General features: G+C 39.4%; 1 protein-coding gene across 1 annotated transcript; it reads right to left on the reverse strand.

Moving 5' to 3' along the window:
* Positions 1 to 795: 795 nt before the first annotated feature.
* iqsec2b (IQ motif and Sec7 domain ArfGEF 2b) lies at positions 796 to 50207 on the reverse strand. Its single transcript, XM_032545844.1, has 14 exons — positions 48546 to 50207; positions 13834 to 14131; positions 12008 to 12325; positions 9793 to 10847; positions 9545 to 9706; positions 7301 to 7423; positions 6757 to 6923; positions 5264 to 5403; positions 5042 to 5167; positions 4855 to 4954; positions 4605 to 4766; positions 4215 to 4409; positions 2507 to 2556; positions 796 to 2245 (listed from the first exon to the last, which is right to left on the reverse strand). The coding sequence occupies exons 1-14, from the start codon at positions 48995 to 48997 to the stop codon at positions 905 to 907; spliced, it is 4689 nt and encodes a 1562-aa protein (XP_032401735.1). The 5' UTR covers positions 48998 to 50207; the 3' UTR covers positions 796 to 904.
* Positions 50208 to 56395: the final 6188 nt, after the last annotated feature.

Below are 56395 nucleotides of genomic sequence, written 5' to 3' on the forward strand. Positions count from 1 at the left end.
AGCCAAGAAAATTATTGCAAAGTCAAGGGAGATTTCTTCTTTTTGTAACTTTCTTCTCTTTTCAATGCAAAACTGCAACTGGAATGCATTCGGTAGTTCAGTCTCTATTTACAAACCCACTTTGAGCCAGTGGATACAGGAACACTCTGGTTTTCCAGTGTCACATTATAACATCTTGGTACTGTACATGGAAATATTCTCATACATACTCATGACTTCAAACAAGTAAAACTTAAGCATTATAATCAGATATAGATTTAGTTTCATTTAAAATTATATGGCTATAGACTTTTTTTTTGATTGTGTGTGGCAAAAGTAGCAACGTGTGCTCACGTTATATTCTGTGTGCAGTTTCTTCAGGTATGTGAGCACAAACCGTTTACCGCTAGCAGTGTTCGCTAGCTCCATATGGAGCTAAATTGGAGCCATCAAGTTTGTTCAAAAGAGAGAGAAAAAAAAACTGAAACTAAAAAAAATAAAATTGAACTGAAAAATTACTTTGAAACTAAAAATAGTCTGAAACAGAAAAAAGTTTGAAACCGAAAAATTATTTTGAAATAAAAAAAAAAGATTTGAAACAGAAAAATTATTTTGAAATAAAAAAATGAAACTGAAAAAAAATTAAGATTGGAAAAAAATTAAAACTGAAAAAAAGATTTGAATCTGAAAAAAAGATTTTTGAAATAAAAAAAGATTTAATATTGAAAAAAATTGAAAGATAAAAAAAATTAAAGACTGAAAAAAAGATTTAAAACAGAAAAAAAGATTTGAAACAAGAAAAACAGTTTTGAAGCTGAAAATAAAGATCTGAAATTTAAAGGAAAGTTAAAATCTACTTTTCAGATTAAAATCTTTATTTTTCAGTTTCAGATTTTTTTTTACTTTGAACAAACTTTAGCTCCGCCTACATATGTGGGAAGCGAAGGTGAAAGTAGCAGAGACGCAGCAGCCTGCGTTTCCTCTTGTCTCCAGCGCTGCTGCTGTTGCTCTCGGTCCGGGCGGACTTGCTCCGGGTCCGGGACCTGCCCGCCTCCTCGTATCTGTCCTCGAAGCGGTGGCCCCTGGAGCTCCACGTCCGGCTCACACCACGGTGCTTATCCGGTTGATAGGTTTGGATTTGGAGCTGCCCACCGTACCTGTCGATCCAGCCCCTGTCACCTGCGGCCCCTGCGGAGGCTGCCCTGGGTGCTGGGGGGGGTGAGGGGAGAGAGGTGTAAGAGGGGTAAGGGGGGACAAAGGGGGGGGTAAAGGGGAGTGTGGTGGGGGAGGGGGGATAGAGGAGAGAGGAGGGTACTGGGGCAGATACGGGCCGGCGGATGCTGCGTGATGCGCACTGACGGAGGCGGATGGCAGGTTGTGGGGCAGCGTGCCGAATATAAAGTGTGTTTGATGGGTGGAATGGCTGGTTGGGTGGGGCGTTTGTGCGTGCCTGGGGTGGGTTTGGGAGTGTGCGTGGGGGTGGGAAAGAGACAACGTTAGCGGGGGTTTGGAACCAGGGCCGACGGCCCCTCTGGCAGATTGTGTGGGCTGCATGTGGTAGAGGGCGAACTGCTGGTTCTGGGAATGTTGGGAGAGAGGAGAAAGAGGGGGGGGACATCCGACCACCATGTTGGTGTAGCGACCCTGAAGCCCATGCTGGGAGAGCTGGGAGAGATGGGCCAGCTGCGGGTGCTGGACGTGCGGTGGCCCAACAGGAGGACGACAGGGTAGTGGGCCTCTCTGTAAAGTATGAGGGGGCACACCTTGCAAAGGAGGGGGCGCGGGCTGGACGTGAAAGCGATGGTGATGGTAGTAAGGTGGCGGAGGCTGTATTGTGCCCACGTGACAGAACTGTGCGTGCAGTGCCTGAATCTTGGAAGCCCCTCCCTCCAGCTGGCATAGGGATGAAGGGGAGTGAGGAGGGGCTCCTCCAGTAGTCAGTGGGGGTACAGGTGCGGGGTATGGTGGCCCCGGTGGAATAAGGGGCCCTGGTGGTTTGGCGCGTTTGCTGCCGAAGAGTGAACCCAGGAAGGAGCTGCTGTTGTTGCTGCTGTTGCTCCCCCCAGGGCCGCCCCCCGCTCCTGCTCTCTCTGCACTGCTGGAGACTCCCCCAACTCCTGTCCCAGCAGTGGTAATTTGCTGCCCCGGCCCACCCCCCACCCCCGATCCGGGGCTCAGGATGGGGCGGTGAGGCCGGAAATCTTCTGTGCCGTAGCAGCCAGGGATCACACCCGGCATTGGATAGCGCTGGTGAGGCTGCGGGCTGCTAATGATGGAGCCCTGGGAACATAAAAACTCATCAGGTTTTAAAAGACACACTGGAGAATTACAATCCCTGCTCCTCCTGACGTCAGCACACAGAACATGCTGAGGGTGGATTTAACTGCAAAAAGCCATGCAAAGGGTGTCAGTGTAGAATCACACATGCACGTTTAGTCAATATGCACATGCACTCAGACAGCAGAGCAGTGGTTAGGGGAAAATGTAAGTCCTTTAGCTAATCTCAGCTAATCTTTTATAGACTTACTTCCATTGTACTGTCCAGAGAACCAACACTGTTCCTGCGACCACGTTTCCCTGCACCCCACCAGGAAGAATCAGGTTAGCAAAGCGTGAAAGATTGATTTTTTTCTTTATTACAAGAATCCAGTGCCTTGCAAAAATAATTTTATTCTGCTCATTTTTCACATTTTGTCACTTTAAAACCATAAACCTCAAGGCATTTTACTGAGATTTCACATTATAGACCAACATAAAGCATTACAACTACTAGTCTTTTGCCGTATGTCGGCTAAAGAATAATTGTCAATTCTTTGCAAAATAGCTCAAGGTTATTCAGATGAATGAAACATGTATGAGAAGAGCAATTCCTACTTCTTGATTTAGGTTTCTTCTCTGACTGGGCGATCCTAACACAATTATATGGTTTAGTAATAATAAAAAAAACATCCAAATGCAGTAGGAGTGCATCGATTGCAGTTTTTTTAGCAGATCTTCAATTACCGATCTTTAAAAAGCTTGACCAGTCGATTCCAATGTTGGCCGAAACTAATTTTATTTTGTTTGAAATGTTGCTAAATGTAGCAAGAACATCCCTGAATTGGCAACAGTGGAGGACTAGTTAACTGGAAACATGCAGACATGCCCTGATGGGCTGGTCTGTCAGTCAAAACTCTCAGCAGAGAGAGCAGAAGAGGATAGTGGTTGATTTTTAGACCTTTGTTGAGGTAAATAAGATTGTTGGAAGGTATCGGCTTCTGATGTAAGTATTGGCCGATTGCCAATCTCCCAAAATTAAGGAAATCGACAGATGAATCGGCTGGCCGATAAATCGGTGCAGGACTGGCTGTTTGCGTTTTATAGACCAAATGGTTATGTTTTGGTATCACATCACTTTCATCACTCATGCAGTTGTAGCTGCTTTTCCATTGCAAATCTGCGCAAAGTTTTGTCAATATTCCAAAAAAAATAACATTTTGCAATTGCTGTGTTTCCACTAAATAATATGTGATTATAATCTCACATGAATAAGTTAGTTCATGCAATAAGTCATTAAATTCATGCCGTTTCATGATCCTCCGGCTACTTCCTGTCGTCTTCTTTGTGGTTTCCACCAGTAGTAACATCCGTTTGTTGATCACATGACTCGTGTGACGCGAAAAAAGCGTAAAAAAATAAACCAAAGTTTGATAAAAATTGGTTTATTTTCGATTAGCCTGTTTCCATTAAGCAAACTTGTTTTCTAAATGTCAAATTGAGCAATTATATGGTCAATGCAAATGCAACTTGTGACTTGTTATGTCTTTGTTTCAACAATTACTTTCTTTTTTGTCATTCTGCCATCAAAACCAGGTTTGTGGAATAATAGTTGTCAACAGATTCTCTGATCTGAACTGTGAATCTAAGCAGTTCATTCAGAGTTACTACATCCATGGTCCTGTTGTGATGCTTATTTAACTAATATCCTCCTTGAGTTCATGACCATGTCAAGTTGGGTTTGTAGTTTTACCATACTCTTTGCAGTAGGTTGAACCATTCTCTCTGAGGTTTTCAAACTTTGTTTGTGTTTTGTAGTGAGACAAAATTTGAAAAGCACAAGAGTTAAAAGGACTTTTGCAAGACAGAGGAACATAATTTAGCACTAGAAAGAGAGAGCAAGATCAGCCAACCCCAATCAGGAGAGATGATGTTAGAGAAATGGTTTTGACATCGTCCGAGCGGTGATGTTGTCTCACCTGTGTCCGAGAGGTCCCTGAGAGATGAGCTGAGCGCTGTGCGCTTCAGACCCTCACCCACTGAGCAGTTGTCATCAAAACTCGTCCTTCCCAAGGTGCCATTCACAACATCGCTCTTCACACCTACGCCTCCTCCAACCACAGTGCCCGTCAGCAAGCTGGGCCGTATCACACCTTTCTGTTTCTCCAGTTCCGCTGCAGATTTACATAGAAACACAGGGGAATATTAAACGAGAGAGAAAAAACACAGAGAAATGAGCTGCATAGCAACAATAACAACAACAACTTGGGTAAGTTTCCATTCTCATGCTTAGAAACATAGAACAATGGCTCTGATAATCAACAAGGACAGTTTAACTAATAGAAATGACCAGCAGATGGGGCACTTACACTCCACTCTGTATTTCTCCATCTCTTGGACTTCAGCAATACTCTCCCTGAGGTCACTAACAAACCGGGTGCGGTCTTGCTGACTGGGTGCCATAAAGACGATAAGAACCTTTCTCTCTCCGCCGAGGCTGGATGAGGTCAGGCGGATGCCATGAGGGTAATCTAGTTAGAAATGGAGACATTTATGTTACGATGAAACTGAAAAATTAGGTTTATAATTGAAAGGTACAAAATGAAAAAAGTTTCTTACATGAGTTCTGAAACATGTGGACTTGCATGTCAACCAAAGGGAAAGATTGTCTGAAGCTATAAGTTACTGAGGTTTTCTTCTTTTGGAAGATTTTGGTTACCTGGTATGCAATGAAAAATGTATATATTCACAGTGCATGATCAATTATTTAAACTTTAATATCATAGGAGTCTGAAAGTCAGCCTACCACCAGCAGGTCGTTAAAGAGAAAGACTTCTCGCTGGTGAACCCCTGTCCTCTGAGGTCTGTTGGGGTCAGGCACCTCGTAGAGCTGGCAACAACACACCAGCCGGCGATGGGGAAGGGACAGCACCTATATACCCAAAGAAACAGAGACAAAATCAATTTTACAGAAAAAAAATCCATTAAATCCCATCTTGCGATGCCTTAAATAGTTATAGAAACTCACAGGTTTTTTGCCAACAATGACCCTTTCCACTGCTTGCACCTGTGAGACGTGATCATCATTGGTCCGTAACTCCCATTTCTGTATTCGCTGGTAAATCCCAACCAGCAGGTCCCGGGGAATATCCTGACCATTGTCCACACCTTGGTTTGGATAAGGACATTAATGGTTTTAGGAAATAATGGCCAATGTTTCCTAATCCTCGTCCTCAAGGCACTTTGATCTGCATGATTTAGATGTTCACCCCATTCAGCAAAACTCTGTTAATCAACCTTCATGGAAATCATGTGTGCTGAACAAGGGAATGCCTAAACATGCAGGGCATTGTGTCTTGTGGACAATGGTAGAAAAACACTGCTTTAAAAAGATCCACAATTAGTTTTAACAATCAACTTTATATGAGGAACATTTATACAGTAGATGTAAAAACAATACAGTAATAATACGTAGGCTGTTTAGTTTTTATACATTTTAATAAAATATTGTCACACGAACGTCTCCATGTTGTTCACGCTGAAATGCATTCCGGATAAGTGATGTTTAATGGTCCAACTACGCTAGCTGCGTCCATAACAGTGATGAGTAACATCATTAAGGCTTTTCAAATTGAACTGGAGCATTGAAATTGATCGGAATGTAGAAATCACAAGAGGTCATGAAGATGAGAAGGGCCAATCGGAGGAAGAACTTGGCCGAAGGAGTTGGTGTTTTGCTGCCGCTGATATCTTCAGCTTCATAAATTAAACGATGAATGACACATACATCTGGTTGGACTGTGTGATCCGGTAAGTACTTCTATAGCTCTGTGTCAGGTCCAGTCTTCCTCCGGGGTGGCAGTAGTGCCGCCAGTACTACTGCTGTAGAGCGCCGTTCACATGTAAAACAGCTTCCAGTGCTGTCTGTCTGATGTTTCTCTCTGTGCTCCAGTTTCAGCAGGGATTAGGCCTTTATGGATAAAAACTGTGGCACAGCATTTATTTTTAGCTTGTTACGGTAACGATCACCAGTTTTGCTCATACAAATCACCCAACATCTTCTGGAGAGAAATGTTGAGAATAAAAATCTAAGTCCTTTGGAAGTTGTATTCGGCTCCGGCTCTCTACCATTGCGCTCTTCTTTTTTTTTCACATGGGAAGCATCCAGATACACCTCACTGCTTTTTAATTTTTTACAGCCAATAGTGACACAGTGTGGTATTATCAAAAATTACACCAGCCTTCCTGTGTTTACTCTGTAGATTCCAGTACAGAATGGACATAATGACGTCATCAACCCAGCAGGTTTAAAAATATAACAAAAGACATACATTTTTTTTAAGTAACTATAAGTTTTGGTATATCACAAATGGCAATTTTTTAGTTAATAGGAAAATTACAACATATTTAGGCCAACATGTTCAACTAATCTTAGATCCCTTTAAGCCTTAGCAGTAAGGAGTATGTGCATGCTGAAACTCTTATGTTTAATAGTGTCGCTGTTAGCAAATGGGTCAGCACCTCTCAAATTCTTGATGAAATCTTCTAGTTTCATCTTCCTCTCTGCTTTGATGTTGGGGCTGTACATGTCCGTGTTGAGGAGGATTATGGCAAACGCCAAAATGAAGATGGTGTCAGGGTTCTGGAACTGCCGAACCAGGGTTGGATTGCACACGCAGTACCTCTGACTGAAAACAAAAGGAAGTAGTTGAAACCTTATAGCTTTGTTTTGGTCAACATCCAGCCAAAATGTACATATGGGACCTCATAAGAGTACAAAATTGGCTCAAAAGTGGGCCCCAGAAGGGGTTGTCCATAGATACATAATGTCCTTATAGGTCAAATTAAACCTTTGTCAATAAGACCTGGCAAACTGCAACTGTTTGGATGCCCAGTTGGACAGGACGTCCATCTTTCCTTGTCAATAAAGGTTTTATTGAGTCTACTGAAGTGTGTCTCATTTAAAAAGTATCCATTGAGCCTGAATAAAATCTTCATCTACAGCTGTTTTCTTGGACAAACCAATTGAATTACATTTTTCTTTAGGTATTTTTCATATACAAACCTGAATGCCTCTATAAGTCTCTCCACCTTTTGGGCTTCCCCTTGAACTTTAATTTGCGCCTGGAATTTCCTCAAAGCGTCATCGATGTCCATACCTGAGAAATCCATCTCATCCACCACACAGCTGCAAAAACACATACACAACTCAGAGGTTATAGCTGAATTTCTTTCAAACCAGGCATGCTTGAACTTGAGTAGCAGTATTATGTAATTCTGATCACATTTTCTGATCAGAATTACATAATATTCTATAAAATCAAATTGGTTCAACAGCTTCTCTGTGGTTTCTGGGCATGTATGCAGATTTACTCAGCTTTTATCCATCTATCCATTCATCCATTATCTTCCCTCTAATCTGGGAATGGGTGGCCCAAGGAGAGAAGCCCAGACTTCCCTTTCCCAAGCCAGCTTCTCCAGGGGAATCCCAAAGAATTCCCAGGCCAATCAAGAAACATGGTCCCTCCAGGGTGTACTGGTCATTTTCTGGGTCAATGGTATGTGCCTGGATCACCTCACCAGGGAGGCGTCTAAACCAAATGCCAGAGCCTCCTCAACTGGCTCCTCTCAAAGTGTAGGAGCATTGGTTCTACTCTGAGCCTTCTTGGATGATCAATTTTCCCAACTTATGTCTAAGGGAGAGTCCAGACATCCTGTGGAGGAAACTCATTTCGGCAGTTTGTAGCCTATGCGTGATCTCATTCCCAGAGCTTAGATAAGGATAGGAACGTAGATCGAACGATAAATCTGCACCATGACAGACCGGTACAATCCTAACATTACTCTAGATGCCGCTTCAATATGTCTACCAATCATTTTCATTTTGAATTTTTACCTCATTTATAAATTTCTCCAATAGCAGAAGAAAAAGAGGCTACTCTTCCCTTTTCCGGAACAAGACTTACTTTTTGTCAAACTAAAAAGTTCATGTAATCAAAACACTTAGAACATTACTGTCCTTTGGGACTTCAGTGAACCACTGTGAGAGATCATAGCCACAAACGGTAAAAATATGGAAAAGCATGAAACAGCAGTGAACCCCATTAAGAGAGGCCAGCAAACCAACTCTTACTCCAAAAGTGCACAGACCAGCAAAACTACAGGCTTCTTTAGTCTCAGTTAAAGCCAGTGTATGGGGGAATTTTTCTGTCATAATTCGAAAGCACACATTTTCAGTGTGTGCTCTCGACAGGAAAGACAGGATTTTGTGACTTTCTTCTCAATACTTGTAAAGCTAATACTCCAAACTTCTGCTCTCTTTCAAATATCGCTGCTTTCGCTTGGGACAAAAAAGTACCATCGCCTGGCAACCTCTCAGCCAATAAAATGAAAGTGTCATGCTGGGTGCGTTTGTTTCCTTCTAGTGGGTGTGTCTGTGTGGCTACTATTGATTGTAGCAAAAATGCGCCGCCCAGTGGATGTAGGCTGAAGCAACGAGGAAGAAGTTTTTAGTAAAGCTCAATTTACTAAAAAACAACTTGATCCCCAAAACATTTTGGAAAATATTCTATGGACTGACAAGAACTCCCTTTAGAAAGGTTGCATCCCAAAACATCTGGAGTTTCAAAAACCAAACACCAAAGAGTCCCAAAAGTCCAAAAATAATAATTTAAAAAGGAATTATTAATTATCTCAAAATCCAATTACAATGCTGAAGAATGAACCAGTCATGCTTGAAAAGTCTATAAGATCCTCTGAAGTAAACAATTCTGCCGAGGAAATTCTGCTAAATTCCCCCACAGGGATGTAAAACACGCAGTTAAGCCAACATGACGGGGCCATGTTGGCTTCTGACTTCAGCATTTAATCGAAAACATGGAGAATCGATATTTAGCTTTATATTGTACAAATCTAGAACTCAACCCAGAACAACTGTAACCAACATTTCGTTTTACACCTCACTAATCTTACCAGACATGGAGAACCAACATTTACTTTTATCAGAACAAGAATCCAGAGAAACCCCTACTAGTTTATAAATTATTAATTACTTATTCTCATCCTTATTAAACATGGGGAACCAATATGTATTTTCATACTTTTAACTTTTTGTCTTTTTTTTTTGTTGTGTTTGTATTTCCTTTTTATTTATGTGAAGCACTTTGAAATACCTAGCTAGCTGCTGGAAATGTGCTTTAAAAATAAAATGACTGACCTTACCTTACCTTATCCTATTGATTTTATATTAAAAAATATTTGAGATAAATCCAATTTTACACAGCACTTAATGTTTATTTTGACTACTTACTCCAAAACGTCTTTGTTGAACTGTTTTTGTCGGTTTCCAAGAAACTCGCCAATCATCTGCCGGCTGAGGCCTTTTCTTTCCAAAAGAAAGCGAGCGATCCCAACCGGAGTGTCCGACACAAAGCCTCTCTCTATCAGGTACTGGATGCCCTTTTCAGGTTTCCTAAAGTTGACGCAAACAAAGCATGAACCTAATCACTGTACATGCCTGGACATAGAAGTATTGCACTTTGTGGAACTTCAGCTTACTTGTTGAAGAGATTGAGACCAATGCGGTACTGGCGTCTCTGCACCACGTCGCTGTTGAAGGGTGGAGAGTCCCAGCTGTGGCGGCTCTCCCTCTGATATGTCTGCTTGCCCAGAGGAGGAAGAGGCTCCTGCAGGCTGTCCTGAGATGAGGAGCCTGAGCTGCAGTTGACTGTCTCGTTGGAGTTGGTGGTGGAGTTGAGGGAGTCGTTGTCTCCGTCGGAGCAGCATGGCTGCTCCAGAGCGCCGGGCGGTAGAGCTGTCGAGGAGGAAGATGACAGCGGAGTGGTGGGGGGCTGCTGGGGTGAGGAAGAGGATGAGGGCGTGTCAGAGTACTGATGGTGATGGATGGGATGGTGGTGATGGTGGTGGTGGGCTGCCACCTGGTGAGGGATATGAGTGGGTATGGATCTGCCAGGTGGCCTGGTCTGACCCTGGGCAGCTGCAGCCGAGGACGGGTGGGTGCCTGAGTTGGGGGTGTGTTTGAGGGTTCCCTGTGGGGAGCCCGACCCCACTCCGGGTTCTTGCTCATACACCAACTGTCTGCTCAGGGAGCCTCGGTCTGAACGATCGCTCATGTCTACTGAGCTGTCACTGGGTGGCTCGATGGTGAGAAGTGGCAGGTGGGCCCCCCTTAGTCGGTAATCTCTGCACTCGGTGCATGGGGTGCTGCGCCGGCTGTTGCTGCTTCCCCCTCCTTCAGTGTCCCTGCTGTCCTCACGGCCTCCGACACCACCGCTGGGGCCCCAGTACTCTGTATCTGTGCTGCTGGGTGCCCGGTCGAGGGACAGAGGAGAAGATGGCATCCCATCGTCCATGTAAAGAGTGACGTCACTGTAAGACGTGGCAGTACTGTCACCATGCATGCTGTGTCCCCCCCCAGCTCCTCTGCCTCTTTCTCCCAAGCCTCTCTGGGAAGACGGGTTGCTGCTGCTACTCCACATGCACTCTCCAAAGTCTTCACTGATTGGTCCACCCTCCCTGCTGCCCTCCTGGGAGTCATCGCGACCCGCACGGCAGGTGAGGGCGTCATCTATGGAGTCGGCCAAGGACTTGACCTGGAGGAAATATGAGAAATTAAATGATCGAGGCCAAATTCTTCAGTTATGTGTGTCTGAGATTTTAAAAGTGACTATATGGGCTATATATAACATATTCGTTACATTTTGTTGCACAAAATCATTCTTAGGTAATTAGATTTTTGTCTGATCAGTTCTAAGTGTTTTTAGAATCATAATGACCTGTTTTAAGTCCTTTTGTCACTTTAAATCCACATAAGCTGCTGTTGGCCACGCCCCCCAACACTTACACTCACACGTGAAAATGGCTGCAAACTGATGAGCAAGTATACGATGGTACATTTTTGAAAAGCAGAAGTGGAGCCTGCTGCACAACCAACAAGAATGCAGGAAGTGGTTTCTAAACAGTAAGTCCACAACAAAACACTTGTCTTTTCCACAAGCCATTATACAACGCATACAATAGTAAAACCAGCTGAACGTACAGCTCTGGAAAATATTAAGAGGCCTCTCCACTGAAACCTCCTGGTTATTCCACCAAATATTGATTTCTGAACTCTTCCTGAGTTAAAACATTAGTATTATTTTTTCTAAATGAATATGAACTTATTTTCTTTGCTTAATTTGAGGTCTGAAAGCACTGCATCTTTTTTTGTTATTTTGACCATTTCTCATTTTCTGAAAATAAATACAAAATTTTTGCTTGGAATTTCAGAGACATGTTGTCAGTAGAACAAAGTTCATTTTACTCTATCATAGACCTATAAAAAGCAAAATCAGAGAAACCGATCTTTTTTTTTTCTAGAGCTGTGTGTGGTGGAGTTCCAATTGGGTTGCTAGGTAACAGGTCTTGGCTCTACTGGGGTTGCTAGGTAACGCCAGTTGAACGTGATCTAGCACAGCTCATTTTCCAGACACCAAAAAACATGAATTTATTGACAAAAAAATGTCTGCACAAAAATGTACAAAATTCAGATTAATTTATCTTTATTTATATTGCACCAAATTACAACACATATTAAAACATTGGAAACCAAACAAGTCCATTACATAATCAGCTATACTATAGGTTCAATTTCAATGCTAATCATTTAATTCTTTTCAGTACCATCCAATAGCGTAGTCAAGTTAACTGATAACTCGGTAAGTGGAAGCTGCTGTTTGAACCTCATGGCTTTATAAAATCTCATCAGTTTTACCTGTTTGGAGAAGGAATCCTCCAGATGGGTGTAGTCGGGGGCGCGGTCCGGATCCGGGGAGTGAGGAGGCCCGATGGCCACGCTGTGGGTGAAGTTGGTCTGCGTCTGCGCCTGCTGCTGCGGCTGGCGCTCGTCAAAGGAGTACTGCAGCCTCATGTTGGACAGGATGATGCGCCGAGTCATGCGGCTCTCTGAGGCCGAGCTTCGGAGTCGCTCAAAGTTCTTATTCATGCGATATTGTCTGAAGGCCGTCTGAATGGTCTTGGCTGCTCTGCGACTTACAAAAGAGCCTCCGTACTTTCTCTCCAACATCTCCACCTGCAGAAGGTGAGAAAAATAATGTGTGCACTCAGTAACAACTTTCAGCTACAAGGGCCAAAGTTGTTTAGCTGTAAACACTTCTAAAACAAATGTTTTGTTACGCAATTAATCACATGACAAATTAAAATAAGCTCAATTATTTCCTTTTTTTTAGTAGTATTTTTTAAGGGAACTTTATTTACAAACATCAAAATCCATATTTATTACTTTTGTTAGTTGTATTTTATTTTGGATATTTAAAATATCTCCCATTTCCAGTGTGGAAAGTTTGTCTTTCAGAGAGAAAACTTGCATTATTATAACTTTTTATTGTTTCTATTCCTGCCTTTTTCCATATTTTGAATGTTAGATTTTTTACTGTATTGCAGCTAAAGTGCTTTATAAATAAAGTAGTAGTAGCAGTGGTGGTAGTATGCCATTATTAATATATTACTTGAAAATGGTCTCAAAACAACAATATTATTAAGTATTGCAATAATAACTGGGACAATTTATCCACCATCAAAATCTGTTTTTGTGTCAGGCCTAATTATTGGTGCCTTTTTATTTGTTTGACCTATAATAGACTACTTCAATTCTATTAAAATCAACAAAAAGATTGTACATACAAAACATAAAAAAGGTCCACAGTTAAATTTTTATTTGACTTGATTGTTTTCCTTTTTGAGAAGTAAGATTTGCTTTAAAAAAAAAATAGGTCAATGTTTGTGGTTCTGGTTGCAATGCAAAAACGTAAAAAAATTCGAATGTATTTATTTGTACCTAATATTTTCTCTGTAAAAAAAAAACAAAAAACATGTAAAAATGTCTTAAGCGATGAAAAAGTTTCCGCCTGCATCAATGTTGTCAAGTTTTATTTGCTCCATTCTAGATTTGATCTCTTGGAAAGTAGTAATTGACTTGAGTAACATTTTATGAAAAAAAATCAAAAAACTGTTTTGGAATATGTTTACTACACTGTACTTTTTACTTTTACTTGTGTAATTTTATTATGAAGTATCTCTACTCTTACTTGAGTAAAATTTCTGGATTCTCCACCTAATGAATGAAGAACAAACATTATTTAACCAAAACTTTACCAGATAAAGACATACAGTTTTTGTTGACGTTTCATACATTTTTTATTTAAAGAAACTGATTTGGTTATTTTTTGTTACTTAAATGATTTTTTTTGTCATTTTCATCCTTAAAATACCAAAATTTCCACTTAACTTTATATTTTGGTCCATCTAATGGTGTAATTTCTAAAGACTAAATGATTCATAATTTGATCAGTTACTCAGTACTTGAGTAGACCTTTAACCAAATACTTTTTTACTCTTGAGTAATTTCTTGGATGGCTACTTTTTACTTTACTTTAGCATAAATAAGTTGAAATAGTGCTGCTCTTACTTGAGTAAAAGTTTGGATACTCTGCCACCCTCCTCTAAAATCCTTGGAGGACCTGACTTTATAATTTTTATTCTGCTCTTCTGAATCTCTCGCTGTCTGTTCAGCATCTTTACCTTCTTATCCTGCAGATCTGTGGAGAGCTCATAGCTGTCAGACAGGGCCTTGCACCTCTTGTTCTCCTCCTCTTCCTGTTTGCGGAGAGCCAGGCTTGCCGGCTGGTGACGGCTCCGCAGAGCCCAGGCCAGGCTGGCCGGGCTGGAGGTGGCCACGCTGGCCGGGCCCCTGGGAGCCGAGGGGGCGCCGCTGCCGCCGCTGTCAGTGTATCGCTCTGAGCCGTGGAGATAAGGCGACTGGCTGAAGGAGCTGTCTTTGTGAGCGACCGTCTCCGGACACTGGGACTCCCCCTCCACACTGAGGAGGAGGAAATACAGAAGCAGAAGTTTATGAGTCATTAACAGTTTGAGAGATTATAGCAGCAAACATTTTGACCTCCAGATCACAGTGACTGAATATCAGCATCTATATGCAAAGCTGCTAAACATGGACTTACTTGTAAATTTTGGAGCGCCGTGAACCCAGCCACCGTCTACTAGAACTCATTATCAACTTTTATCAGGTTTTATTTTATGCAATTTGAGCTCCTGACAAAATTCCCAAAATGATTTTGTAACCGGACCAACATAAAGATTTCTGCCTGTTGAAGAGTTCAGGGTTTAGTTAACATTTTGCCAAGTCGACATAAATTTCCTCACTGTTGTTCTGCCCTTGTCAGATACGCATCGCAGCAGTAAAACTTTCTGAAAAGTCAGCTGCTACATAAACAAATTTCTGCAGCGCCACATACCAGTAACTCTATCCTAACAGGAAAAACCAGCGTGTTATGTCAGCAGCTGTGGAGCCACCGGCTTACAGGGGAACCAGACAAAATGCAATCATTAAAACTTCAGATTATCCAGAAAGAATCACAAGTTACTCAAGATTAAACTTGTTAAAACTTATCAGTAAACCGAGTTAGTCCAGAAATCCTTCAATCCTGCTGGTTTCAGACCAGAAAAGTCCACCCGCGTCTTTGTGTGTGTGGGTGTGGGTGTGTGTGTGTGTGTGTGTCACATGTTCCTGCCTGCATTTCCTCCCCGTTTTGGCCACGCCCCCTCCTGTCAGCCGAGCCCGGTCCGACAGAGGTTGCAGCCGGGGTCAGAGGTGTGTGTGAACATGACAATCAACTCCAGAAAAATGCTAATCAATCATAACAGCAAATCATTTCTAATTGATTAATCAATACAAAAAAAAACCCAAATCCAGCATTTATTTTCCTCCTCCTGATTGGTCACTTTTCCTGCTGGACATCAGAAACTTCCTGTGTGAGAGTTAATGAGAAGGAGAGGAAACGTAATCATTTCCGTTAGTTTATTAAAATCAACATGTTACAGTTGATTCAAACATCCCGGCTGCTGCTTCACATCCAGAGCCGGAATGTGTGGAGTGGGCAGACGGGGAAACGTTGTACAATGCCGCGTCCTTCAGCCGGACATCCTGTGCCTTTAAGCAACACATGACTTAGCTAAATGATTGTTGAGAGTTGCATAACACAAGCTTTAACAAAAAGACTCTATAAAGGAGGCAACAATTGCCATAATCTACATTTTTACAGCAGACCTAGCTACACCTCTACCTTCTGCATTGCTAAAAATGTGTTTTATTCTCTCCAGTTTTTTGAGCTGAGTTTTATTCCGCGCAGCATAATTTTTCCAGTCCTCCTCCTCCTCCTCTTCCTCTTCCTCCTCGGCTCCTTAAATAGAGGAGCGGAGAGCAGGGAGGGGGTTGCTTGGTGACGGTTGCTGTTGGACTTTTGTGGGCGGCGAGGCAGTTGTTAGGATGAAAGGCGTTGTTGCCATGGCGACGTATTGACTGTTATCATCGTTAAGGTGGGTGTTGAGGATGCTGAGCAGGTTGTGAATGAAGGTCTGCAACCTTTTGTACCCTCAGTCAAGATGAAAAGTAATTTAGAGACACAAATTATGCATGAAAAGAAAATCGCTATTTATAATTTATGATAAATATCTACTACTGTAGGAAGAGAGTTTATTATTTTTATGTCTGTTTTCGTTTTGATTATTTTATAATAAAGAAAATATAATCCTTTTGCAAATAGATAAAAATATTATTTTATGGGATGTTGACATTTGCAGAAAAGATGTCAATAGATACATATTTATCTAAATATTATTTAACAGACATTTTTTGCCAACCTAATGACACCTCAGCCTGACTTCACTCTGTAAAACATTAAAACTCATCCAGAATCTGGGCAGTGTTTGATGCTTGCTCCAAGTCTTCTTCTTTATTTTTATTTTTTTAGTAAAGGGACGTTATTCATTCCAGATCCAAAACCTAAAAGGATCTTGAAGGTTTGCTGTGTAAAAGCATCAACCATCATAAGACCGGGATTTGGGTCAATTTCTTTCAAAATGCTCAATAAATTTAGCTAAGCTAAATAAAATATAGAAAAGCTGATTTGGGTGCAGGTAAGTCGGCTTTTCAGTAAAAATCTCTGGATAAACGCGGCTCTTTGTGTTGTACTGAACATTTTCCACTGCAAGAAAATTATGTGAGCATTAATTTTACACTAATTAAAAATAACAAAAAAAGTTTGATAAAAAAAAAAAAAAACAATTAGGAGATTATTTTTTGTGATTAATCTAAACATTTCTGAAACTTTTGAAAGTTTCCTTGTGTTTTTTCTAGAAAATTTTAGATCTTTCATGAAATGGAGCTGGGGGCCACCAAAACAGTCAGTCCAGGGGCCACAAATGGCCTCCGGGCCACACTTTAGAAATAGAGCACTAATGAAAAACTAATTATTGTAAAGCTTAATATTCCCACCAGTAAAAACATGAACATAATGAGCCAGGACCTCCAAAATGTGCTAAAGATCAGCTGTGTTGGTTTGGTATTGCTCACTGCAAAAACACAAAATCTTACCAAACATTTTTAGTAGTTTCTACTGCAAATATCTTAGTACACTTGAAAAAAAACAAAGCTAACTTAAAAGTAACCTTTGAGCAAAATAGAGGAGCTTGTTATAAGTTAATCATTTCTAAATATTGATTAAAAAGTTATTGTTTATTTCCTTGTATTTTGGAAAACTTGTCGTTATAAGTGAAATAATCTGCCAGCACTTTTTAAAATCAGTATTAAGGAATTATTGACTTAAAACAAGCTCCTATATCTCACTGAAAAGTTATTCCCTTTTCTCTTATTTGCAATAAGATATTTGCAGAATAAACTAGACTAAAAATACTTAGTAAGACATTCTGTTTTTGCAGTGCTGCAGACTGAAGCTCAACATGTACAAGTAAAACTGTCGAAGAAAAGCCCTTCGTCAAATTATCGAATCAGGGGAAAAAGTCTCATAAGGTTTAAAGAACCTTAAAGAGTTGATCTCGCAGCTGGTGGGATGCACACACACCTCCAAAATGTGCATATGGTTGCTGGGAGACAGAGTAAAGTTCAACTACATTGGTTTTACTTTGAGTTAGTTAGATCTGGCAACCCTGGTCAGTATTTATCCAGTTAAGGAGCCTGAGCAGAAAGATTCAGGATATTTAACTCCTTCATTTTATCAATGGACTCAAATCACAGTATCATGAAGCAAAAAAACAAGAAAAATTTTTTACTTAGTTCCTTAAATCAGGACCAAAGTAGTTTACTTAGCTGGATTATAGCGAGGCAAATCTTTGAACAACAGCTGGCCTTGTTTGAAACTTTAAATACGCTTTACTGCATCTTAAACGCTTTCAGAGATGGCAACTTTAATTTAATTTTGTTTACAGTTACGATTGTTATTAAGTCAAGTGATGTGGCGACATCCGACAGCAAGCGATTCAGTTTGTTTTATTGGAGACTCTAGTTGTGAACTTTATGCCATCTGTAAGCAGCATCAGGTCTGTTATAACACAGCAGAGGAACGCCACAGTTTTTATTTGTCCTGCTCGGGGTTATTTTCTGCTTCTTCATACAAACTCCTGACATTTCAGGTGTTACTTGTCACAGCTGGATCTCTGTGCGACCCGCGCTCAGGTTCTATTCAGCCGTTCCCATTCAGCCAGCCGGCTCTGCAGGATTTCCCCAGCAGCACGCGACCCAGAAGTCGGATCACGTTCGTCCACAAACCTTGTACTTTTCCAGCCTCAAATACAGACAGAGTCTCTTTGTTTACATTCCAAAACCCTGGATGTGTTTTGTTTACACAACTCTGTTTGCAAGAGCTTCTTTTGTGCACGAATGAAATATATGTTTAATAATATATATAAATACAGTATATATATAATATATATTATTTATATTTAAATTAATATATATTTAAATATGTATTGAATATATACATTTATTAATTATATTAAATATATAATATATATTAAAATATATGAATTAATATATTAATATATATTAACTAATATTATTAATATCAGTATATATATATATATAAATAAATAAATTATATATAGTCAGTCACTATATATATATATATATATATATATATATATATATATATATATATATATATATATATATATATATATAAATAAATAAATTATATATAGTCAGTCACTATATATATATATATATATATATATATATATATGAATTATATATAGTCAGTCACTATATATATATATATATACATATATATATAAATAAATTATATATAGTCAGTCACTATATATATATATATATATATATATATATATATATATATATGGTATATATGTGGTGCCTGTGGTCATCGGGGCCCTCGGGGCAGTCACCCCCAAACTGGACCAATGGCTACAACAGATCCCAGGAACAACATCAGACATCTCGGTCCAGAAATGTGCAGTCCTTGGCACAGCCAAGATACTGCGCAGAACCCTCCAGCTCCCAGGCCTCTGGTAGAGGACCCGAGCTCAGAGGATAAGAACCACCCGCGGTGGGTGAGAAGGGAATTTTTTATATATATATATATATATATATATATATATATATATATATATATATATATATATATATATATATATATACTGATATTAATAATATTAGTTAATATATATTAATATATTAATTCATATATTTTAATATATTTAATAAATGTATATATTCAATACATATTTAAATATATATTAATTTAAATATATATATATATATATATATATATATATATATATATATATATATATATATATATATATAGTGACTGACTATATATAATTTATTTATATATATATATATAGTGACTGACTATATATAATTTATTTTTAGATTATTTTTTAGGAATTAAGCTAAAAAAAATTTTGTTGCTACAATCAATAGTAGCCACACAGGCACACCCGCTAAAAGGAAACAAACGCACCTAGCACAACGCTTTCATTCTATTGGCTGAGAGGTTGCCAGGCAACGGTGCCTAGAGGCAGTTCCATGTGTCGTAAGCAAGCAGACAATCAGAGCAGAGACTAAGTGTGCGTGCGAGGAGAAGTTTTGAATACAAACGTTACAAGTTTTGAGAAGAAAGACATGAAATCCTGCTTTCAAAATGAAAATGTAATCAAAAGTATTAAAGGTTTTGAGAACAAAAGGTATTAAATCCTGCTTTCAACGTGAAAATGTAAGCAAAAGTATTAAAAGTTATGAGAACAAGACATGAAATCCTGCTTTCAAAATGAAAATGTAAGCAAAAGTATTAAAAGTTATGAGAACAAGACATGAAATCCTGCTTTCAAAATGAAAATGTAAGCAAAAGTATTAAAAGTTATGAGAACAAAAGACATGAAATCCTGCTTTCAAAATGAAAATGTAAGCAAAAGTATTAAAAGTTTTTAGAACAAAAGACATGAAATCCTGCTGTCAGACTGGACATGTGTGCTCTTGTGGCAGAAAAATTTCCCCATATCTAGTGCCATTTATTTGCCTATCAACACCAGTGAAAGTGAGACCTGAAAATCCTGACAAAAATAACATCTTTGTTTATAAAACAGTCTGCTCACTTGAGAACTTAATCTACAAAAACAGAAAATGCAGCTATGGCACACATTTTAAAAAATGTTTTAGCAGAAAACACAGGCAAGAAGATGTGGATGAAAATCAGAAAAACAGGTTTGTTGTGTAAAACATAAATGTGGCCATATCACAGCTGGCAGCTCATCATTTATGTAAGAAAGCCTGTTTTCCAGTCTCAGTGCCAGAGAGAGACGGACTCTCTGGAGGTTTCCTCCAGAGGACAAGCCAACACTTTCACTACTCTCACCATCTAACCGGAGCTGGAGCAGATGGCTGCACTCTAATAAACTACAGCGTCGTCACAGAGACAGTTTAAAGAATAAAACAAGTGGGCAGAAATTGAAAAGTGAACGGGGGCGCTGAAAAAGCACAATGTCAGTTTCTCTGGCTCCTGTCCTCTCCATCATATAATATTGATGTGACGATGTGTGTGTGCGTGTGTGTGTGACTGAACCCGCAGCAGGACACCGAGGCTGCTGGATTAACCTCTCTGCAGCGTGCCATAGGGAAGCCAATAATGCCATCAATCTGTGTGTTGACTCATTTCCGCAAGAACGTTGACTCAGAAGTTGTCTGAAATGGTTTCCAATATTTTCACCATTAAACTTTAAAATAACATTCAATGTTTGGTGTGAAGCTCAAATCTTAATGTCATATTGTAAAGGCCAATCAAGTAAAGTTACCATAGTTCTCACAAGTCTGAACCCGAAGCAATCCGCATCACTGAACCGCCATCTTGGTAGGCAAGTGCAGCGGAAAGCATAGAGGAACCAACAAGAAAATATATTTACACATTTCACCAATGTGTGAGAGAAATATACAGCCCTGGAAAAAAATAAGAGGCCACTTAAAATGATCAGTTTTTATGATTTTACTCTTTATAGGAATATGTTTGAGTAAAATGAATATTGTTCTTTTATTCTATGAACTACTGACAACTCTCCAATGTTGTATTTATTAGCAGAAAATGAGAAGTGAATCAAAATAATGATAATGCAGTGCTTTCAGACCTCAAGTAACACAAAGAAAACAAGTTTATATTAACTTAGAAACAACAATACTAATGTTTTAACTCAGGAAGAGTTCAGAAATCAATATTTGGAGGAATAACCGGGAGGTTTTCAATGGGGTTCAATGCAGTGGGCTCTTCATTTCTTTGACCAAACTTGTGAAGATATTGTTTTAGTCAGTTTCAGTTTCTTTATTGTTTATTTTACATCAGCTGTTTTACTCCTAATTGCACTGACTGAACAAATTAAAGTAGTTTTTATATGTTTAACCAAACTTGTGAAGCTGTAGGTGTATTTATGTGTGCTGCACTGATGCAGCGTTATAAATTAAATTGGTTTTCTGATTTAAAAACAAGTTTGAAGTCATTTCAGCAGCATCATTTTCTGTATCAGATCGGTCGATACTAAACCTCAGATATCGGTATTGGAAGAGAAAATAATGGATCGGTGCATAACTAAGTAGCACCAGTGCTTTTTCATCAATATTAAGGAATATTTGTCTTAACATAAGCTGCTATATCTTGCTGAAAACTTGTAAGATGGTTTTGTCTTGTTTCAAGTGATCTAAGATGTTTGAACTAGAAACTAAACCAAAAATACTTGGTAAGATTTGAATTTTTGAAGTGTTTTTGTTGGTTTTTTCCACATAAATCCAAATGAAATACATTGACGTGTGAATAATTTTATATATGAACAGTAAATTATCAAGCACTAGGCTGATACCTCTAAGCAATTCTAACAATTCTTTCCAATAATCTCAAGTTTTAAAAAAAAACTGAGAAAATGATATAACTGCTGCTGGAGCAAGTTTGTGTGAATCTCCTTCTTTGAGCTTGTCCAACTGAAAGGAAACAATCAAATCATTCACGAGTCGGAGCGGAGCATTCCTGATCCGCCAACACGCTCCAGCCGCTCCGCTGCTTCACATTTTCCTGCCACAGTCAGGTCCAAAACCGAAAGGCGCTCAGAGGAGGCAGCAAGATTCCTGCGCTGCCAGATTGTTGGCAGGGCCACAAAGTGAGGCAGGTGGCAGTATTTTTTAAGCATAATCTCTTTGGATTATCTAAGGATCTCAGGCAAGAAAGACTAAGAGATATGGATTGTGTGAACAGATGATGACACGCAGAAAAATTTAAACTTTTACTGGAAAGTGTCTGTCGTATTGGTGCTTACAAAGGAATCGATTGTAGTTTCTAAAAGAAATTATATTTGTGGAAGTTGCTCAGCGTGAAATAATACTTTAAACTCTGAATTCTGACTTTTTTCTCTGTTTTTTTTTTCTTCTCCGTGCCCCTAATCATCTCCTACACATAACAAAAACACAGTTAAGTGTTTAGTTTCTAGTGCAAATATCTGATTGCATTAAAATAAATAAATCTCACTGAAGTAGCATTTTAGTAAGATTTACTAGCTTGTTTTAAGTCTTGAATATTGAAGAAAAAGTACAGATTATTTCACTTATTACCTGGGGAAAATGTCTTGTTATAAGTGAAATAATCTGCCAGTGGAACGAGTAATTTTTTAAAATCAATATTGAAGAATTATTGACCTAAAACAAGCCCCCATATCTTGCTAAAAAGTTACTTATAAAGCAGTTTTGTTTTGACTGTAATAAGACATTTGCATTAGAAACTAGACAAAAATAGTTGTTAACATTTTGTGTTTTTGCAGTGTGCCCTGCAGACACGCATTTAAACAAGAACTTAAAAGCTCTGAAACAGCACTTACGGTCATATCTGACAATTACTCACTTGCACTTCCTCAAGAGGTATTCGTCATCTCAATGGCATGTACTCTGCCAAACAGGTAGGCTGTAACTAAAACATTACTTCTCTTTCGCTTGTGTCGGTTTTTCGAATCACGTTCGTTTTCTCTCTAAGCAGAGCTTCGAAAACCAACTGATTTATCACCAGTGTCGCTTTTTTGTTTTTGAAATCTGTCTTTGGGAAAAAAAAAAAAAAGCAACCAAACTTCAAATGAGGCAAATCTCATAAACAGAAAGTCGCCAACAACCCAAACGCAGAAAATCCAAAATAAATTCACTTCTGTCACAACTTATGAGGTGAAACGGATGTTAAAAACTTCTTACCATCCTGGCGATGTCAGAGAAAAGTCCGACTCTGGCTGCAGGAGCCCGATAGCAACACCCCCTCTCCTCTGTCTGGCTCTTTCACTTTTTTTTTCACACTCACATTTCATTGGCTCCTGTTCGCCCTGCTGAGCCGAACAGGCTGCATTCTCCACAGTCTTCTGACAGCTGTGAACTTCACTCATCCTGCACATTTTCTCACATCTGGCCCAGTCACTTTCAACATCCAGCGTCAAACTTGGGGAATCACAATGACAGAAACATGTTGAAACATCCGTTATTGATGAAAAATGGAAAGGATTATTCAGAACCTGATGCTGATGTAGATAAAGTATAATGATATAGGCAGTGTGCTGAAGCAGCTTAAATGAAGACTTTTATATAGGAAGTCTCAAAAACATGAAAAACGTTTCTGCTTGTGAGCTCTGGTTAGCGGCGGCCGAATAGTAGCTTCATGTACCTCAAGCCTCTGGAGGATCCTCCACCTCGAGGTTCCAGAGGCTCCAGCAGCTTCAAATAACTGTTTGCTGCTTTGTAAGGGCATTTTAACAGCTGCTCTCTTAATCCGATGAATTTGTCTAACAGAAACCTTCCTCATTTTGCCTTTATCTATACAAACCCATCTTTGTTCTGAATCAGCCACAAATCTCTTCACAGTACGATAACACCTCAGTTTTCCTTAAATATCTAATGTTTTCATACCTTGTCATATGGCACTACATTATCTGATGATTTTAGTCAGCAGAAAGATCCTTTCTCTTTCCCATATTGCTTGAAACCTGTGGCCTGCTTAATAATGTGGAACATCCTTCTTAAGTAGATTTACTTTAATTGAGCTCACCAGACAAACTAATCAACCAGCTCCCTGAAATTAATTATAGTGATTCAAAAAGCCCTGACACACAATACCATCTATAAATTTAATAGCACAACACAAAATTTAATTTTTATGACACTTAAGTTCAATTTGCATAATAATTAATATGCAAATAATAACACTGTTCGACGGACCATCACATTGAGTGTACTGTCGTTATGTAAACCAACTGTGACCGTTTAATAAATCGGTAAACGATTAAAAAACCATTTTAAGTGCAGTGCTAGTTTTCAAATAATATTTAACCCAGGTTCACACTGGTCGCAGATTATCATGGCCGGAATAATTCACAGATTTTGGTGTAACATCGTTCTGAAGCCTTTTATCCAGGATCATTTTTAAACACAATCCTTTCTTAAGCTAACTGTAGCGTCGCGTTGGACGGTGATTCAATATGAGATCTATTATGTAAAGGCACATAATAAATTCTTTAATGCGTTTGATACTCTATACTAGGACTTACTGGGATATACAGTATATATAAAGTTTTTGCAGTAAAAGCAGTATAAAAATTCTTCTTTCAAAATCTAATTTCTGCAACATTTCAGCTCTAACTGTGGATTTTTCTGCCCTTTTCAATAAAACTCATTTATAAACCATGTGCAAATACAAAAAGGTTGCACCGTCTCTTGCACGTTTAATGATGCATGAAAGAAGAACACGGTGTGAAAATTTGAAGCTGGAAGATTGTGCCAGACAGCAATAAATGTGCTGCACTCTGATCTGTATTCCACCAGCTGACAGCCTCCCATTAAAAATCACTGTCTCTACATGGAAACCTTAAAATAATCCATGTAACCAACCCAGTTATTGTGCTGTCAGGGAAAACATCACTCTGAATTTTTCTACATTTTTTTTTGAAGGGTTTAAATTTTTTTTTTTAAAGAAATGTAAACAAAGACCATTTCTGACATCCAAAAATCAAACTGCTTTGAAGAGTGTCACATTATACTGATTGCACTGATTTTAATAAGAGCAATTATTATTTAAATAGGAAAACTTTTTATATTTTTCTCTAAATTAAATGTAAATCTGCTCTGTGTCTCCCTCTAAAACAGATAATACCTTCAACTTAGCGTCAGGCATCAACAGCCCATAAATAAATAGTATTGACCTTTTGCGCGTGACGTCACGCTCTCCAGAACTCCGCCCACTCCGCCATGACGGCCGTCAAAACAAGCAATGCGTTCATTTAATGCTAGTCTACAAACAGACATCTGTAACCTAATATTTCTTCTATCTAGTTGATTTCACTTTAAAAATGGTCACAGGAAGCTGCGCGGTCGACTGCACAAACAGACAAGCATGCAAACCAAACTTGTCATTTTATTGTATAACTTTTATACAGCCGTTAATCATACTGACTGGCAGCCCTCGGTGTTATGCCCTCACCCTAATTTTTACAAGGGAAGACGACTAACGTTCATATATGTTATAAGTATGTATGATTAGAAAGATATAAAATATCGCATAAAGGAGAAAGTACGGGTCTAACCGTAACCATGGAAACAGTGACGCACCGTCATGTAGCCTTTATGGACAAAAGGCTACAGGCTACATGCCTGATGCTAATCAGTAGTGATGGGTAAATGAGGCGTCATGAAGCGTTTCGACCCAAAGCAAAACTGTATCGATACTGTGTCACTGAATACTGACACCTGCTGGACCTGCAGAACATAATATGAAAGTAAACTAAGAGTAAATTTCAGCTGAATTTAGATTCAGACGGATCAAGTAGAAACTGAAAAGACCCGGATGAAACAATAACGAAGTGAGAACCAATGTCTTATTTTCTGATGTAAGATCAAAATGGTCCCAAACTACAAAACCTTTCCTTTGCCTTGAGGCTCCGTAGTTGCCGCTGTATCGTAAAAGATCAGGAATTATTTTGGCAAATGCATCCCGTTGGCAGATTTGCTTCCTTATAAAAACAGGTTGGCGCGCCAGCGTCATTTCGAAACAGTTCCTGTATCGGTCACGTGACTTCCTGAAAGCAACACACGCACCGACACGGGGTTTTGTCTGTGGGCTTGACGCATGCGCCGACGCATCGGTGTTGCCGGACCCATCACTACTAATCAGGCTACATTAGCATCTCGTTTTTAAGTCTGCTACGGTGTAAGGGGGAAACGCTGTTTATGACATAGTGATATAAATAATGTGGTGTGAATTCAGGAAAAGTTGGTCATTTGATCAACACGTCAGGAGGAAGGAGGTAAACCGACCCGGTTTCTAAGTTAGCTGTGTAACTTTTGGAAATCCCGCCGTCTTTGAGCCCCAACCAGGTGTTTTACCTTCACAGACAAATTAGCTCGACTCGAACAAGCAGAAGCCATGAATAAATTGGCCAAAACAAATTGGGGAAATAATTTCAGTCGCTCTGTTCAATACTCCCGATCCTCATTTCCGGCGTCCATCATGGCGCCTCAATGATTAAGTGACGCAGTTGCAAACGGTTAACAGAACAAACTTAAACAGTACAATTTACTTAGCAACCCAGAGCAAGAATCAAACATGGAGAGCCAACATTTAGCTTTATACTGTACAAATCTAGAACTCAACCCATAGAACTGAAACCAACATTTAGTTTTATACCTCTCTAATCCAGACCAAACTTAAGATCCAGAGAAACCTATATTAGTTTATAAATTATCGACTACTTATTCTTATTAAACATGGGGAACCAATATTTAGTGTTGTACTTTTTTGTACTGTTACCCTCACCTTTAGTCTTTCTTTTGGTTTTATTTGTATTTCCTTATAATTCATGTAAAGCACTTTGAACTGCCTTGTTGCTGAAAATGTGCTGTACAAATAAAATTACCTTACATTACATTAAATAAGAGAGACTCCAAACATAAACATTGCTTTGTGTTAGAGGATTCTGTGTTTTAATAACGACTACTAGAGCATCTCTACTATTAGTTTTTGTGTTGCTAAGGTAGAGAAGAGTGATATATAACACACAGTGATCCAGTATGACGGGAAAACAACATAGTGGAGCGTAAAAAATACCTCAAGAAGGGAACAAAGTGTCTCCAGGCCCAAAAAAATCTTTATTGTGATGAATAAACTTGATGGACAAGAGAATATTAAATAGAAGGAATCATCATCATGATTAAAAAACTGAACACAATTATTTTTATTTTTACATTGCATAAGTCCTGGGGACAGAAGTTTAAGAAAATCAGCACATAAATCAAATCCAATGACTCAACTAGTGGATCCAAGAAAAGCAATAGAGGCAACAGTAATGAGCAGATGATGCTGATGTGTTCTGACAGAGAGAAATGGCTTCAAGAGAGGAAATAAATAGCAAGGAAGACAGAGGACACAACATCAAGACCTCATAAAGTAATGATTAAAGGTGCAGTATGTAAATTTGATTAAAAAATAAATGTTTTTTACATATTTATTAAAAATTTCATCCTGCCATGATAAATAATCTGGGAAATGATCAAACCTTGAGCTACTATTGCTGAATAAATGAACCGCTTCCAACCAAAAACAACCAATCAGAGACAGGAGGAGGGCCTTAGTGCTGTCGATGGTCCTCATAAACATGCTGCTCAATGCGCAAATGGCGGAAAAACAATTGTGACAGGAAAACTGTTTACCTGCCATTAATGGTGGCTATGCTTAGGCCTGTCACAATAAATCAATTAATCGAATGATAAAGTGAACTCAATAATTTCCATTTGGATAATTTATTGTTTTTCTCTTTTTCTCCTAAAAACTGGATGATAAATGTCTTCATTAGAATCACCTAATCACTTTTTGAGGACAATTTTGTTTTTTTGTTTATTTTGTATATTTAAAATGTCTTCCAGTTCCAGTGTTAAATGTTCATTAGAATTTAAAGGTTATTGATCTTTGTTTATGTGTTCTTGCATTTTTATGCCGTTACTATTATATTAGTTGAAAATGGTATAAAAAACAACAACAATATTATCGTTTATCACAATAACTTTTGGGACAATTTATTGTCCAGCAAATTGTGACAGGCCTAATCATGCCAACGACCCTGAGGATTCATGACAGTGTAGCAGAGAGCATGAGGGGAGTTATAGGAGTGATTGACAGCGCTAAGGCCCGCCTTCTGGCTCTGATTGGTTGTTTCTAAATAGCACTGGGAGTTTGATTATCTGTCTCATCTCATACTGTCACAACATACTAACAAGAAAAAGTTACATACTGCAGCTTTAGCACACAAAACTTGTCACACATGAATAAATCGATGACACAGGTTGCATGCGTCTTAATTTTCTCCCAGCAGGAATGCAGAATGAATGTCTTTTTTTAAATATTTTTGACGCACAGCGACGTCTCAGCTCTTTTTTTTTCCACAGGTAAGCGTGCAAGTTGTGGAGGAGTCAGTCACACCTCTGCTCCGTCAGCGGGAGGAGGGACTGCTGCAGCCTGAGGCAGAGCAACAGAACTGATGGGCGCCCTCGTCCTCGCCCTCCTCACTGGGGAGGCGACAAACACGGGACAGCAGGTGGACGAGAAAAAAAAGAGAGGAAAAACGTGAAAAACGAAGCATAAAGCAAGCAGGTGGGATCTCGTCCTTACTAGTGTGGGTGACATTAAAGAGATAAAGCAGGAACAAAAAAAGGCATCTGGGTTAGTTTACTCTGCAGCCGCCTTAATGCCAGTAGGTGGCAGTGTTGCGGCGTTGTGTGCTGGAGGGCAGCATCAGCTGAGGGATAAGTGGAGGAGATAAAAGAGGCAGAGAATCACCGGGTTTACTTGTGACTCAGTCAACCTCAGTCCCACAGTTTACTGGAGATCACCGCTTCCTCTCGCTCCGCTTGAGGAGCGGTGTGCGTTTTTCTGAGCTTGCAGAACAGCAATCTATTAGTCACACCTGGGCGGTGGGACACTGAAGCACCAGTTTATACAATGGGTGGAGGAGGTAGACGAGGATTAACTGTAAAAAAATATAAATAACGAAAGAAAACACTGGAAATGGGGCAAATGGGGCGGTTTTGGATGACTTACAGGCTCTTGCAAATGTTTTTTTACATCACAACCACAAGCAAAAATGGATTTAATTAGGATTTTATGTAATGTATCAAAACAAGCGATACAGAACCTTTTGTGTCTGGCCTTCTTTACTCTGATATCCCTAAATAAAATCCACCTGTTTCTAATTTAATCTCCAAAATAATCCAGTTGTTCTTAAACTCAAGGTTTTTTAGAGAGGATTAGCAAACAAACATCATGAAGACCAATCAGGGTTAAGTTGCAAAGAAGTCTAAAGCTAATCTAAAACTATATCATCAGCTTTGAACAATTCTCAGAGATCATGAAAAGTTTGGAACAACAGCAAACTAAACAAGACTAGGCAGTTCATATAAGCTGACAAATTGCAACATTTTGAGCTGCTACATTGAACTGTCAAACGAACTAAAACTTTTGAAAAACCTGTTACCCTCCTCGCCTGTGGGGGCGCTGCAAAAAGAACCACAGGAAGGAAGGAAACAACACAAAACCTCAGAAGAAGACCAGCGTAACTTCCTTCTTCACAAAGTGTAAATAAAATGGAGTAGCGTCAGATTTTACTATGGTAGGATTTCTCTTTTGTCAATGGTTTAAGACCACAAGTCATTTTTCCTGTTAGCGCCAGATTCTCATTTTGTTTTGGTTGTATTTACCCAGAATGCTCTGCACTGTAGTCCACTTCCTACTTTTGACTGATTTTGGTTTGATTATGCATTCACACTTCCATAAATAATCCGGACTTTCAAGGCAAATGAACTAGAGTTTGATTGAAGTGGACTAAACAGAGCTGGTGTGAATGCACCCTAAGAGTCAATGATAGATATTTGTTGTTTTTAAAAATGATTTCTGTCCCGTATGACTGAATTTGAGCTAATTTACAGTAGAATGAGCTAAACATCTCTAGATGACCAGAACTAATCACATTTTTGTTTGATAAAACTAAATGAAAACCATAAATAATTCATCTTCCACTTTACATTTAAAAAATACTTTGTTTGTGGCTGTAATGTGAAAAGATTTCAGGGGGGAAAGGTAGCGGAGATTGCAAGGTAGTTGGTTCTTAATCTTGGTCCTCGGGTCCCACCGTACTTGTTCTGCTCCAGCACACCGACCCAAATGCTGCAGAAATTCATTTAAATTAGGTGCAGCATGCAGGACAGTGGGGCCTAATGCTGCATTCCAGATACCTGGGAATTTGTAACTCTAGTTGGGTTTGACGTCAGGCCCGAGGTAACAGCGTTCTAGTCAAAGTCAGAATTTCAACATGGCGACGTTCGTAGACGTTGTTTACAGAAACTTTTACAAACATAATTTTCAGCGAACACCAGTTTTAATTTGTTCAGTTTGCAGCTGCAGGCGCTACATGTAGCACTGATTTTAGATGCACTCTTATGTGTGTATTGCAAAACAAACACTTTTCCACCACATCTTACTATGGGATGTCGTTTGTAAAGTTTCACTGTAAAACTTTACAGGAATAATTTGGTTTATTTAGCCTGTCATATATAAAATGTAGGTGTTCATTTATCAAAGTCACAGTATCACCATTTGTAAATCTCATAAATCCAAACTAAATATTTAATTTGAAAGCTGAATATTTAGTTTCAAAATATTTACATTGCACTGTCAAACAAATATTAGTAAACAATGTTGTTTAAGGTTGTAAACTAAATTTTAAATTTGTACTTATGTTGTCAGATTTACAAACTAAATATTTAATTAACAAGCTAAATATTTAGCTTCAACTTGAATATTTAGAAACTAAACATTTTGTTTGTAAACTGTGTATTTATTTTCTAAATAAATATTTAATGCTAAATAATTAAACATTTATACATAAATAGATGTAGGAATAAATTAATTCCGAAACAACTAAATAAATATAAATACACATTTATTTAGTTATACATAAATTTAGTTGAAAAATATTTAGTTATAAATACAGAAATGTATAACTAAATATTTAGATATAAATAAAGTTAGTTACATTAATTTAGAAACTAAATATTTAGTTTAGAAGCTAAATATTTTACTTTCTGACTAGATATATAGCCTGTAAACTAAATATTTAGCTTGTTAATTAAATATTTAGTTTGGATCTCTGACATTTTAAAATATATGAATAGCATGAAGAAAATCTGAATTTGAAAAAATAAAATGTACATTTTCTTTTTTATGTTGAATAAACTAAATTAATATTGTTAATTTTTTACTGTGTAACTTTACAAACAGCAGCCCTTATCTTGCTACTGCTGATGCTGGCAGCGGCCATATTGAATCATATTTACAAGTCCTAACTGGAGGAAGTTGGAGTTGCTCCCAGTTTCCCAGAAATCCAGTTGATTTTTCTGATTGGGAAGTCAGACTTTCCCAGTTCTGAGAGCAACTGGAACGCAGCATGAGGACCGAAGCTGAGGACCGCTGCTCTACAAGACGCCTCTTCGCCAGTGGGAGGGTGGTCAGTTCTGCTTCCTGTACACTCACCTGTTGTCCTGCTGCAAACTTTGGTCAGCAGACGGGCAGCAGTACTGGTGGAGGCTGCCAAAGCTGTGAACGGTCAGACTGGTTGGAAACGGAGCGGGGAAGGCGGCACCGCTCACCGCAGTGGGTGTGGTGGGAGCCGAGGTGGGCTGACCCGAGACAGACGGAGGCCGGACACTGACAGCGAGGTTTCAGAGACGGACGACACACAGAGAGAGAGAGGGCGGCATGGAGAAGCAGAGGGACACAGAGACACAAATGATCAGCGCAGAAGCAGAAACAGAAACAGCGACAGAAAGCTGCACACTCATGGCAGAATGATCATAGAAGCAATGGCAGCTCTGGAAGCAAACAGGAGATGCAGATGTGTGACGGTTTGGAGAGACAGGAGCAAGGTGACTAACTTCATCTGAACCACACAAACAAAATGGTTTGATTCCCCTTCTGGAACATCAACAACTTATAACGGGATTAAACCTGAACATTAAAGGTTTATGCTTCCCTGACCAGGTTAGGATAGCTATATGAGCTACACAAAATCATTTTTTAGATTTAACTGTGGCCAGTTCGGCCAATTTGGAGCTCCTTTCAGAATGAGTCGTTTTTAAAGAAGTCCAACCAAACACTGAATTTTAAAATTATCCTGTGGCTAGACAACTTACGTCCAAAACCAGTTTCTTTGTTTTTAAGATGTAACATTGTTTAATTAAATAAACCTGCTGAATTGCATTTCAGTTAACGAGCTGTTTTAGGGCCTCTTGTCACTTTAAATCCAAATAATCTGCTGCAGGCCAAGCCCACCAACTCAACGTTTACACTTGCACGTGAAAATGGCTGCAAATGTGCAGAATTATACAACCGAATATCTTTGAAAAGCATTAGTAGAGCCTCCTGCACAACGAACAACAATGTAGCCAGTGGTTTCTGAATGGCAAGTCAATAACAAAACATTTACATAAATGGCTTTCCAGCAGCCATTGTACAGCGCATCCAGCGGTAAAATCAGCTGACCAAACTTTCTAGAACTCAGCTTGGATTGTTGGTAACGGGGCAATGACTCAATAATCAGTAGGTTTTTGAAACGGCTCATTTTCCAGGCACTAAAAAACATGAACTTGATGCCAAAAAGTGGCAATTGAGAACCAAATGGAAGTACAAAAAAACATGTAAAAATGTGAAATTTGCACCTAGAATTCACGAAAACTAAATGTTTTAAATGTTCTGCTTCTTAAAAGAAGAGGAGTTCTGCTGGATTGCATAAAAGCTCCTTTCTGGATCATCTTTTATGGAAATGGGAAAGCACTTTCTGTAATTCATGCAGGAGAAAAGCACATAAAAAACACAAAAGCCTCTCTCTCTGCTGCGCCTCTGCTCTGATAGGAATTAGAGATGTTCCATCTGCAGCTGAAGAGTGAGCAGCGGCTAGATTAGCATGTAAATGGCTGGTTCCTCACTGTGGCCAGCTGCTTTCAAGGACAGACAGTCCACTTTAGCATGTTAACAGTCTCTGAGAGGGGGAAAAAATCCACAAAGTGGGTGAAAACAGAGCGAGATCCAGAAATGAAGAGTCTGCTGACGTTTTCCAGCTGTGCACTGGGAGCTAACCTTACATCGTTTCAAAATAAAAGCACTGATTGTAACTGCAGAAGAAATTTCACCCTGGATTGTTGCATTACGTAAAACAAAGAGGGAAACGCATCCTGCACTGAGTGACAACCGCCTTCATTAGTATGAATTGTAGCTTATTTTGAGCTGAGCCGACTCACGCCCTCCCGCCGCCGTAAACGCTCACCAAGTCAGCAGCTAAAAATAGCCGCCGTCACCAGTGTAGTATTTACTCCCGCTTGAGTTAAAACCTACAGAGTCGAGCTGTTTCACAAGAACCACTAATCCCATTTACTTCCCACGTTCATTATAACCCACTGACCTCTGGAGCTGCTTATGAAACAATGAATTTACAAACAGTGGAAGAAAGAAACGCTTCACCTAAAACCTAACAAGGTTTTACAGTTTCTGATTCGGGAAACGAGCGGGAGGTGAACAAGATGGAGAGGAACTCAACACTTAAAAAGAAAAACACAAAATCTGACTTATTTTTGGTTTAGTTTCTAATGCAAATATCTTTGCATACTTGAAATAAGAGAAAAGTAACTTACAATCAACTTTTCATCAAGATATAGGAGATTGTTTTGGGTAAATAATTCCTTAATATTGATTAAAATGTTCTAGTTCCACTGGCAGATTATTTAATTCATAACTTAAGAAAAATGTCTTGTATAAGTGAAATAATCAGTGTTATTAAGATTTTAACCTTAATCTTTAAAATATTAAAAGATAAAACGGAATAAAGCATTTACCTCATGTGTACATGCAGCAGCTGACTAAACAAAGTGACAATTAACACCAAAACGCTTCTTGTTTGTGTTTTGTATTTTAAAAAAGACATTAGTAATTACATCAATAATAAACTAGTTAAAATGTATTAGAAATGTACAGAAATGTTTTAGATTTCATGTTTATTACTGTCAGGGTGTTTTTTTGTCAAAAATAATCAAACCAACAGTGTCTTAAAATAACACATCCACTGTTAAAGAAACAGATTTTTTATTCCATTATTTCAGTATTTTTCTACATATTGTTGTCAACCAGCAAACAGAAGCGATGTTGTGTTAGTTTTTAAAGACACAACATAATTTTATTTGCTAATTTCATACTTTTAAAACACACAAAAAACACTCTAAAAGACCCCCACATAAACTACGACGGGGGTGTCCAACCTGCGGCTCTGGAGCCGCATGTGGCCCGTTAGACGTTCCTAAACGACTTCAAATAAATTTGGCTAAAACTGATACAAAACAAACTAAAGTTTATTAAAAATGTAGGTTTTTGGTTCTTTAATGTCCATTGAATTTCCTAAACCGAATCACACTGAAAGTGTTATTTTATGGAGTTATATTACTGCTAAATCATTTATTATTTTCTATTGTTTTAGGTTTTTTTTCTTGCCAAGTTTGCTTTCTTTTATTATTTTATTATAATTTTTAAAAATAATAAATGACCCTGTGGAAATTGATCAAAGATCAGGAGTTCAGTAACGTCTGCTGCTCTAAATCCGTTCTATTTGATCCAATTCAGGGGAAAAATGGCTCTTCAGATTTTAAAAGTTACAGACATCTGAACCGCAGCATCAACTTTCCTCCAGAAGTGGGCAAACTGTCTTTTGGTAAGCTGGTAGAATACAGCAACAGGTAGGGGAGGGGCAGAAGACCTCTATGCTTGCTAGAGTCAGAGAAGAATGGCTGAATGTGAAAGAAACATCCGGGGGATAATTTTAGCATTTTCAAAACTGTAATTTTTAAAAACTCTGTATAAACGTCGACATTTTGGTTATTTAATCAGGCTAACGGATCTATTTGAGCTGGTAGGAGGGGAATTACCTCGGACTGGAGGAGGTTTAACAAGAGATTTCATCAAGTACAAAGAAACAGAAAAGGTGACAACACAAGGACAACACTGGAAAAAAGGATTATTTTAGCCACTTTAAAGCAGATATCTGTCCACTCTGATGTCGGTCTTTCTAAAGCACAGAAATGCTATCAAGAGTTAAGAGCAAATATTTAATCTTGATAAAAGAAGAAAAAATAAGTGAGCAGTATAAAAGGAGGAAAAGTACTTAAAGTCAGAGTTTAGGGATGTAAAATGGCAGAAACAGTGTATGTTCAACTGCAAAAACACAAAATCTTACTAAGTATTTTTGTCTAGTTTCTACAGCAAAAATCTTAATACACTAAAAATAAGACAAAACAGACTTAAACATGAAGAAGTCACAATGAATGTTTGACAGCTGCTATGAAGAGTCATTCGGTAAGTAGTGACACTTTTAATGCAAAGTTGACAAAAGTTTTAATACAATTTTTATGTAACCGTTGCATTAAAAGTTTATTATTAACCAAATAATGTAAAGTTGACACTTTTAAATGACTTTTAGAGCAACTTTTCATTAAAAGTGTCATGACACTTCATATCAAGTCGTAAATATTTATGAAGACTCCTTCACGTTTATGTCAGCATCATGTCACTTTTATACACCTTTAAATAAAAGTGTTACATGTAAAGTAAGACAAAACTAACTTACAACTAACTTTTTAGCATGACCTATTGCTTATTCAATATTAAGGATTTATTTACTTAAAACAAGCTGCTATATCTTGCTGAAAAGTTACTTGCAAATTATTTTTTTATTATTTCAAGTTTCTGGCAGATTATTATTTCAGCGATAAGATGGAAAAATATCTTATCAGAAATAATCTGCCAGCGTGACTAACACATTTTCATCAATATTAAGGACTTATTGAACAATTAAAAGCTGAAAAGTTACTTGTAATGTAGATTTGTCACATTTTGTTAAATTGTACTCAGATATCTGCACCAGAGACCGAAGGTAAGATTTTGAGTTTTTGCAGTGCATCCCGCTAAAATGTCTCAGATAGAGAATCTGCTCAAACAGAAAAGAGCAGAAAAGTGGGAGAATGTGTGAAGTTGTTCATATCTAAAGAGACGAACTAAAATAATCGAGATGAATGGAGGTAAGTGGGTGAGGCAGGAGGTTTAAGTGGAAACGGATCCCGCGTCCGAACCCACCCGAGCCGGAGCGAGCGGGCGTCACTTCGTGGGTGAGCGTCTATGTATAGCCGGGCGCAGGAGAGTGGGAGGCTCACATTCACAGGAAGACATTCAGCTCTTTTCTTTTTACGTACAGCAGCGCACGTTTCACGGAGCAGCAGCCCACAGAGCGCAGCCGCTTCCGGTTCAGTCTGAGAACCGAACCGGACCGGACCGCTGCTGCACCGAGTCGTTTCCACTATTGTCTGTGAAAGCAGCGTGTGGGAGCGCACTGCGTCATCCCACCTCCAGCAGGTGACCCAAGATGGCTGACAAACCCAAGATGGCTGACAGCGACGCAAGCTGCATCGTAAAGTTAAGTCAGTTTGAACGATTCACTTCTCTCCCGAACCGCTTGGACCGGCTCTTCCATATCAATCTAAAAGAATCCTCATGGTGTTTGTTGAAAAAACATTTTTCAGCATAAAAAAAAAAGTTGTCCACATTTACACGTTTCTATGATGGCATATTAGGACCATTGTAGATTAAACGGAGTAAATTTTGGCCAAACAATTGAAGAATTTGAGAGGAAAAAAACCCCTGAAATCTTTTAGATTAATCTCAGAAATTTTCAAGAAAAAAAAAAAAACGTTAAAATTTGTGGACTCAAATGTCAAACATTTGTGAGAAAACATGCAGAAATTGTCAGATTAATCTCAGAAACTTTCTAGCAAAAAAGAGAGAAAATTTCTTAGATTGGAAAGTTGAAACTTTCCGAGAAAAAACCCAGAAATTTGAAGATGAATCTGAGAAATTTTCTAGAAGAAACCCGGAAACTCCTGGGCTTGAAGTCAAAAATATTTGAGAAAAAAATGTTGAAATTTTAAGATTAAACTTTCTAGCAAAAAAGAGGAAATTTCTAAGACTGAAAAGTAAAAAATTTGTGAAGAAAAAACATGGAAGTTTGAAGATCAGTCGGAGAAATTTTCTAGAAAAAAACCCTAGAAATTTGGACATTAATGTTTTAACAGAAAAGAGGAGATTTCAAAAGTGGCAAATGTTCTACTTTTTTACTTCTAAGATGTAGGAGCTTATTACAAATCAATTATCTCTTAATATAGATCAAAAGTATCGATTCCACTTGTAGTTTATTTCACTTATAACAAAACATTTTCCCATGTTAAAAGCGAAATAATCTGCAAGTGAAACTAATATTTTTTCATCAATTTTAAGGGATTACTGACTTAAAATGAGCTCCTATATCCAACTGAAAAGTTTCTTGTAAATTAGCTTCGTCTTAATTCAAGTGTGCCCAGATATTTGCACTAGAAACTGAACCAAAAATACTTGGTGATATTTTGCGTTTTTGCAGTGTAATGACAACAGCTGGAAACTGTTGCCTCAATATTTTCCAAGTTGAGGCAACAGGACATTTTTCAGACCGCGCTGGTTTTCCGCTGAGTCTCCTGCTGCTTGGCAACAGCGCGGGCTGCCTGCGTGGGCGGCCGCTGCTCGGCGCCAGCAGAAAGCTCAGGAAAGCACGAGGAGGGACACTTTGTGGTCGGACTGCGCGCGCGCCGCTGCGCCCTTGCGGGGCCGACGCACGTGCAGCACAGGTGCATGAATCCAAACGGATGATTCACCCCAAACGAGCAACAATCAGACTCCATTTAAATGTAGAGTGGGCGACTTAGAAGGAGTGAGATCCCAGCAGATCACCGGTGGGATATTCTGCTAATAGATCCCGGTTATGAAGTTGGACTTTTTAAGACTGGAACCTGCAACCTTCGGTCTGAATCGTCTCCTCCTCCCCAATCAAGCCGTCATTCAATCCTGCTTCCGTCTTTCACCCTCACTCCTACTCTCTCTATCTCTCTCTATTCTGCGTCTCTCGCCCACAGAGTTCTTCACAGAAGAGCTCACAGTGTTCCCACGGTAACCAGCATCCCTATTCTAATCCACGGGAACGTGCGCACGGGTGTTTGACAAACATCCCACCTTAAAAGTGCCACTTATCCGCATTGGAGCCGAGAAGAAAGAGTGGAAGGAAGGCGACTAACAGCTGGGAAACGAGTTCATGATGGCATCACCCAGTGACCTCCTGACAGCAGGATCTCCGCATTAATGGCGGATAATCTGCGTTTTTCTGCACGCAGATGCCACTTAAACAAAAGAAGCAGAAAAGGTGACCCATTACGCTTCCTTCAACAGGTTAGGATAGATCTGAGTTATAAAAACATTATTTTTTTTATGCACAAAATCATTCGTAAAAATGAGATTTTAGTCGGATCAGTTCTGCCTATTTCGAGCAGAACTTGACGTGAAAACGGTTTCAAACAATTATACAGCCATACATTTTTAAAAAGCATTAGTAGAGCCTCCTGCACAACCTACAAGAATGCAGCAAGTGGTTTCTGAATGGTGAGTCAACAACAAAACTCTTGTCATTTCCAGCAGCCATTGTACAGCACAAACAACAGTAAAACCAGCTGCACTGTCTAGTTTTTAGTGTGAATATCTTAGAAAACATAAAATAAGACTAAACTAACATAAGTAATTTTTAAGCAAGATGTTTTAAGTCAATAAGTCCTTAATATTAATTAAAAAGTGGTAGCTCCATTGGAAAATTGTTTTGCTTGACATTTTTCCATGTTATGAGTTAATATTAAGGAATTATTGACTTAAAACAAACTCCTTCATCTTGTTAATAAGATACTCATAAGTGAGTTTTGTCTTATTCCAAGTGTACTTGAAATAGACACTGAACCAAACATACCTTGTAAGTTTACATTGTGACGAAATGTGCTGGAGCTCTGCTTGGGTTGCTAGGTAACGGCCTGACTAGGTTGGGGTTGCTAGGTAACGAAAACCTGCGAAGCCCAGTGGTTGGATGCCAGGGCAGTCATTCATCCAGCGGCTTGTCGTGTTTTTCAGTTAAAAAATGTTTAAAGTTGACAGGAAATTTGAAAATATCGCTTGATATTTGTGTGGTATTGAAATATTGTAAGATTAATACCTGAACACAAACTATAAAGTCTTAAAAAATGCAAACATTAAAAAAAAATGACTTAGATAAATAATCAATGCTAAGCCTGGGGGGGGGCACAAGTAAAGCCTGGTGACCCGCCAGGCTTATAATACACTGGAGGAAACCCTGGATTGAGTGGAGAATTTCTGTGAACACCAATATTCAAGGCCTTATACACTGAATATTTCCGCCACATTGTTAAAACATATCATACACATAAAATCGGTTTCAGAAAGTTTCCATCCCCATGAATCCAGAAAAGTACGCCAACGAGCAAATAATCACGCTCATTAACTCTAAATTTAGGGAAAACAAATGCAAGCCCCACTTTTCAGATTTTTGTTCAAATGTTGGAAAACCACTTACCATTTTGCGTCCATGTCAGATTTGTTGTTCTGTCCCAAAACATCCCAGTAAAACACATTGAAGTTCGCGGTCGATAGTCGACTGCAGAGGCTGGGGAGCCGCAGAAAGGCAGGTACAGAAATGTAATATTACAACCGTCTGGAGGCCTGCGGTACAGTTTCCACAGCAACTATACTTTGTCTCTCACAGCATCATTCTGACTCCAAGAACATTGCACTTACAGTGGAAAGATTTACATCACAGCTATTCACTTGTTTTCTCACTATTTGTGGCTAATGGTACCAGCAAGCAGATGGGAAATGAAAGTCTATATAGGCGAAGGCATACTGGCCTTCAGTAATTTACTGCCTGAGATTGTGAAAGTGAGCAAATTCCCAAGGGATCTTTATTCAATCTGTCTGCGTAAATTAAATCTTCCAATTCTGCCGTATTTTGTCAGCAGAATCTGCCAGGAAACTGTTTTTAAAAAATGTGTGAAACCTGCTTGGTTTTGACATCTCTAAAACGTGACACCATTCTGACAAACCATGTCAGACTACGACCCGCGGCGCTCCACAGAACCCATCTGGATTTACACTCAGCATGCAGAATTTAAAATGCATTTGTGCATCATGCGTAAAACTCGTAAAACCATCTGCAGGGAAGCTGGAGGAACGTCGGCCGCTCTGAGAAGAAGATGAAGAAGAAGTGTCAGAGTAAGACGCTAAATATAAACACAAAAATATGATTTTGATTTCTTTTCCACACACAGTGTGAATTCACCAACACTCATTTCACTAGAAGGCAAAAAAAAGCACCACCCACATGCAGCTTCCTCCTACACACACACACACACACTCATAAATTACATATCTATCATTTAAATTTATGTCAAAATAAGCTGCACCTTTACGGCACTGCTGCAGAATTAAATTGAGAACTTTTCTTAAACAGCTGCAGTTTCTCCTTTAAAAAAAGTCATGGCAGTTTTACAGAAAGCAGATTCTCCCTTCACATCGCTCGCTGTGTTTGGATGAGGTCAGAAAAAGCTCAGCTGAGCTTGCCCACACATTTCGCCCGAGGCCAGTTCATCCCTCCTAAGTTTTATCTTTGCTATGGAAATTTGTAAAACACAAGTCAGCAGCAGCAGCAGCAGCAGCAGCAGCTGCTGCAAGCCCAAACTGCTGCATGGTTTGCACCAGGAACGAATATTCAACAAATGAGGGGTTAAAAAATAAAAACGAAGAAGAAGAAGGGACAAAGCTCAGAGGTGAAGAGAAAGAGAATAGCACAAAAGTAATTTTTGCAGCTTCTCTGAGTCATATCTGCAGCAGTGGGAAACAGAACCAGCGAGGGGGAGAGAGTGAGTGTACTTACGTGGGTATGTGTGAGAGAAAGAGTGTGAGAGATAGACGGGGTGGAGCGGAGTGGAAAGGGGACGGGGGGTTACATGTTGAGGAGCTACTGAGCTCCTTCTGAGAAAGAAAACCCATTACGGTTCCCCAGCTTCATGAAACAAAATTAACGTCTATTTTGGTGAGAGAGGAGCCTGGAGTGGGGGAAAGATGGAGACACAAACACCTTCTCGGCGCTCTGTGGAGCTCCCACTGTGGCAGTGGGTGAGAAAAAGACACACGTCCTTTTTGTTGCTCTTCCTTCTCTGCATTACGTAACAACTCTTCCCTGAGTAATGCTGTCGAGACCTCCAGCGGTCCCTGCCTCTCATCCTGTGAGCTGCGTGACAAGCTACATGTATGTAGCATGCAGTCCCTCCCCCACTTCACAGCCCACTTCACGCTGCACTGCAGGGTCATTTCAGCTGCAAAGCAACAGCCAGACCCAGGTGGAATATTCTGCAACCACTAGAAGAGATCCACAGCAGAGAGTGTCATTGCTACGCTAGTAAAGCTCTTGAGCCAGATGTGGACAGATTTGCTAGCAAAGCGTGGTAGAGATAAACGTTTTACTTCTGCAGAGGTAAAACCTCACATTGAAATCCAATTTGTAGATTTATTCTGTGGGGGAAATGTCTCACGTTGAGGAATATTTGTTCCCAGAATCACAACTGTTGGCAGTAGAGCAGCACTCAGGGTGTTTTTACACCTGATAGTCCAGAAGATTCAGTTCCGATTTTGGACCAAAACTAAAAGCAGCAAGCAACAAGACGTCCTGAATGATCGGCAACATCACATGTTTATTTTACGGTGTTTTCACACCTGACAGTCCGGTAGACTCGGTTCAGTTGGTTGCAACATTTGTTGCGTTTCACTTTCACACTGCACTGTGTCAAACGATCCAAACTAACACTTAGTTCTCATGTGACGTCACACTTCCAGGAACTTTGTAACCGACGGCCATCTTGGTAGCCAGTTGCTATGGAGTTGCTATGACAACAACAAACAAGCCACAAGCTTAGAACTAGCTCTCCTTTTGTTCCTATTTAGCTCATAAACGACATGTGTCAAACACAAGGCCCGGGGGCCATATATGGTCCGCCATAGCTTCTTATGTGGCCCTAAAGACTCCAGATGTGCTTAAATATTGTTTTATTAATCAAATCAAAGTGTTTACTGTGAAATTACATCAGTCAATACTTGTAATTTTACTGCGATTGTGAAAATTAACGCAAAATCAACAAATCGCATAATTTTTTGGGCTTGTGCATAACAGAGTTTAATGAAAAATTTCCAGAAAAAATGTCAAAAACATTGGTTTTAAGTGATGCCAACTCCCACCTGCAGGTGGCAGCGTATTTTACTCCTGCACTTATTTATGAATCATAAACAGCCAGATTATACCTAAGCACAAATATTACAACAGTTCTTGCAAATATTTTTAAATTAGCACCAGAAAAGGTTTGATTCTTATTGCAAAAAAAAAAAGAAAAAGAAAATAAGTGAAATTCTGGAGAGACTGATCGATGTGAAAAGAAGTCCAGATTTATTTCATTTTCATTTCATTATCAAATGCAGACATATCAAACCATTTGTTAATCGGGTTTATTGATACGTTCTGGCACAACCAGAACCAGATGTTAGGAACATCCGTGATTTTAATGTGTCCCAAAATGAAAATGCGTTTCTTGCCCCTGCCATAAAACAAGGACAACTATAACTGAATTACAATTTTTGAGAACTCTGCCCACCTCTGTGTAAAGCTAAGATAAATATCAGTGACATTTATTGTTGTACTTATTGCCAATTCTTTAAATCAAGATTAAAACCGTCCTATTTAGAGTTGATTTTGAATCATGATAAATGTAAGTACATATTTAACGCGTATTGATCATTTTAACGACGGCGGCACCTATAAAGTAATGTTTCACTGCAAACACACAAAATATTACCAAGTATTTTTGGTCTTCTTCTAGTAGTATAAACTGTGAAAAATGTTCAATCTGTCAATGGAAATAGTGGTTTTTCTTCAGTATTAAGAAATTATTGACTTAGAATAAGCTCCAATAAGTTACTTGTATGTTAGTTTTGTCTTATTTCAAGTGTACTAAGATATTTGCACTAGAAACTAGAGCAAAATTACTTGGTAATATTTTGTGTTTTTGCAGTGCTGTTATTAATTTTCACAACTGTTCACTACATGATGTGTTTATAATGTTTTTACAGCACTTTGAGCTGCCATGTTGCTGAAATAAACGTCAGTGAATGATGCTGTCACCATTGAATGTATGTAAATTTTTACACATTTACCAGAGGAGCAGCTTCATCTGACAGATATGCTCCCAAAATAACAACAACAAAACATCAACCGTGCAGCTTCCCGTGGGCCTGAGCTTGACGTTGAATATTGTTCCTGCCGCCGTTGAGAGCCGGAGAGGGACGAAACGGGGGCAGCGTTTGGGACAGCTGCTTGTGGCGCACCGCTGGGAGAAACAAGAGGAGGCAACTTTGTTTTGCTGCAGCTTCGACATGGATGACTAACAAAACGGAGACGAGTTACTCAGCCTGAAAGAAAAGAAAAGAAAAAATGGAGGGCTGTGCGCGAGTCGAGGAGGCCAAAACTAATTGGAGAAACAAAACAAAAGCGGGATCTCAGAGCTTCGCGCTCTCCCTGCCTTGCTTACAGCCTGTTGACAGATGGCGGATCAGTGTGTGTGTTCCACCTTTTCTCTTTCAGTCCGGCGCATGCTGAGGGAGGTCACCCAGTCACTGGCCTCCTCTCCCTGTCATCTTTCCCCCACTTCCACTTCATCCTTCTGCCTCCTCCCCAAATCTGAGCCTCAATTAGACAGTCAGAGGCAGCGGAGGACGGAGAAGTGTGTGTTTATCTCAGATCCATTATTAGAGGAGAGCGGATTGTCACTGACCAGAGCCAGCAGGCCCGATTGGATGAGGCTGAGTCACAGCCAGACAGGGACAATATGGCTCCAAAGGCGCGACTCTTTATTAAATGCGACACTCCATATGATGCGCTTGTCTGAGCCTGGATCCAAAGTCGGCCACAACCGCTACGGGCAATTAGACAGGGGAGGATCAGCAAGATCTACATTAGCTATTCATCACTGCATTTAACACCCACATAAATAACTAATATGTGCTTCTGTCTAATGACTAAGTCCACTCCAGGGGGACGGCAGGGAAGCAGTCGGCTCTGATCAATCAGGGATTTGGGTAAACCTGAGTCAATCACCGCCAAGCGGATCGGGACCATAAGAAAACAGAATCCAGCTCCAACTGCGGAGACGGTTTTCTGGATGCAGAAGTGCACACTTAGGAGTGTGTTTTACTTAGGAGTGTGTTTTACTTAGGAGTGTGTTTTACTGTGCACCCCTTCACATGAATTCCTGCCTACTCACAAAGCTGAATGCTTGCAGAACAAAAGCCGACTGAGTGCGTGGTTAAGAAAAAGCAAGGACAGATGCTCTCCCTGTGTGCCAAAGCTGTGTGTGTGCGCAGCAATCTGGCTTCAGGTTAGCTGTAAGTTGGACATTTTTTTTTTTAAAAAAAAACAAACAAAAAAACGATAAAAGAAAACCTGCAGTGCCAGTGTTGGGTAGCACAGATAAACAGAACACCGGCATCAGTAAAGATGTGTAAAAAGGCCTTAAAGTAACTCCTCTTAATGCGGTGGCAAACTTCAACACTGAAAAATTTACAAAATCTAATCTTGACGTCCTTTTCTTGGGGAAATTATTGCCTGGCCCAAACATCCTTCTAAAACCATTTTAAAAATTATCACATTTTGCACATTTTTGTCTCAACTGTTTCTAAAAACAGAAGCTTCTTTTTAAAAAATTAGTTAATGTTTTTTTTGGTGTCTGGAAAATGAGCCCTTTATAAAACCTCACAATTGTCACAAAGACTGACACTGACCCGTTACCTAGCAACCCCAGCGGAGCTCCAGCTGGATGGATGGGAGGGAGGGATTGATTTGTAGTTCCCGTCTCCCACACAGCACTTATACATCAAATACTTAAATTAATGTTTTTCGTTTGCTTTTAAAAACATCAACAGCCCAACAGTTCCTGTTTCTGTTGTTTTCCTGTCAGCCCTCCTTCCAGCCTCCAGTGAGAAGCTGAAGAGTTTAATTGAACGAGGAACAAAGGAGTTCTTTAGTTTTTTGATCTGAGGATTACCGCTGTATTCACTTTACAATGGCTGCTGGAAAAGACAAGTGCTTTGTTGTTGACTTACCATCCAGAAACCACTTGCTGCATTCTTGTTGGTTGTGCGGGAGGCCATACAAATGCTTTTCAAACATGTACAGCTGTGTAATTGCACATCAGCAGCAGCTTATTTGGATTTAAAGTGACAGAGACCCTAAAACATTTTATTCTGAAAGGAGCTCAAAATAGGCAGAACTGACAAGACTAAAATCTCATCATCCAAGAACAAATATGTACAAAAAAAAGTAATGAACAAGCTTTGAATAGGCCGCAGACTTATCCTGACCTGTTAACGGAAGCATAGTAGGTCACCTTTAAGTTTATATGTTGAGTTAGAACGTCTAATTATTAATCCACTTTGTTTCTCTGGGTTGTAAATATCACATAAAACATTCACGTCACCTACTGGCCACCTGGCTGGATCCTTATTTATCTAATATGCGTCAAGGTAATGGAAGAAAAAACAGCTTCAAGGCTCACTGTTAGAGAACAGCAGCAATGGGCGGCAGTTTCCATAGCAACCAATCAAAGCCTTTTCTGTTCAACTATTACAAACGCAGACATGTTGAATCAGCTAAACTTTAACTGGAGTCATGTGTTTTTGTGGGAGGACACAACAAATTAGATTTTTGACAACAAAAGCTCCAGTTTGGAGGAAAATATTCTCACGCCTGCTGTTAAACACAGTGGATGACCTGTGATGCTGTGGGCCTCCGTAGAGACGTCAATAACTCTTCAAAACAACAGGAGCCTTTTGAATACAAATCTGGCCAACTTTTCCAGAACATCTGGTCAAAAAAAAAAAAACGGGAATGGTTCCAATTGGGCACAAATTCAATCAATCGAGGTAATCCAGTAATCCAGCCAGAACTTGGATGATACTTTGGGCCACAAAAAAGAAAATGAATGTCCTAAAGGGCCAGTTGTGGCAGGATGCATTGATAAAACCCATGAAAAAACTGTTAAAATATCAACATCTTTTCACACGGATCAGTCACTCTGAGATTTTGCAATTGTTTTGTGGTCCTAACTTAGAAATATTCGCAAGGAATTTGCGATATTTGTGCATATGTATGATAGTAAATGTGACCTTTGTCACTTTCCATGTCAATCCCAGACTGTAACCTGACATCAAGTCAGCCTGAGGCCGCAGAGAAGTAGAAGTAAGAGACACTGCCACCTGCAGTTTGGAGTTAGCATCGCTTAAATCCAAAGTTTTTAAACAAGTTTCCAATAAACTCACAATTATGAATTAGCGTGAAAAAAAACCCAGAGAAAAACTGATTTGATTTGATTGATAAAATAATCAGAAGAACTGGCATACGTGTCAAACTAAAGGCTCGGGGGCTAAATACGGCCCGCGATAGCTTTTAATGTGGCCCTCTAGACTCTAAAGGGAGACATAATTAGAACAGTCAAGATAATACTCTGCTTAAATATTATTTTATCATTCAATTCAATCCAGTTTTTATCTGTTTGCTGCCAAATTACATCAATCAGTTCCTCCAATTTCTTATGAATTATTGAGGAAATAGATGCAAAAAAATAAAATAAAATCAACAATTTCCAGCACTTTTTCACACTAAAGCATAATTATGAATTTATTCCAGATTCTTGTCAAAAATTGTGAAAAATATTGGCTCTACCTGATTGTTTACTACCATCTGCAGGTGGCAGTATTTCTTACTTCTACTAAATATTATAATCCATAATAAGTGCAAATATTTCTAAATTACTACCACAAACACTTTTTTCTTGCAAAAGTTCTCAGTTTCATGCTCAAAAAGTAGTTTTGAAGCAGCTTTATGAATAAATTATGTCCAGTTGGTGCTATGGGAGCCAAAAGTCTAACAGTTTTCTGTTATTGTGTAATTGCTAAACCTTTATAAGTCATAACCTCTATTTCCAGTCTGTTGTTTAGCCAATCTAGTTAAAGGTTTGGTGTGAATTCAAAGTTGTAATAATTTGTTTTTTTGTGGTACTACTGCCTTTCCATCATCTCAAACCAGTCTCTCTCCTCTGACGCCAATAACACATTTTTGTTCAATCCAAATAAGTGCCATTAATTGGATATTTTTCCATTTTGAGAGGAATGTTTGTGTGGATCAGCCGTTTCTGAAGTACTGGTACCAACAACAATACTACACTCAAAGTCTGATTAATGACGTTTGAACTTCAGCAAGTTGATGCACTGAGTTGCTGTCATGAGATTTAGCTGTTTATATATATATATTTTAAGTTATCAACCGTAAATCTTAAAACGGCTCAAAATAGTATCATGTTTTCATCCAGTTAACTTTTCCATTATTCTAAAAATATAGAAAAAAAAGTCCCAGAAGTGTCTTTGCTGAACTTTTCTTCAACAGAATATTGTTCACACCTACACACACAGGGATGTCAGACATTATTCTACCATTTAAAAATCACCTTGGGCTTTTAACAATTTACCCACAATCCTCCAGTACTGAGTTAATTTTCTCATGGTGCTGCATTAAAATGCCCCCACTGAGATCCAGTGCTTTAATGTGAGGATTATCACCAATGACAAGAAAGGTTGGTGCCTTTCCCTGCCCGTCAGACTGAGGGTTTACCATGGAAATGTTCTGTCAGAGCGGAGATATTCTGGAGACTGCGGCCAGTCAGGGTGTTTTTCTCTCACAGGCTGGTAGACTCGGTTCTACCAAAATTTGATTCATTTGATACATTTTTAGCTGGTGAGGTTTGCTTTCTCGCTGCACTGGTTCAAATGAACCAAACCAGTTGAACAAAATGTTCCCCTCCTTGCCTGTGGTGGCGCTGCACCAAGAAGCACTTAAGAAGCAGCAGAAAAACCTTTAAAGAAAACACAGAGCGCAACTTCCTTCTTCACAAACGTAAACAAAAATGAAGTAGCATCAGATTTTGGCAGTTGTAGGATTTCTCATGTCTTTGGTAAAACTGAAGACAAGGTAAAGCTAAACTGTGATTGTTTTGGTCTGAGAAGACCCTGTGCTGTAGTTCACTTCCTGCTTTTGGTGCAGTTTGCATGCACATATGCTTCAGACTAAACATGGCTGGTGTAAAATGTTTTCATCAACTGAGGCACTTTGAGGCTGTTTTCACACCTGATCGTCCAGCAGACTCGGTTTGATTGGAGACCAGAATTACAACATTTGTTAAATTTTTAGTTGGGTGGCTCACTTTCAAATTCTGTTGTCAAATTAACCAAACTAATTGAATAACCTGTTTCCCTCCTCGTCTGTGGGGGCGCTGCACCAAGAACTACTGAAGGAAACAACATAAAAACCTCCAAAGAAGACATGAGTGCAACTTCCTTCTACACAAAATGCAAACAAAATTAGAGTGGCGTCAGATTTTAGTGGTTGTAGGATTTCTCTTTTGTCTTAGCCAAAAGATCATAACCCATTTCTCCTGCTAGCGCTGCACTCGCGTTTGTTTTGGTTGTATTTACCCAGAATGCCCAGTGCTACAGTTCACCTCCTGCTTTTGGAGTGGTCTCCAGTTCACTCGCCTTTCACATTTGCATTCGAACCGCACCAGAGTTCACTTTAACCGAAGCGAGACCAAAGCGGATCAGAGTTCACGCCTCCCAAAACGAACTGGACTTTCTAGACAAACGAACTAGAGTTCAGTTAAAGCGGACTGAACATGGCTGGTGTGAATGCAGCCCAAGTTAGATCATCCTGATTAGTCTACAGAGAAGAGAAAATGAGGCGCCTGTGTTTGGTGGACTTACTTCCTGCGTGCGCTGGAGCTGGTGTTGGTGTCTGTGCTGTCAGTGCGTTCCAGCCGGTCCCGGTCCGTGTTGGAGGAACCGCAGGAAAGGCCTCGCGTCAGTCTAGCGTGGCTCCTCCGCTCCCTGCTGGGCCCTGGAGTTGTGGCTGATCCAGATGTCACCTGAGGCGTTGAGGTGCCACCACTCCCGCTGCAGCCCCCGCCACCGCCTGGTTGGACCGGAAGGGTCAGAGGCGGGCTGTGGTTGTGGTTCTGCTCTGGGGTGTCGGACCTCTGTGGGCCATGCTCCAGCCTCAGGTCCTGGTTTTCCTGACTGACCCGGTCCAGCTGGCCCTCCAGCTCCTCAATGCGCCGGCGCTGCGTCTCGAGGAGCTTGGCCTGGCTCTCGATGATGTTGTTGAGCTCCAGTAGGTACTCCACGGCCCGGTTGGGGCTCTCCGGGTTGGACTCCATGGTGGGAGCCTTCCCCTTGGTGTGTGTGAACACCACCAGCTGGAGTTTCGCCTCCACCCTCCCCACCAGCCCTGATGAGTTGGGGGGAGGGAGGGCCCAAGAAAGTCTCTGCTGAAGTTTAACTATTTACCTTTGGTATTCAGAGACAGAAAGTCACAAAGGTGAAGGGACTGAGAGTTTCAGAATGACTACATATCCCTAAGGATGAGCATTATAGCATGTTACACCATGAAGAGTGTTCAAAGCTCAAAATGAAGCTCAGGACGCTGGTGATAGTCTGGTTTCCTGAAGTTGTAGTCATTTTGACTCCACCATAGAGAAGGTCAAGAGTTTGAGACATCATGATTCACAATTTACAGATAAAACATGAAAAACAACAAGAGATCATCCGGTGGAGGGAGAAACAAGGGTAACTAATGACTAACAAGGATTTCTGGTTTTTAGGTTTTCTGACAGATTTAAAAAGAGATCATCAAGTTACACCATTAATAGCTTTAATGGTATCAGTTTTTACTAAATTATAAATATGGGTAAAAAGCACACTTCTTGGACAGACAGGGGAAGGGGGTTGGGGAAAGTGGTGCGGGTTGTTTTTTTTTTACCAATTTCTTATCAGGCGCTGTCAATCATTACATAACAGAGAAAAATCAGCTCCCTCCCACGTTGAGTGTCCCCGCAGTACATCTTCTCCGCTTTCAACCCATGATTTAAAAATGTCTTCAAAGCGCAAGAAGTACGCAGACTTAGATTGGGAAGTTCATCCTGGGAGTCCAGATCCTCTCCCCCCAACAGGTCCGAGCAAAAAAGGAAAACAAACCCCAAAATACTACATCCCGGGGTTTTTAAATGCAAATCCAAAACTGAGCGTCTCTGGTCTTTTCCTCCACTTTCCCTCCAGATTAAGCATTAACGCACAAGTTGTTGCCTTAAAGGGGAATAAAAAAACCTACCTGGACTATTTTCATGGTCCAAATCCTAAAACTGCACTTCTGTGTTTGCAGCCTTCGCTGCTGATATAAATTGGGTCTAAAGAGTTCACCAAGCCGCTTTTCTTACTTATGTGCTCTTCAGCTGCTTCAGGTTCTCGGTCTGTGCAGAAGTGAGGTGGTGATGATGCTTTTCCTCTCAGCAGGCGAGGAGGCAGAGAGGTTTCTCTGTTTGCGCGTCTCATAAGCAGGGAAAACAGCGTTTGGCTTCTCCACAGGAGCGCGTCTCCGTCAGGTTTTCACACGGAACATAATGAACATCCGGTAGGGACTTTCACAATAAAATACAACCTGGCAGGGGCACACTGAAATTATGATTTCACTGATTAAACTGCAGCCATAGGCTCACACTGCAGCTTGAAGTGACCCAAATCCGATTGTTTGTAAAATCGGATTTTTCTTTTTCTTTGGCGCGGTCGAGCTTCCGACTTGTACGTTATCTCCGGTGTGAACGTCAAACAACCTGGAAGTGTTCCGCATGCGCACTGAAGGGCGCGATAACGTCACACGGACAGCGTGTGACGTTATCATGTTCCAGTTTTTATATGCCAACTGCCATAAAAAAGAAAGTGCTCTTTGTTTAAAGTCAACAAAACATCTGATGCATACTCAAATCTGGAAGTTGGCGGTAATGAACGTTAAGCTGTTTCCAACCACCATAAAATAGAAGAAGAAGAAGAAGACGCAGTGCTCAGTGTTTGCGGAAGTAAATATGTATGCTAACGGTGTAGCATAGCTTACGCTTTTAAAGTTGTTGTCCCACCGGAGCCAGCATATTAACAGCTTAAGCCTCGTTATTGTCCGCCATGTTGTTGTTTTTCCTCCCTCTTGCGCGTGTCAGGGCGCAGAGTAGTGACGTTGGTCGCGTGTCAACGCGAACTGACCGTTAAGATTCAGGTCACATTTGAAAAGGTCGGATACCCAAGCAGCCTGGGTCGCATTAAAATAAATCCGATCTGTGTTGTTCAGACCGTCATGAACAGATACAGGTCGCATTAAGGAAAAAAATAAATAAAATAAAATAAAAAAAATCGTAATTGGGTCACTTCAGTGTGAACGCAATCTTAGATTTCAATAAACAGTGGGTCAAAATATGAATATTTGCTGAATTTGGCTAAATACAGCAAACATTTTAAAAGTTATAAGAAATCCTGTTCTTATAACTGAGAATAAATGTGTTAAATTCTCCCCAAAAGATTTTGAAAACTAGATGCTGTAAACATGAATGACATCCCTGCAAACAAAAAATTGGACTATTTTATTTTCTTGATTTTACCTTTTTTTTTTTTTTTTTGGCCCGCACATACTTTTCAATGGACAATTTTGTCTCAAAACGTTTGGACACCGATGCTTTATACCGAGCATGTTTGTGTATTTTATTTTGAAAGTCCCGTTTGAATCTCATGTTTCGTCTGTCTAGCTTTGCTTCGCCCAGTAAATCCAGTAAGGAAAAAACATAACCAGTGCAGTTCTGCTCCTATTGCGCTGATTATTCCTCTATATTTAAAAGCCCAAGACTTGGTTTCAAAGTTTCCTTTTTACTGTATTATCACGCATCATCATCATCATATAAAACAAAGCTTTTCTTTTTTGTTTTTATCCTTATTTCTCGCATCAGCTGACTTGAACAGAAGGATGTGGCTTACAGGAGATAAGAGAGGAAAAAATGCCTCAGAGCGATGTTATTTTTAGAGCTCATATGTGAACTGAAACGCAGTTAATTCACCTGCTCTCTCTCTCTCTCGCTCTGACACAGTAAAAAAATAAATAAAAATAAACAACAAAAAAAAAAACCACCTGATATTCTCGGTTTGGTTTAATAACTGTAAAATCCTGCGATTTACCCCAAAAACATTAAATATGTTTCATTTGCAGGCTATCACTTCTTTTTCTATTTCTAATAATGTCGCAGAGACAAAAAAAAAAAAAAAAATTAAGTAAAAAAAAAAGAAATAAAACAAATGTCATCTTCTGTCCAAACTCTGTAATGCATTTTTGCTGCCATCTGCTGTCTATTAACGAGGCTCCAAAAACATTAATAATAACACGCAGACATTGGCGTTGCCCGCAGGCAACAAACCACATATCTATACCTCACGTTGCTCCTTTATTTTATTTTTTGGGGGGCGTGATTTAAAGTGCCACCAGACATATTTTTATCCAAATAAAAGAGGTATTGAGGTCCAGGTGACCTTTTACTTGGATGGTCACCTGCTTTTTATTGAGCAGAGATGCATGGTACACCTTGCCTCCTACTTGTAGGTTACAGATCACTTTTCTTCATGGTTAAATTTTGGGTAACTCTAACTAAAAATATTTACATGTCTGTGAGTATGTAAAGAAGCATTGTAGGTCATTTAAATAAATTTTTTTATATAATTTATATGCTAAAACTGTGTTTTGTTGTTTGTTGCCTCAGGGCAACATTGCGCAGTAAGGGTCCTTTTGTTCAGACAATATTATTCTAGTGCGTTGATATGCAGTTGATTACAAAATAATCATCACAGCCAATTTTTTAACTGTATTATTGACTAACAGCAACAGGAGATGGATGCAAGCTCATTTCATGGACAAAAAGTGCGTGGTTCATAAGCTGGGGTCATTCTCGGTGAAAACATGAGGATCCACTGTACCACCATTATTTCATTGTTTGTTTATCCTCAAAACTAACTTCAGTCCAAAAGGGCAATAAGCTGGTCATTAATGAATAAATGGCCCTATTCCAAGGCAGGCAAAGACTGAAGCAATATCTGCCAAAACCAAAAATATGGGGCTGCAGGGTACTTCATTTGGCTGGTGCAGATTGTGTTCCTTACAACTTTAAAACGTACACAGGGCGAGTCGTGCCACCACCAAATCTACCAGACATGGGAGCTGGTGGACATGTTGTCCTTTGCTTGGCTCAAATTCTACAAAGGAATCAGAATTACAAACTCTTTAAAAAAGAACCTGCAGTCCTAACTTCAGTCACTGATGTGAATCTGGTCGCTACAACCCATGGATAATCATAGTTTTTGTTTGATTTGTATTTAATTTCTCATAATCACTGTAGAAAACCTTGGTGTTTTAGCCCCCTTGTAGCACAATGTTGCCCTGAGGCAACAAACCCAAATCTGGTTCCGGGAGGCGTCAGGGTCTGATTTTATGATTGATATGTAACTAGGGACCACTAAGCTCCCAAAGAATGCAAGAAAAATATTTTTTCCCCAAAAAACCTAAAAGTCATGCCATAGAGGGTTAAGTAAAAAAAAAAGAAATAAAACAAATTTCATCTTCTGTCCAAACTCTGTAATGCATTTTTGCTGCCATCTGCTGTCTATTAACGAGGCTCCAAAAACATTAATAATAACACGCAGACATTCAAGTCAATGCAAAAAAAAAAATTTGCTTCTGCACTTTATTTCCACTTTACAGTTCAGCCAATTTCAAAATGAACATATACTGTATATATTAAAAAATAACAATATTAGCAAACATTATAAAATAGGCAAAGCTACAGTGTGTTGGAGAATACAACATGATCGTCTGGTCATTTGCAGCACATCAATGCGATCAAGTGGACTGGAAACAGTAGGTAAAGTTGATTTATGCTTTTTGGAGATGACTGGTAGTAATAACAGTCCATGTCTCTTAATGCAGCTGCAGAAAATCAACATAATATTGCTGTAGCGTTAAAATAATAATGCAGGTCCACATCGTGCTATGAAGAGCAGCTTCTCACCCGAATGGCTTTTCTAGAGCAAAGTGTCACAAAACCTGAGTATATAAAAAAAAAAAGACAAATCTTCTTTATTATTATTTAAATAGAAAAATAACATCTCACAGTGTCCATTCAGGTTGATTCCTTTAAGTCATAATAATTTAAAAAGAGAGCAACAGAAAATGATGTGCTAGTTCACCATCTCAGAGCTCAGATTCCGCAGATTTTTAATTTTTTTTATTTTTTGGCATGGCTGAAATTCCTCAACGGTCCACCCATCCGCAGTTTTAGACACCTCAGATCAAAAGATTTTCACAGTAAGAAAAATCAGTGGTTAGGATAAAGTGGTTTGTTACCAAGGCAACTGTACGTGGCACGATGGGCACAGCACTCTCAGGAATCTAGATATAGTTTTTTTTTTTTTTTGTTTTTTTCTCTTTTTCTTCTGACCCCACATACACAATAACAACAGTACTGGAAATATGAATACACACGCCAGGTGCATATTTTTTGGCATCCTTTGCTAACGATTTAACTCTGAAACACTCAAGCAGCGTTTTACAAAACATTCACTTAATACTATTACAGGTGCTACATTTGTTTGTGTGTGTCTGTTTACAACAGGTGGGATTTTTCACATCATTGCACAGTAATAAATAGGAACATATGCCTGTTATCTGTAGTACATGTTTACAGTGCCTTGAAGAAGTATTCACACCCTTTAACCTCATTAGATTTTTGGTGGCCTACTCCAATCCAGCTCGACCAAATGAATGACTCATTTCCAGGCTTCTGCAGAATTTAATTACTGCTGATTCAGGAGTTTCGTCTTGTGATTCAGAAAGCAGGGATGCATCTAAAAGTTGCTCTGAATGACTGGAATTGGGCAACCATGTTTCACAACAAGCTTCAGCAACTTTAATTGGGATGTCTGTGACAGCAGAAAAACAAGCAAACACATTCAAACTTGTTCAAACTGCCGCCCCCTTTCTAATGCCGCCCTGGGCAACTGCCATACCCAAAACAATCACTGAAAGTAATGCACTGTTTTCTAATTTTTACGAAATAATTCAAAATTAGCATAAATTGAGGTGTTCAGTGAAGGTAGCAGAGGTTCGTAAGAGAATAAAACAAGAAAAAGACCAAAAAAACACAGCAGATGGAAAAGTTTCACAGGTCATAGGTTACAGAAAACAGGGCAGGACAAAACGTCACTGCGTTGCCGCCTTACAATTTTATGCAATTTTAATATTGCTAAAACTTTTTAGATTGCTAGCTACATACAAGGGATGCTAATCCTTCTTAAGAGGAGTCTGTTAGTTTTTTTAAACTACTTTTTAACCAGAAGTTGTTTCGTAATTGCAACATTCATAAACATGACATGGTGCTTTTTAAAACATCGTGCAAACCCTTCGGCAAACCTACCAAATCATCCATGATAAACTGACAGTCCTGGCATGGAGAGCATCAATCAGAGAACAAAGTACGCAGAAGATTTTTATCGTCATCTTGTTTCAGTTTACCACAAGACATGTTAGAGACGCACCTAACGTGGAGGAAGGTGCTTTGGTCAAATGAAGCCAAAATTTAGTTTTATAGCCTACATGCAAATTTAAATGTGTCAGAAAACCAACATGGCCACCATGAAACACGGTGGTGGCAGCATCAAGCTCCTTTTTTCAGCATCACAGCAGATGTGGAGAACGGATGAAGCTACATGCAGGACTTTGACCTTCCAACAGAAAAACAACCAGCCAGACAAAGCCGTGTTTTTAAAAGTGACCTATTACGGTTCCTTTAACAGATTAGGATAAATCTAAGGTTACAAAAAACGTTTTCATCACATTTTTTTCACATACTTTCAGAATGAGCTGTTTTAGGGCCTCCTGTCTCTTTAAATCCAAACAAACAGCTGCTGTTGGTCACCCTCCAGCTCAACGTTTACACTCCCACGTAAAAATGGCTGCAAACAGATGCACATTTATACAACCGTACATCTTTGAAAAGCAGAAGTAGAGCCTCCTGCACGACCAACAAGAATGTAGCAAGCGGTTTCTAAATGGTAAGTCAGCAACAAAACACTTGCCTTTTCCAGCAGCCATTGTACAGCAGTAAATCCAGCTGACCAAAAGTCCTGGAGCACCGCTTGGGTTGCTAGGTAACAGAGCAGCGTTACAGAAGATGTTTCTGAAACGGCTAATTTCACTAAAAAATGTTAACTTGTTGCCAGAAAACAGCTGGGTGTTCTCATCAAGTGCTTGGGTGGTTTTTTTTTTGGAAGCAGTAGAGACACAAATGGAAGTAGAAAAAATGCAAAAATGGGATTTTTGCATTTTAAGTCTCCTTTAATTAGCTTATTTATGCATCAGAATGGCCTAGTCAAAGAATCAATTGGAGCTGTTACCCTAAAAGACAAAACTAATGTCAAGTCAGGGGGAGGGGATAAACACAAATTCACACCACACTTTTCAGCTCTTTATTTTTAAAACATTTCGTCTGTCACATTGGTAACAAATAAAACGCTGCATTTTGTGGTTGGGTTGATACAAAATGTGAAAAGATTCTGGGGGTGTGAATACTTTTGGAAGGCACTGTATATTTATTTATGTGTTCACAAAAGCTGGGAACCAATTTTCACATCATCGCACAACAATGAAAACTGTCAGTTATTTGTAAGATATATGTGTATATATGTGTGTATCTGTTTGGTGC

The sequence above is a fragment of the Xiphophorus hellerii genome, chromosome 1 (genome assembly GCF_003331165.1).
Source record: "Xiphophorus hellerii strain 12219 chromosome 1, Xiphophorus_hellerii-4.1, whole genome shotgun sequence".
Classification (NCBI taxonomy): domain Eukaryota; kingdom Metazoa; phylum Chordata; class Actinopteri; order Cyprinodontiformes; family Poeciliidae; genus Xiphophorus; species Xiphophorus hellerii.

Excerpts from the sequence above, each read along its gene's own strand:
- iqsec2b (XM_032545844.1), bottom strand. The coding sequence starts at position 48,997 with ATGGAGTCCAACCCGGAGAGCCCCAACCGGGCCGTGGAGTACCTACTG. Across the intron at positions 5,168-5,263 it reads TCATTGTTGGCAAAAAACCT|GTGCTGTCCCTTCCCCATCG; the intron begins GTGAGTTTCTAT and ends TTGGGTATATAG. Across the intron at positions 2,557-4,214 it reads CAGGGACCTCTCGGACACAG|GGAAACGTGGTCGCAGGAAC; the intron begins GTGAGACAACAT and ends GGTGGGGTGCAG.